Genomic DNA, 60,000 nt, shown 5'->3' with positions numbered 1-60,000 from the left:
TCCTAATATAAAGGCCCCCAACAGTGAGAGCCGGAAGAAAACCAATTACAGGATTATACATCTTTTCAATTTTGATAAGGTGAAGTAATTTCGGGGAAATACAATGAATCAATTTTAAATATTCATATGTCCCAAAATTATTAACAAATTCAGTGTGATTATATAGGTCACCTGACTGATTTCATAAGTCTGTAACCAAAATTAAATCTTTATCAAACCACTCACTCCAAAAAAAAAAAAAAAGTCTTGTTTTTGAATATTATATATCGATTATTCCCAAATAACACAATAATGGGGAGAAAAATTGTGTTTGTAGACCAATTTCCACTCGTCCAAAGCTTGTTTGTGAAAATTGGACGACTTAATTGGGAGTTTAGTACATTTAAAATCACAAGCAAGTAAAAAGACCACCACATTTATTAAAGATTAGCTTGGGAATAAAGAACCATGGAAAATTCTTCCCAAAAAGACAGTGCTTGATCCAATACATTAAAATATATTATTACAGTTTTTCTCGATTGTTTACACATATTTTCTGAAAGCATGCCTCATATTCTCATAACTCTACACACAAATCCAAAAAAACACACACAATGGGCAAAACCCCTCATCTCTCCTGCAAAATGAAACTTTGCATTCAAAACAATGTTATTTCTTCTCAAAATGGTATTTTGTTTTCAAATGACACACACAAACCATCACATGAATAGACATTTATAAGAACCAGTTGAACACTGATGTGCTCAATGTAAAACACTATGATGAATGGAAAACACTTCTTCTCCATTCATCATAATGACTTAGGCCTTTTTTTGTTCAGTGTTACACTTACTACAGACAGTACAAACATACTGTAAGTGTGTTGTAAAATATTTGAGAATATTGTTTTTATACTCAGAACACACAAATACATGGTAACAAGTATATTTTATTTTTCCCACAAAAACAATGTACACAGTGTACATCCCAACCAACACAGAGTTGTACATACAGTGGTGTCTACATGCAAAACAACAGAATAATTTACTGTATACAGTTACAGTAAAAAAAAACAAAAATTCCAATGTTGGCATCCATTGCTCCATTGAAGAGCTCACCTGTTGCCCTTTTATGCTAAAGCTCTGATTACTAATTGTAAAACTGTGTGACGGGTGTTTGCCCATGTGATGAGTCAGTGTGTATATTTGAGTGGCAGTGTGTTCCTTGTGAAAACAAGAGATTTTCTGCATGAAAATTGTGCCAAAAGCAGAGAATTGTGTGTAGTGTTTTGAAAAAAGTGTGTTTTAGAACTGCAATTTGAGTGTAAAGCAGGAATTGTGCTTGTAGTTTAGCAGAATTGGTTCAGGGGGTTGGTGAATGAGTTACATGTTGTGGTCATTGTGTCTCAAGTACCAGAAAATGTGAGTAAACAATCGAGAAAAACTGTAATAGTTTCAAAATCTAAAGCATTTAATCGTCCTTCTGATACACTTTTAATTATGTTTTTTTGTAATCTTTGTGGAAAATGTTCTGTAATTCTCTCTGAGGCGGATTTGCTAATTACGTATCTAACTACCTATTTAACCTGTATTCCAGATATACTCGAAACAACAGATTCGATGTACAGAAATAAACAAGTGTCATTGACTAATAGTTAAAGTGAAATCTCTTATCTCAACACCTTTAATTTGAGAGCAATGAAGAGTGTAAAGATGTAAAGTTTCAGCTACTAATAAAAACGGGGAAATAGGGCATCCCAGTCTAATGCCTCTCTGGATAACAAAACGAGAGGATGTACCGCTTGACAAAGAAACACTACTTGAGATATTATTATAAAGTGTGTGGACCATATTTATAAAGGTTGCGTCAAAACCAAACTGACATAGAGCTCATGAAGTTGTGCTCCACGGTATCGAAAGCCTTATAAAAATCAAAAAACAAAATAAGAGCTTCTTCATTTACCAGATATGAATAACCTAGAAGATCTAACACCAGTCTGATGTTATTAGAAATATTTCTTCCCTTCATAAATCCAGACTGGGTGACAGATATGATTTCCTCAAAACATGGTTTCAACCTATATTTGCATACAGAGACGCTAATAATTTGTAATTTAAGTAGCGTAATTGGGCGCCAGTCAAAAGGCAAACCATCAGGTCCTGGGCCTTTTTTTTTAATGATATTGACTAATTCATTCAATGACATCTCCTCTTCACAAAGGCTTTTGTTATTTATACTTAGACAGTGAGTGAAGGGTAGTGTTTTGCTAAAAAAATAAAGCACTTGAATCAGGTTTAAAAGATGATGTATATCATTTTTGATAAAAGTCTGAAATGCATTTAGAAATTCTTTTGTCATCTAATACAACAGCGTCATCAATATACAAAGAGTTCTCCTCGTTACTGTTTGTACTCACGTGAGGACACGTTAGGTCAAGACTTACACATTAATGTTTAAGATCAACTAACTTACACTTGGCCCCCCACTAGAGTGTTGTTAGCAAGGTGGTTATTCAGTTACAGCACAAATTCTTCTCAAATTTGATCCGATCTATATGTTTTCATAATACTGGAAGCGTGACCTCACCCGCGGACATCCACTTGTGTTTGTTTGCATATCGCATGCCAAACCTTTCTCAAGTGCACTCGTAAAAGGAAGTACAGTAGGGCAGATTTGTCTATGAGGTAAGAGAGCTATAAATAGCACAATCCTTGCTTAAAAGACTTAAGTTTTTAGGTTCATGAGTGTCGACTAGATTCTGATTTTGGCAGTGCTGTTTTAAAAGCTCGACTTCCCAGGATCGGAGCCAGTTGCTAATGTGATGACAAATGATGGTAATAATATTGAAAAAAAAAAAAAAATCTCCTCCTAGAGAGATGGTGGCCGCGAGTCTTATAAAGCTGAGAGCGCTTGGTTTATAGCAGCTTGCTTTCCCGGTCACTGCAAGGGCTCCCTTCCGCTACTCAATATACTTTACTGGCAAAACATATAAAACACCAACCGGTTTTTCCTTTTTTTTCCCCTTTCTTGAATTTGAGCTATTGTCAGACAAACTGCATGACTCATGGAATATATTTATTTAAAAAAAAAAAAAACATCGAAAAGACCAAGATTGTTTCTACAACCCATTAATGAGGAATACATATTTTTGAAATGAGCAGAATTAAGCTAAACATATAAGTAACAGAAATAACAGTGGCAAGTTATACGATACTGATATTTTACATTCCTGTGAAGCTTAAAAAAATATTCCAGAGCAATAATTCACCTAAAAATGAAAAAGCGTAGAAAACGAAAGGAGAAGTTTTGAAGAATGCTCACACTCCTCTTTTCCATTCAACAAAAGTTGTTTTTTTCCATTAACTTTCATTGGATGGAAATGAGCATCGTGAACATTCTTTGAAATGTCTCCTTTTGCGTTCCAAAGTCCTACGTTTTGGTAAGACATGAGGACAGAATGTTCTTTCCTTTAACGTCGTTGAGGATAAATTAGAGTTGAGGTGCAACCACTTGTTTTATTAATGTGATTTATTAATACCTTGCTGATTATTTTCTCTGTTTTAATTTCTGTAACGCGCTTGTTTTAGCTTGTACGAGGCACTGATGTGGAAAAAGAGACTGAGAATGATGACTGAATCAGTTTTTAAATATTGGTCTTCTATCCATACTTCTATAAAAAGTCTTAAAAGGCATAGATAAATAAGCAGATGATCTCTGCAGCCATGGTGGGGTTTTTAAAGAGAGTGAAAACACATTCAGCTATCTTTCAGGCGCAGATGGTGTGTGAATGGGTCTCAGAAGGCTGTCAACTACTTTATCAATCTCAGCTGATTGATTTAATACTCATTAAACCAAAAACAAGACTGTAGCAAACAAAGCTCCCAGTCAAGATGTGCAGAAAGCGATTTCATTTGTAATAGTGACTTAACAGTCAAACCCAAACTAATTAAACAACAATATTGTATTATATAAGTATAATGGTTTGGTTTGTAAATGTATTCATTTGATGTGGGAACGCTGTCTTTCTGTATTTCGCATGTATTCTTATACTTATGTAATAAAATGAGATATTTCCATGCATGATGTCTATATTTGATATGATACATCAATTTAATGATGAAAAAGGGCAGAAATACCTTTTTAATGTCAAGGTGTACAAAAGCGTTCCCTGAGAATGGCTGTTTATTTGAAATTTCCAAGAATTTAATTGAATAAAAGATTAAATTAATCCTTGAAAAAGTATGAGATTTAAAGTGCCCCTATTATATAATGTGTAAGATTGCTGTTTGTGAATGTTAAAAGTCTGCATAGTTTCAAAGATCAAAGTGCAGATAAATGGAGTTATTGTCTCCAAAAAGAAAGATCTGATTCTGAACTGCCTGAAACAAGTCATTAGTAATTCCAGTCTTCCTGCATGAACCTATGTAGGTTTGTAACAAATTGCATAATGCCAGTCTGTGGTTTTCATTGGATGCTGACAAACAACATCTACTTTGGCCCGTCCTTCAATACTGTAGTTGTAGCTGAAGCCGGGAAAAGTTTGCTTTGTGTAGTCAACATGTCGAGAAGAAGCTATTAAAGCAAATCCTGGAATCTTGGGCAGGAATTTAATACAGTAAAACTGACGCCATCGTTACTGTTCGTATCACTGTGTATCAAATGCTGAGGAAGATCCACTGCTGAAATTCACATATGGTAATGGCCGTTTAGTTTTCGACACATGCTGTAATTGGGAGACAGACTGGGCCATCACACCAATCACACTTGGCCATCTGACCAATCAGAGCAGAGTAGACCAATCACAACAGACTGGGCTATCTGACCAATCAGAGCAGAGCAGACCAATCTAAACAGACTGGGCCATCTGACCAATCAGAGCAGAGTAGACCAATCACAACAGACTTGGCCATCTGACCAATCAGAGCAGAGTAGCCCAATCACAACAGACTGGGCCATCTGACCAATCAGAGCAGAGTAGACCAATCTAAACAGACTAGGCCATCTGACAAATCAGAGCAGAGTAGGCCAATCACAACAGACTGAGCCATCTGACCAATCAGAGCAGAGTAGACCAATCACAACAGACTGGGCCATCTGACCAATCAGAGCAGAGTAGACCAATCACAACAGACTGAGCCATCTGACCAATCAGAGCAGAGTACACCAATCACAACAGACTGGGCCATCTGACCAATCAGAGCAGAGTAGACCAATCACAACAGACTGAGCCATCTGACCAATCAGAGCAGAGTAGACCAATCTAAAAAGACTGGGCCATCTGACCAATCAGAGCAGAGTAGACCAATCACAACAGATTGGGCCATCTGACCAATCAGAGCAGAGTAGACCAATCTAAAAAGACTGGGCCATCTGACCAATCAGAGCAGAGTAGACCAATCACAACAGACTGGGCCATCTGACCAATCAGAGCAGAGTAGACCAATCTAAAAAGACTGGGCCATCTGGCCAATCAGAGCAGAGTAGACCAATCTAAAAAGACTGGGCCATCTGACCAATCAGAGCAGAGTAGACCAATCTAAACAGACTGGGCCATCTGACCAATCAGAGCAGAGTAGACCAATCTAAACAGACTGGGCCATCTGCTGAGGGTGAGAAAGGAGATGTGATGGGGGAGCTTCTTGCCAGGCAAGTCCCCGTGAACCTCCCATTCCTCCACCCGCTCGTGTCTTCCAGTTGAGTTTCTGGATGGGTTTGGCTCAGCATCAGAGGTATAGAGGCTGAAGACTCAACTTGACACCCACCCTCGGGTGCAGCGGCCCAGTCTGAGCCGGAGTTGGCGGCCATGCTTTCCTGAGCAGCTTGAGTGGACTCCTTCACCCTTCCCTGAGTGTTCTCGGCTGGACGATTGATTACTGGGGTTGATCCTCAGTGCAATGGCAACAGAGCCTGGATAGATGTGAACATATTGCCTCCTCACGTTCTGTTGCTGTCACAGCGGACAACCGGAACAAGGTAAGCACTTTAGCACACATTACACCACAAACACTGAGGGACACGAAGTCTCCCAGCTTGGTCAGCCTTGTTCCACAATGATACGAGAACCCCAACATGTGGCGCGCCAAACATAGTTCCTTTAGTTCCGTTGGTACGGAGTTTGGACGTTTGGTTAACACTCGCCAACACAGGCTGGCTTCTCAGGACGATTCGGCTCGGCTCGGCTATGCAATTCAATTCGCCAGTCGCCCTCCCAGGTACAACAGAGTTCTTTTTACGTCAGTACGAGGTGAGAATGATGCTGTCCTCTGGGCGGAGATCACAGTCCTCCTAGAGAAGGACACAATAGATCCCGTCCCTCCAGCCAAGATGAAGACAGGCTTTTACAGCCCTTACTTCATCGTACCCAAGAGCATGTCCTGATTTTGCCAAGATAGACATGTTCCTGGTATGTTAACCCAGAAACATATCTAACTTGGCACAATCAGTACATGTTGATCCTGGAACAACATTCCTGTCCGAAAGTTTAAACCTAACCCTACCCATAAGTTATCCCTAAAATCAGAGGGAAATGACAGGTGAATAACACTGATGTAGAAGCATACCAGTACAAGGTTCTTCCCTTCGTGTTGTCCTTGTCACCTCTCGTCTTTACCAAAGTGACAGAGGGCACCCTTGCCCCACTTAGGGAAACGTGCATTCGCATCCTCAACTATCTCGACAACTGGCTAATTTTAGCTCTCGAGAGTTGTTGTGTGCACACAGGGACATGGTCCTTGAGCACATAGCCTGACAGGGACTTCAGGTCAACTGGGAGAAGAGCTCCCATGTGCAGAGCATCTCTTCTCTTAGTGTGAAGTTGGACTCGGTCACAATGACAGCACGTCTTTCAGAAGACCGTGCTCGTTCAGTGCTGAATTGCTTGAATTTCTTCAAGTACAAGACAATGGTCCCTTCTCAAACATTTTCAGAGGCTCCTGGGGAATATGGCATCCTCGGCTGTAGTAACGCTGCTCGGGTTGATGTATATGAGAACTCTTCAGCACTGGCCATATGTCCGAGTCCCAAGATGGGTATGGCGCAGTGGCACACACCATGTGACCATCACTCTGGTGTGTCGTTGCACATTCAGCCCTTGGACAGACCTTGTTGTACCTTTGAACAAGTGTCCAGGCGTGTTGTTGTTACAACAGATGCATCCAAGACAGGCTGGGGCGCCATATGCAACGGGCATGCAGTTTCAGGGTCCTAGACGGGACTTCGAATGCATTGGCACTACCTTGAGTTGTTGACTTTGCTTCTGGCACCTGAGGAGGTTTCGACATTTGATTCAGGGCAAGCACGTTGGACAACACCGCGACAGTGGGTTTACATCAACCACCAGGGCGGTATATGCTTTCTTCAAGTCACAACCCCACCCACCATCTCCTCCTCTGAAATTTTCATTCAGTTAATTCATTTAGTAGTAGTAAATTACTGGTCATCCAATTTTTTATGTCAACTATGCATTCCTGAATTGGTATATTTTATCTTGCCGTGAAGAAACATAGAGCTGAGTACCATCAACGTAACAGTGAAACTATCGCCATGCTTTACATGCTACCTCTACAACTTTGCCATCGATAGCCATGTAAATCACTGGTTTTATTCAAGATTTACTTGCCGATTTACCCGCACCAACATCCGCCATCATAATTAAAGAGCGCCACTCTTAAAGTTATGCTAGCTGTTTAAATTCTGTACAAAAGTTTAAGATATTAAATGCTTTACAACCATTTTTCAATGTTAGTTTTAGTTTATTAACTAATAATGGAACCTTATTGTAAAGTGCTACCAAACTTTTTTTGCACAAGATATGTTTTGCACAGGTAGTTTAATTGGCCTGAGCTACATATAAGAGTAATCCTAACAAACTAAAAATATTTCATTTATTTTATAAGTAATATGTATTTTTAACTGCATGTTGTCATAAGAACAACCAGTAGTCAGTAGTCGAAAGCTGTATACGTTTGATTCATTAAAAAGAACCAACTCAGTGTCATTCATTCAGGAATCAATTACACTACTTGTACTACCTGTTCTGTACATTCAGTAGTGGTGTTGAATAAATATTGCAAGAACCTTGAGTATTCTTTCAGCATTGGTGGAGCAGTGGAACAAGAGAGAACCGTTAACAGAACCGATTTTATTTTTTAAGTGGATCTGAAAAAGAACTGGTTCTCAGTTCCCAACCCCACTAATAACGGGAAAAAAAAAACAATCCAATGAGTTCATGCTTTGGTGTATGATGTCCCAAAATAGATGTTAAATGCATTACAAGACGCAAAGTAATCCAGCTTTGGGGTGAACAAAAGTTTGACATTAAGCGAAATTGGTGAATAGAGGAGTCCTTAGAAACAACCTGCTTTGCAGAGTCCAAGTTTACCGCAAGATTGGACAATGGATTTAACATGATCCATTGGGATCCATGACCCTGCTTTTCTTAAAAAAAAAAAAAAACAGGTCATGTTGAGTTCTGATTCAGTGAACTAAAACTTGGCAACACAACTTCTTCTTCGGGAGACTCGATGGAAACTTGTTCATCACTATTGCCATTGCCACTTTAACTGCTTTTCCATGCAATCGCTCCGGTACCCCTGTGCAGAAAAGGGGCCAAGAGATGCCGGGTTTGAACCACAGCCCAGACCCGCCACCATTTAACTGGTGATCCCAGCATAGTGGTTAACCTCCAGATGTTTCAATCCTTCCTACTGTAAAATTGGGGTTTAGGCAAAAGGCAAACCTCTACACCCATCGTTATGGATGTCATTCCAGTGCTACATTCAACCTGCAATGTCCAGACTCTTGCACAATGTTACGTCCCCTGAAGTTATTAAGGGGTATAGGGAATAATTCGGTGTGATGTCAAAGTAAGCAAGTGAAACCAAGGTGTTTAAGGCAAATACACAGTTTATTTACACATTACAGTGGGGAAAAACCAAGGTGGGAAAAAATCCAGGCATGGGAAAAGAAGAAGGGAACTGGGCGGCAATCAAAGACGACTGGGAAAGAAGCAGAGATGATGTCATCACCTCCAACAATTTACAGCGAGTAGAACCAATGTTGAAAATAATCATAATTATTTCATAATTACACACGAGTTTTAGTAGTTTTTTCAAATTTCACTGGTTTTAATTGTTATTTAGTTTTGTATTTTCACTTTCATTCACAATTGGTTTTAATGGATTTAATGGCTTTTGAAAATAACTCATTTTAGTCTGCATTTCAAAACAAAATTACCAGTCAAGTTTCACTGAAAGCTTTTGAAAATGGTGACTTTTAGCTTACACTTCAAAATAATACAAAATTACCATCAAGTTTTATGTCAAATATGATCCTTAATAAATTATTTTAATAGAATGATTTGGTACTCAAGAAATCTTCTACTTCTCCTTCTCCTTCTCCTTCTCCTTCTTCTTCTTCTTATTATTATTATTTAAAAAATGTGGAAAGTGTGGAAGTGTTCTTTCATCAAGATTCTTTGATGAACAAAGTTTGAAGAACAGTATTTATTTGAAATAGAAATCTCGTGTAACATGATCAAATCTTCACTGTCATTTTTGATCAATTTAAGGCATCATTGTTGAATGAATATATAAAAAATTTTTTTAAACATAGTAACACAAACATTTTTGAATGCCACAAATAAATGAATATTATTTATTAAACATTAATTGAAAATATGAAAAGTTTCTGTAGTTTTATTTACTGTAGTACATACTATAGTGCATTTCAGTGTAGTTTTTTGCAAACTCCTAATTTTTGTTTACGTGATAATTTCACCCAAAAATTCTGTTCATTTGCTCACTGATCATTTACTCACCTTCATGTTGTTCCAAACCCGTAAGGCTTTCGTTTCTCTTTGTTTATTCCCTCATAATGTTGGCCATCCATTCACATTTAAACATTGGTTAACACAAATACATAGAGTACATCAAATATGGTAAACAGAAGGTCAACCGAAATCGTTTGATGTGCGAGAACATACCTCACTGGTTCTTGCAGAAGCGTGACATGAATTAAGATCACACAAGGCAGACTGGCCCAAGTGCAAATATTTATGTTGACTAAACCACGGTGTATGATCTCCATAATTGTGTGTAGGCTCTGCGTGGGACAGTATGCAGATTTCAGACTGCACACAAGGCTTTGTGTATGTAACATGAATTAGAAACAGAAGTTTCAGAAGCCGGACTGAAGCCTCATTTGCTTCTCATTACAAAGTCAACACAACCCATACTTACATAATGTGATGGATATCAATTGGGTCAACTATTAAATGATTGGATTCGAAATTGTTATAAAACCTAGAGAGTGTATTTGAATATGCTATTTGAATATGTAAATTGGTCCCCACCTCCACTCAATCACACCAGCTCAGACTACCTGATCCACTCGGTCAACTGTAGTACACGCTACAAAATGGTGAGTGGAAATGTTGGTTTAATGCAGCCATATATGTTTGAACCAGAAACTGATTCAGAAGGAGAAGAGGAAAAGTGAATTACACAGGGTCGTGTACAAGCCTGTGTATCAGAATGGAAATTTGTTTTATGTATTGTACTATGTACTACAACGTCGGACATATAGCAGTAATTGATATGATTAGCCTTTGACTTGACTAAGTTATCAAACAGCTAATAATTGTGACGGAGGATAGCTAGTTGGAGCTGTGCGAGTACCAGCGGTTACAATGGTGCCGTGACCCGGATGGGTGTGAGGTTTGGGGGGTGAGTGTAACTGAGGCCAGCTAATAAGAGCAATGCGAGTAAACTAGGGGTTACATTGGTGCCTTGACCCGGATTCGAGTGAGGTTTAGGGGGGTGAGTGTAACTGAGGCCAGCTAATGAGAGCAGTGTGAGTAAACTAGGAGTTACATTGGTGCCGTGACCCGGATGGGAGTGAGGTTTAGAGGGGTGAGTGTAACTGAGGCCAGCTAGTTAGAGCTGTGCGAGTACCAGGGGTTACAATGGTGCCGTGACCCGGATGGGAGTGAGGTTTAGGGGGGTGAGTGTAACTGAGGCCAGCTAATAAGAGCAGTGCGAGTACCAGGGGTTACAATGGTGCCGTGACCCGGATGGGAGTGAGGTTTAGGGGGGTGAGTGTAACTGAGGCCAGCTAATGAGAGCAGTGCGAGTAAACTAGGAGTTACATTGGTGCCGTGACCCGGATGGGAGTGAGGTTTAGAGGGGTGAGTGTAACTGAGGCCAGCTAGTTAGAGCTGTGCGAGTACCAGGGGTTACAATGGTGCCGTGACCCGGATGGGAGTGAGGTTTGGGGGGTGAGTGTAACTGAGGCCAGCTAATAAGAGCAGTGCGAGTACCAGGGGTTACAATGGTGCCGTGACCCGGATGGGAGTGAGGTTTAGAGGGGTGAGTGTAACTGAGGCCAGCTAATAAGAGCAGTGCGAGTACCAGGGGTTACAATGGTGCCGTGACCCGGATGGGAGTGAGGTTTAGGGGGGTGAGTGTAACTGAGGCCAGCTAATGAGAGCAGTGCGAGTAAACTAGGAGTTACATTGGTGCCGTGACCCGGATGGGAGTGAGGTTTAGAGGGGTGAGTGTAACTGAGGCCAGCTAGTTAGAGCTGTGCGAGTACCAGGGGTTACATTGGTGCCGGGACCCGGATGGGAGTGGGTTTTAGGGGGATGACTGTAATGGAGGCCAGCTAATAAGTGAGTGTAACTGAGGCCAGCTAATAAGAGCAATGCGAGTAAACTAGGGGTTACATTGGTGCCAGGACCCGGATGGGAGTGAGGTTTAGGGGGGTGAGTGTAACTGAGGCCAGCTAATAAGAGCAGTGCGAGTAAACTATGGGTTACATTGGTGCCGTGACCCGGATGGGAGTGAGTTTTAGGGGGATGACTGTAATGGAGGCCAGCTAATAAGTGAGTGCATCTGAGGCCAGCTAGTAAGAATATGCAACGCTATGCACCAGAGTTTATGCTAATCGTCTAGTTTTCGAAGCTTGCAAACAGAAGCACCCTAAGAGCCATTGGTTAAGTAGATAATTTGATCAGCTGCTTCAACCACTAAAGTAAATGTTTTTCCTTGCACTGACGTTATAGCATGTACATGAGGCCGCAGCACCATGTGGAATTATTTGAATGTGAGTAAGCAAGGCCTTGTCCCTCTAAAAAGGGACTTTTATATCACCATGAAACACATTATTGCATTCCTTCACTTGCAATGACATATGTCCTCGAAAATGTTCCATTTGCATTTAGTTTTACAACAACATGTCTCACCCAAACCTCGAAAATATGGGTTGTTTGATGCCGAACTTGAAATGCGCTTTGATAAAGCGTTGATTTTTTTTTGGTTGTTGTTGTCAATATAGAGATAAATATCATGTTTTTTTTGCCATGTGAAACCAAATGCATAAGGTAAAAATTTGAGTTTTTTTTGTTGTGGTCAGCTTTTAAAGAAAGAAGGGTAAATGATGATGTGGTAAAACTGGCTGTGACTTTTGATTTAAAATTGAAGCCTTGATGGTTCTTCCCTAGTGTTCTCGACACCATTTGCATTAAAACAGCCATGTTAGCTGTAACAGATGCTTTTACAGTTATTGCAAACTGCTAAACACAAACCGCACTAATATTAAAACCAGGCAGCTCTTCTTATGATGCAGCAGGCAAACTAATATTTGCCTTGGAATAGCTGTTGACCTAAGCGTTCCTCAGTTTTTTTTTATCATGTGGTGACATTTTCAAGTTCGGTTGACAAATCAATGAAACACCTCATTAAATTGTGAGCTGAACACAGACAGAAGTAAGTATTTCTTCATAACACAGAGTTTAATGACTTCAACGATATCCAAAGCATATTCTTCACATACTGTGAAATATGAGTGAAAATGTTCAAACATTGTACATTTTCATTTAAAAGCAACATTTGGGTAGACTGAACCATACGGTATCAGCAAATCAAAAATTGACAATGTAAAATGTAAAGGCTTTTGATTAATTGTACAAATCTTGTGAGAAATAAGTGTGCTTGGTTATTGAATGTACACTTATTGTGTACTTCAAATCTTAAAAGTATTTTTCATGACTTAAGTACACCTTTAAAAAGTGCACTTTGTCATAATGTCAAATGTAACTATTTTAAATCCCAAGTAAGCTTATTTTGACTAAAACATACACATGTAAAGAACTTGATTACAGTTTTAACTGTAATGTGTAGTTCAGTATTACTGTTTTTAAACTAAGTTAATTTATTTCAAATGTACTAAATTGCAACTTCATCATAAAAATGTGTAATTGCAAAATATATGACATAATAATTCCAATATAAATCGGGGGAAACAACGATCTCTGATATTTTGAATTTGGACTGCAGTACCTATTTCGACCACTAGCTGTCATTCTTACAGACTGCACCTTTAAGTCCCACTTAAATGGGTCAGAAAACACACTCGTTACTAAATGCTAAGTGAATTTAATGTAAATTTGAACCATAATACTCTACATTTTCATTTAATTGCAAATAACATGCAATTAAGTGTCAGAAAACTATTTTTTCTTACGAAGGGCTATGTATCATTTGAGGTCAAAAGAATATAAATTTCTTCAGTTGATTTTATTGTATTCATAATAAATGAGATTAAGTAAATGTTTAACATAATTGTATTTATTTAACAGTTAAAATGTTACTTAATTTGAAATAAGTTTCATTCTGTTAGTGTGATTTTATCATTTATAAAAGTACCAACAAATATATCAACAAACTTTACTAAAATGGCAGGTTTTTTTTTTTTTTTTTTTGATAATAAATTTTATGAGTCCTCCAGACCTGGTGGGGGCAGCAGAGAGATTAATATGGTCATATTACCTGTTTAGAAACACATAAGAGCAAACAGAGCTCATTTTACAAAGTTTAGATGAACTTTACTAAACCAAAAAACCTTTAACCTTTAGTATTTTACTGCTCGTCCCGCACCGTTTAAGCTACAGACATGAATGACACCTCAAATTGTGACTGAGGAAAGATTCGTTATTACTAAAGAATAGTATTGTGTTAAAGTCGGCATAAAGTTGCGATTGTAATTTCTCCCAAATTTTGACATATATCTGAGTGAAATGGCTTCTGGAACAAGAACAAAGGTAGGGTGGGGCTTGATTTTGTCCATGGGAAATTGTTTGGATGAGTTGTGGTTTGCTATTGGTGGATGATGTGATTGACAGATTGCCCCGCCCTTGTTATCAGAGAAGAAAAGAGATGAGCTGCAAGAGGGGGGGGAATGTTATTCTGATTCAAGATTATGAGAGCACATGAATGTAAAAAAAAAAAGAAAAAAAGAATGAAGTGCACATATTAGGCTATAATAAATACTACAATATTACATTAAAAAAAAACAAAAAAAACAAGCATTGTCCATTTTGATTTCATGGGACTTTAAATGCTACTCAACGCTTTAGCAAAAACTTAGCATTTAGCATTAAAACTGTGATTTCCACAGACAAACTCATCTTATAGTTTCTGCAGATTTTATTTTGATTGCTTGTTTTTTGTGTGTGTTTTTTTTCGTCAGAACCACTGGTAAGGAAATACAAGGAGCAAAAGATGTTTTGAACTAAACAAGCTCATCTCATTTGTGGATCTCCCAGTTGTCAACTATGTTTAGAAATGTTCCAGCTCTGGTACTTCCATCTTGCATATTAGTTCGGGAACAACATCGTTCTGTTCAACGCATGCATGACTTCATCCGTTACCTTTACTTTGCGATAGTGATGTGAATAGCAGTAAAGCAGGGATGCCCATGTGCTTTGTATCACACTGTGAAAATATCCTCATCGCTGGTACAGCGCAACCGCCACTCTGACCCCTTACATCACTGAACGCAGCGGCCGTTGAACAATCCCACATGTGAAAGCCTTCAGAGACACACTTTGCGAAAAGCATTCAAAAAAAAAAAAGGCGTAATAAAACTGTTATTTATAGGACTCAAACAGACATGTAGTTTGTCTTGAACCGGCTCCAAACGGGCAGCGCAGTCACTCGGTCTTTGCTGAAACACTTAGCGTGGATCTCAACGGCACACATCCTCCATGCGTACTGATCTAAACTTCTCTGCTTTTTTTTCCGCCACATGAAAGCTCAAAAAGTATATTAAAAATTAGGCATATAACATTTTGTGGTCGGAGTTAAAAAAGGACGCCGAAAAATGCTCTTGGATATTTTTTTATGATGTCATTGGGAAAAATCTACAACATCATTAAATGTATGAGAATATGAGGAGGATAGGTTTGTTATGCCAAACTTTCAACATGGCAGAGAAAAGTGTCTTGGGCTCATTAAAACCTACAAAAAATCCGAAGACTAGAATATCTAAGAGACTTTTTTTTTTTTTTTTTTGCAAGCATTACAAATATAATGAAATTGTTCACTAATAATGTGCAAAGAAAATTACCGATACATACAATTCACTGCAGTTTCCAGCTGAAATTAACACTAGAGGCAGTAAAACACCAGCAACTTTTATTCCTTTTCATTCAAAATTATGGTTACAGGGGTAGATTATCAATTAATAAAAGAATCATATACTTTTAGGGTACATTTCACATCAGCAAGAAAGTGTAAACAATGTGCTTTCAGTTTATATATTATCAGTGGAACGTATGCAGCTAGATAACAGGAGGAATGTGACAGTAAAGTCCTTAATTATAATTTTAATGTAGGCTAGTGTTATTTGATATTGCATATAAAGTTAATTTAAATGTATAATTATTATTTTATTACGAACGAAATAAAATTTCCCACCATAGTGTCTTTCCAACACATTTGTGATTGAAATGAGATTGATAGAAAATACATGTTTAATATTTTTTGGAGTAAAATTTAAAGTCGCGATCACAATTTGTCAAAATTTTGCAGGCAAAAAGGGTCCAATGCCTGTTGTCTGTATAGTTTCGCGATATATGAAGCAAAGCAGATGATTATCGATATTACTGAATTTTGTCCAGAAAAATTTAGCAAACAACAGCAAATATGTCTGCACTTTAACGGTTAATTTACACGTCAACAATGTACTAAAAACGGGAGGGGGGAAATATTTAGCGTTTTTCGCTTACAGACGACAACATTGTCAAAACAATCCCTGTTCACATGGATCAGTGAAAACGTTTAAAAACACTGTATTATTCATGCCAGGCCAGTAGGTGGCGATGTCACTTTGGAAAAGAAACACTACGCACATAAAGTGCACGTGATACACATGCGCATAACATCACTATTTTCACAGATACATGTTTTTGTACTTTACACGGAGACGATAACGGACGATACTTGCGCTTTAAAAACCCGTAAAAAAAAAAAAAAGAAGTGTTTTCAGGTCCCCAAAACGCTGTTGTTGTGTAAATGAATGACCAAAACGCATAAACAGTTTTCAGTTTTTAGCTTAAATGGTGTCCTGTAAACGTAACCTAAGTCTTGCTAAGGCAAATTTTTGTAGCTAGCTTTTGATATATCCTAAATACAAATAATTACAAAATATTATTTAGTTGTATCAAAACATGTAAAAAAAAAAAAAAAAAATGTATCTTGATTTTTCTTTATCATCTTCATCTCATATTTCAGATATCTCAAAAATGACACTGTTGTCTCCTTGGTAACCAAATACACTAATTAAAATAAATAAATAAATAAACTTTATTAGGGTCAGAATTGTTGGTTGTGGTGCCATAACAGTAATTTTTGCAAAACTGATTATTGCGCACTACACACTAAATTCACATTTTATTTTCACACAATAAATAGTGAAATGGTTTTTGTTTGTTTAACTTTTGTTGTGCCTTTTTTGTAAGACTGAAAATCTGGGTCTGTCAAAAGGGTAAAATAATAAAATCTTTTGACCCCTGCATGTTTGAACCTCCGAGCTTTCAGACACAGACAAGATCATTAAGCACTGCACAACATCACCATAACTGATATACTAAAATAATATATTTCTTTACTTACTCTTTAAATGTTCCCTAATGTAATTTGCAATGTGAATGTCCTAGATACTTCTGACATCAACTTAGCTAGTTGCGACTTGCGACTGCACCATTCATCTTTCTCCATTGATGACCATTCAAAAGAATCTGTGTATTTTATGAAATAAGCTACATATAAATCATAAACATTTCATTATATTATAGTAGATGTGTAGCCAGTGCTTCTGTAACCAGCATGAAATGGATATATGCTTCCCTGTCCGCTGCCGTTGACGTCACCGCTCAGGCTAGTCGCTAGTGAATGGCTTGTGACTGAGCACATTCTTGGTGCCATCAGCCAATCAGCAATGGCATGACATCATCTTCCAGTGCATTAATGGCTAGACAACTGCCAGTGAATGGGAATGCTAATGGATAGCTTTCTCCAGGTATTACAGACCTCCTGGATCTCTCCAAATGCCCATTCAAGAAAATTCTGCAGACGCTCCGATGGGCTCGACCACAATGCTTTGAAAAAGCCACATTACCAAGAGTAATGGCCACAATCTTTCTGAGTGCAACCAGTGTCCTTGAAGACATTTACATCTACTGATGCTTTTATCCAAAAGTGATTCACAAAAGCGATTCGTCTTGAGCGGAAAATTACATTAGAAGTGCTGCGATGCTAAGTTCTAAAGCTGGTTAAAAAAGTATATGCAAGTACTTCAAGTGCACTGAAGGAAAGGGGTTCGCTATATACCTATATAGTTTTACATTTATCAGCAAATGATTTTGCAAATTAATAATTAATTTCAATATAATAATCATTTAAAATATAAATGTGTGTGTGTGTGTGTGTGTGTGTGTGTGTGTGTGTGTGTGTGTGTGTTTGTGTGTGTGTCAGGATTACTATAGTTAGCTAAACTGAAACTATATAAAAATATTTTTGTTACTTGTAATAAAATAAATGTTAACTGAAATATATATACATAATTATAACTTAAACTTATTTTATTTCAGCTAGTTGCCAAATAAACATTTCTCATTTTCATTTAGTTTATTAACTTGATGTACTAAAATAACTAAAATAAAAACGTATAAAAACTATGTAGACATATTAAAAAGACAAAAGGAGGAGGAGGAGGATCTGGCGATAGACAGGGACAACATGACATCATGACTTTGCGTAAACATACACGCCACTTTCCAGTGAAGTGGCGTGTTATCTATATGCATTTTGAGCTATCCGCGTGTATGTCCACGCCGTCATCTTCCGCGTGTATGTCTACGCCGTTAAATGTCCGAGTGATTCCGCGTGTATGTCTACGCCGTTAAATGTCCGAGCGAAACGAAGCAAAATGTATATCTACATCTGGGGAGCGATATTTTTTTACTAGGATGGTAGGGGAAGACTCATAAATGGTATTAACCCCAGTGACGGGTAGGTTTAGGGACGGGGTTGGGGTAAGTCATCTATATTTATATAGAGAGTAATGTAACATTAAGTCAACAGCGTTGATAAACACGCTGAAAAGCGATTATGCGTGTTGATAGCACGCCAAAAATGGAAATACGAATTGGCGTGTCATACATACGCCATTTCATGAGATCAGTCTGACAGGGAAATGAAAGCGCTAGTGTAAAGTTCTGCCAGGATGGTCCCTGTCCATACCTCCCCGGGGGTCGGCTGCGCCCCTGCCTTTGTCTTCGGGCTGGATATGCAGAGTCCGCTACCCTCTGAATGTGAACTACGGGCGGGGCCTGCGGCAAAGAACTTTACCATCCAATATTTTTGTTTTCATTTTCTGGTCTATTAAAGGGGAACAAGGCAACTCTAGCCATTTCTTCGCTGATTTTCACTTTTGTTGTCGCGTGTTTTCTCAACGAGCTCCCCCTACAGCTGTGGGCCGTATATTTCACAACACTGTAGTAAAAAAATCTCACTTGCGGCACCCTCCTCCCCCTTTCTACCCCTGCTCATGTGCATTTGTTATTATGGGAGCCGGCCAACTTTATCGTGTGGAGCTATGTCTACCGAGGTGAGTAATACATCATGCACAGTATCATATGGCGTGTGTGTTTATGTTGAATTGCCGTAAAGCAGTTTGTGTTTCTCGCTCGTTCTCGCTTCTCACGAGACTTCCTATTTCCAACTTACCGGGACGTTAGTCCCCATGTTGCAAGGTTGGTTTTCCACCGGGGAACGCTGGGGGGGTGCGGGGAAAGTCACCATTCTCACCAGAACAGGTTATTTAACCATCCAAATGATTTCTAAATGGATTTATTAAGTTGAAATAGTTGCCAAGTTCCCCTTTAATTAAAAAATGTCATTGAGAGATCATCTCGCCTTCCGAGTCTTTCTGGTAGAACTTGATGAGCCGGTAGAGGGAAACACCACGGTGGATCCGACGGAGGGAAGAGCAAAGGTGGAGCACCAATGGGCTTCCTGGGTGGAACCTGGGGACCAACCAATGGCAGCGGAGCAGGACGAGGTGGAGACCCAAGTCAAACCATGAGGATGACAGCCCAGGGTGACATCGTAGATCTGGAGGACCGAGGAGACGTCGTCGGCTCAAGTGAACGTGGTGGAGGTGGGGGCCTGGCAGAACAGGGCAACACTGGAGGGGGTCAAGGACCAGAGGAAAGGAGGAACCCGGTGAAGCCGAAGGGGTGGAGGGCTGAGGCGAAACCAGGATGACGAGAGATCAAGGTGAAGCCGGAGGGTCGAGGGAGCCCGGTGAAGTCTTAAGTAACCACGACGGAGTTGAGGGAGTGCAGAGCCAAGGACAGGTCGAGGTGGAGAAATGGGCCTGGAGGAGCCATGCTGGTGGTGGAGTCAGTGGCAAGGGCGGAGATGAGAAGCTATAAGGCACCAGAAAGGCAGGTGAGTCCAGGGGACTGGATGGAGCCAGCAGTGAGTACAGGAACAACGGGTGGGAAGGATATTAGACTGGATCAGGTCATCCAGAACACTTGGGTTCGAATGAGGATGGGATGGGAGCGAGCTCCGCAGTAAAATCAATGAGCCAGTGATCCTCATCTGGCTCTGAGTAGGACTGTCCTGATGGCACTGACTCCGTGATGGACCTGGCGATCAGCTCCGGCCTCGGGATGGAAGTGTTGACCGGCTCTGGCTCCGGGACGAACTCTTTGGCTGGCTCCGGCTCCATGGTTGAAGGGGGTTCTCACTTGTGGTCTGTGGCAGATGCTGACTCGAGGTCTGATTTTGTGGTGGGCTCGGGCATCGTCATCAGGTCCACAGTGGAGGATGTTTCTTGCTGTCTGGGACACTCCGGGCTTGGACGATAAGCCAGATCTGAAGTGGGCAGAGAGATGGCTGCTTCAGAGTTGATGGCGTCTTCCTCAACGACTTCAATGGTGAGGGATGATCCGAAAACCCACAAGGCGTATTTTAATCAGCAACATCTGTCCTAGAATGTCGTCCACTCCTTCGGAAAAGCAGTTTAAGGGTCTCATCATCCCAGCGTGCCTCATTTTACAGCTCCATGATGTCCTCTTTAAACTCTTCCAGCAAGCGTCTCTTCTGTCAGTAACTCGGTTATTCGGTCACGCTCAATCCAACACAATGGATTCAGGAATACACTCAAATAGTCTTTAATCCATGAACAGAAGTACTCAGGAGAATCTCGGGAGAATTGACGTTAATCACACTGAAGCAAAGACAATAACCGACAGAGAACTGAACAAAACAGGGAGTATATACACAGGTTTAACAAGGTAACTAAATGGGAGACAGATGAACATAACCATTAACTCATGAGTAACCAAGGTTACTAACAAGGGTAAGGAGAACATTACACTGAAAGGTTATCCCTTAAATGCATGCCTCGGGTGTTTAGTGACCCGGGACGTCATTCACTACCCTCCTCCTCATTGGTTTTTTTAAGGTTAGACATAAACATTCTTAGTATTCCTCAATCAATTCATTATAAACAATATAACAAGAAAAAAATATATAAAAGAATTGCTGTTTTCCCATTCAGTTTTTGTTTAAATTGTATAGGGTCGCTAACGACCCAAGGTGTTTAACAGTGTAAGTATATTTTTTCTGGTCAACAATAATAGAATTTTTGATTACTTTGATTACTGAATAAGTGCAATTCACCTTTATTCCTCAAGGTGTCAATGTCTGATACACAATAATGAAGTGACGTTTCACTCATAATCACTGCAGGCAGAAAACAAAAGAATAGGAAATATCATCAGCAAAACTTGAAATGGCTCAGCGATTTATTGCAGAACAATACTGAACGCAATTAAATATTAGTGTCACTGTCACTTGATGGTGGATCTGGTAAAGAAGCTGTCAGCGATCAAAATATTGGTTTTGAAGATGCTGAAAATAATCGTTTTGAGAATATGGTTGAGATGGTGAATGTACTGGTAATGAGCTCTGATGAGGACAGTGATGATGGTATGAAACATCTGCTCAAACTGAACCCTTCCAAGCTCCAAAAGATACTGAAATATGCTTTATTTTATTCTACTGTAATTGTTACTCTAATAGCAGGAGAGTTTTATATTATCGCGACAGGTAGAGATCCATCTGTGTTAGATATAGATCCGGGTCGCCAAAGACCTGAATGTGTAATAATGATTGGCCAAACATTCATTCATTTAAGGATTATTCAAGAAACCAAAGCACAGTAAAAGAAATACAATGAAACTTAAACTTTTTATTTATTTAATTTTATATAGCCTACCCTACATACATTGTTTACGTCAAAAAACGTCAATAATTCATGAGGCTGTATTTAATAATAATGTATATTATTTTTTAATTAAATGAATCGCATGTTTAATCATTTTTAATTTACACTTTTGTATTCTAAATTGAATATTGTTCAGGTATAATTATCATCATTTGGAATACGAGAGCAGTCAGGCTTGATATGATTTTTACAGAACTGAGGAAGTGAGCCGATATTTTCCACATCGTGACGATTTAACATAAAACCTGTGACCCATATGATTTCCTTTTGTTCAATACAACCACCAAATTTCTTGTGTTTCCAATTTGAGACAGTAGAAAAGCTTACACTGCCTTTTACATCTGGGAAATTGTCTTACGGATAAGGCAGCGGCTTTTTCGAAAGGTCACAAATTTTAGTGGACTTAGTCGTAACTATTTTATGATTGGAAACGATCATGTCCTTAAAAGCCATATTTTGTTCCTTTTCTATTTTTATATCAATAACACATAATACAATAGTATGAGACAATTTGGTGTAGAATATTATGATATGTTGTTTAGCAACAGACAACCAATCATAAACGCCTCTGTGCTTGCATCATTAAATCTTCATGCAATATTCATGACTTGTGACCTGTGATCTGCAGAGCTGTCTATCACTATTATTCCCTTCAGTTAGACTGTATCCCAGCCATCTGTCTTACACTGTAAAATTAGTTAACTTTACTTAATGTCTTAACTTAATTGTAAAAATCTAGTAATCTGTACTATTCACATACTATGGCTTGTTTACTCAGAAAACAAAAGTTAAGATTAATTGATTTAGTTTGAGAGTGGTTTTTGAGGCGGGGAAAATCTTATCACTAATTTTCTCCACTTCTGCAGTTACTTTTGCATTCACTCATTTCCCAAAGTCATCTTGAATGTTGAATTGTCAATACAACTGAAAAATTTGAGAGAACATCACATAAGCTGACTTCATAACTTGATGTTGATTTTCCTAATATGTTTTAGTCACCATTATGGTGATTAGTGTTCCCTTTGGTTGGGCACTTGGAACTTAATTTATACTATTGTAATTCTATTCCCAATTGATGCAGCGATTGCAACAAGAAATCAGTTATTCGGTTTCAAAGGAAGAGAAGTAATATATATATTATTAATGTTTATGTATTTTATGTATGTATGAATGAATGATGTATAACATAACTATATGTCAATTAATGATCTTTGTTGCTAACACTTATGTCCTAAACACCTTGTGGAACTTTTAATTGGGCTTATATAATCCCATTTACGACAATCTTGCAATTGATCATACTTGAGTCACACAGACTTCAACATTCAGCCTGCAAAACACAACATATATTTTATTTAAAGTAAATTATCAAGTACTCTCTACAGATATTTTTTAGTTACTAGAACTCTTGTTTAAGTGAACTATACTAACTAAGCTTTTGTCAGTACCACAAACTATTCCCATTTCACTTGTTTTTTTAAGGCAATCTGTTTGCATGCTTTTTTTAAAGTAAGTCCAACTAATTCGATTTTCAAGTGTAACGTCACTTTGGATAAAAAGGGTCTACTTAATGATAAGTAACTTATGCCCACATTTTAGGCTGTCGGGACTCATAATAGGGCTGATGTAGTGTATGTGGACCCCGTAGATTCCCCAAAATTACTGATTTAAGACAGAATGCTACCATCTCTTTTTGCGTGGTTGGTATCTTGTGTTTTCCCGACCTGTTTCACATATTCCCGCAGAAAACACGCTCCATCACTGACTCCACTGGTATACCAACTCTCCAAAAAGTAAACTTGGCAACATGGGTACAAAAATACGTTTCATTTTTTGCTAAACTTGCAAAAAAGTGATCACAAATTAGATGCATTGCCAGTAAAAATAAAAAACCTATCAGTCTAATTAGATAATTAATTTTTTGCTTCTAAAATACACAAGATCTGAAGGTGAAAGTGTTTCTGTATAAATCGCAGTAGTGCGTAATGCATCGTATAATAAACAGGGTAAATGATAATCAATGCATGAATTAAATACTTTGTATTAAATACAAAAAAAATTACCTCCCTTATTTCCCAGGATTTCCTTGTCCAAGCATATTTGTGTATTTACATTATATGTGCATTATCTGATGGCTTTTTAGCTGAATTTAATGGCCATGTTATGCCGAACTTCATCCTTCGTCTGAATGTATGTCAGTGTAATTTTAATATGTTAAAGCTGAGCATTCATTCACAGCACAACAGATATAGCATGAGTTGGAGAGCATTCACTGTGAAATACCTGTGTGTAAATGATGGTCCGATGCGAACTGAAGTCTGCTGGAGCGATGCAGTGTCTGAGAAACAGTCTCAGCTCAGCATATACTGCCACACAGTGTCTCAAACCAGAACCAGCCGCAGTCTCACTTCTGCTGCTACTCAACCTCATGTGCCTTCATCCTGGGAGAACACATATACAGTCATATTAATACTTAATTATGTTATTTTAACTCCAGCTGACATCCAGGGTAAGTTACAAATAACAAACATTTTATGTATTGCACTTCAAAAGTGCATTATAATTCATTAGAATTGGTTTTAAAGTTTATTTTAATTAAATATTTTAATGCACACCTGCATTTTTTAGCTTAGTTATTTAGATTTTCTTCCTGTCTATGAGAATTTTAAGTTGTAGACAGACAGACAGACATATAGATAGATAGATAGACAGACAGACAGACAGACAGACAGACAGACAGATAGATAGATAGATAGATAGATAGATAGATAGATAGATAGATAGATAGATATGTGTTCATAATTAAAAGTTACATTATTAAATGATTGTAACACTACTGCATATGGCATTCAAACACAAAGACGTGAATCTTTTACTTATGTTATAAAAAAGTTATAAAAAAATGATAAAAGTCGTGACCGGTGATTATCATGAATGAATTCCCATACAGAAATGTAATATATGTCAATATATGTAAATTACATATATAATGTTAGTGCCCATGTATGTCTGCTGCATATATGAGAATATATGCAAAATTCATATATGTAAAACACATATACATATATGAAACATATATTTCAAAATATATCAAAAATGGCCGTTTTCATGTAAGTGCCATATATTTTCCCGTATATGCACATAAATGTGAAATATATGTAAGACGCATATATGTATACATGCATATATGACGCATATATGTATACATGCATATATGACGCATATATGTATACATGCATATATGACGCATATATGTATACATGCATATATGACGCATATATGTATACATGCATATATGACGCATATATTTATACATGCATATATGTACTTATTTCTATAGTACATACTTTAACATATATTAGGGATACAAATCTTATATCTGAATGCCTTGAAATTAAATGCCTATAGTTGGAGATTTTGTCTATTGTGTGAATACCAAATATAGTATTTTAATACAATAATGCAGTGTTTTCTTTGTCATTTTTGACAAATACATCCACAAAGTACCATAACCATATGCCACAGCTTTAAAAATGCATCAGTATCACATGCATGTACACTGTAAAACTTTTCACTGTAAATTTAGAGTTAAATACTGGCAGCTGGGTTGCCATCCACATACTGTATTTTTACAACACTACTACAGTAAACAGCATTTACAGTACTCCACTGTAATTACCAAATACAGTATATACCACATTTCACAACTTGTCGACAGCAATAAATTGTATTTTTACAGGGAATACTGCTTTTATTATTACATAATTAAAATATTATACTTTAAGGTTTCATAAGAGTAGTCACACTAGGAAGAAAACAACATTTTCTGGGTTTTAAAACATTTATTTAGTTAAATTGCCTTCTGTGAACATGTTGGCTGAATTACTTTTTAAACATAAAATGCAATTTTAACACTTAACAAACAGGTAACAGTTAGCACTTAATTAAAGGAATAGTTCACCCAAAAATTTTAATTAGCACATGATTTACTCACCCTCAAGTCATCCTAGGTGTATCTGACATTCTTCTTTCAGACGAATACAATCAGAGTTCTATTAAAAAATGTCCTGGCTCTTCCAAGCTTTATAACGACAGTGAAATGCTGATTCTTTTTTGAAGTCCATAAAAGTGCAAACGAAATCCCATTCAAAGTCTGCAAGGTTTCGCAGAAGTGAGGACACCTGTAGGCTTACAGTGGTGTTGGGCAATTCCACGCAAAGGTCATCCTTACCATGAAAAATTAAAGTTTTTACCTAAAGATCAAAACCCCTTTTAAGTTGTCCATTTAGGTCTGTAATATACTGTATTAATGTGCTGTATCAGAAATTTTAAGAAAATTGCCTTGTTTTTCCACCACATATGAGGTGAGCAACAATGCTAAAATTTTAATTTCAACCAGCCATATTTCATGCTTTCAAAAGAGGTATCAATGACCCCCCTTTTAAAAACTTAATTTGAACATAAAGCATTTTGCTGAAAGTTGGAGGCATGCCTGAGAAATAAATTTACTAATTTGGTCATAACAGCACTGCCTGTTGAATTTATAAGGGCTTTAATAAAGAGGTCTCGACGCTTCAGTGCTCTGTCACGTCCGTAACGTTTTAAAGATTAAGTTTATATAATATAACAATTATAAATGCAAATAACTTGAAACTTTATATGCAAAGCTAAACTATGTTCATGCTTACTAGGATCGACATTTCATTCCACTACTTTGCTCTGAACAACCATAATAATGCGTTACGGACGTGACCGTTACGGACGCTTCACATCAAATCATATGCACTTGTGATCGGTTTCAGGCTTACCATATATTCAGTGCATATCCAATAATCGCAATAATATTTGTGCTTTGTTAGTTTTAATATGAAAAAATGTCTCAACTTTCAAATTCAGTCTATTTTATAACAAAATGTAAACAATAGAGACCGCTCTTTAATACGGCGTGGCAGAGTTTCCGCTAGAAAAAAATGGTGCCGGTCAAAGTGACCGGCAGAGGTTTCGTTTTCCGGACATTTTGATGATATGCCGGTCAAATATCGCCTCTTAATTAAGGGGGCGGGATTATTACACGATTTATTATTTATAATAATAATAATATTACCATCTTACGTGACAGTTCTCCATTACAGACGCGTCGCGACCGTTCAAAGCGGCACTAAAAGACTGCTTTAAAACTTTCACAGAGACCTCAAACAGAAAGCACAAAGCCTTTCTTTAAAACGAATTTCGTTTTGTATTAATTGTATGTTAATTTTAATCAGTGTTTCATTATCCAATTTTCTCGATAAAGTATAAAATAAAAGTAATTTAAAAGTAAATATAGCAGACAATAAATAATCACGACATGGAGGCGCCAGCGCCTGAACTGGAGCTAATGTTAAGCTATCATCCATGAACCGAAATTTAACGTATAAGATAGCCTACTCGCCTCACACACCTAAAAAAAAAAAAAGAAATATATCTATTATCTACAGAAATCTTTACTTTTAAACAGAACCATTCAAAACTAAATAAAACGATGTAATCCGTATGAAATGTGTATTTCTCTCCGGCGCGTTCACTACTGCGAAGATCGCGAGTCAGACTTCATCTTTGCAGCCGACACAGAAAACACTTGTTTATTAATAGACAATTAAAATGTCTCACTGCAATATTTTACATATTCATAACAACGGAAACCCTGCGGCGTGGTATATTTCTGTATATTGCGCCTCAGTGCGCGGCGGATAAAGTGCACATGAACGGATCTTCTCTTCCTCTGCCAGTTACAGGACGAAATATGAATATCAGAAGGTAGTATATGATACAGTACAACTTAAAGAAGAGCATGTGTCTTATAGCCATAGGACACTTCTTCGGGATGTCGCGTTTTTCCCTCTTGGTTAAAACATGAATATTCATCATAATCCCGCGATCAAGCTGACAAAATAATAGTGATATTGCAATCATTTTGAGTCACGACTTAAAAGTAGTTTAAAAGTAGACATTTCAGACGTCCTATATAGATATATTTCTCAGGTATGTGAGGCAAGTAGCCTACATTATACGCGGAGTTTCGGTTCATTTATGAGGCGCGCTCCACTTCACGCGACGGCGCCTCCGTGTCCTGATTATATTGTCTGCTATAGCCTATTTGCTTCTTATTTAATAAATCCAAGCAATTTGTTGATGAAACATTGATTAAAATTAAGATACAATTTATACAAAACGAAATTCACATTAAAGAAAAGCTTTCTCAAAAAAAAAAAAAAAAAAAAACTAAAGAATTGGTCAAAATCATGTCTGCCCACTGATATACTGTATCCGATATATTGCGCATCTTATGATCTTACTCATGCTGTTATCCTTTCATATAATCAACATATGAAATAAAAAATACAATTATTTTATTTAAACATTAATATGAGACTAAATGCCTACTCAAATGTAATGTTGGAGCGGGATTTGAGTGAACGCTGTCTTACCGGTGATGTTGGGGGAGAGCGCTACGATTTTCGAACAAACATCGAATATTATTTTTGCTTATAATGCCAATCCTTAATATTTGGTGTTTTAAATGCCTGTTTGAGGTCTCTGTGAACGTTTTAAAGCAGTATTTTAGTGCCGCTTTCAGAGCGGTCACGTCCGTAACGGAGAACTGTCACGTCCATAACATTGTTTTTTCCTCATAAATGCGAAAACGAAAAATAACATAAAATGAATATTTTATGTTCTGTGGAGAGCCAACCCTTCTTCATTCGGTGGGTACTATTACTTTTGGTTTGCGCAGTGTAATTCACAGAATTACTAAAAAATATTTTGGCAACAAAAAGTTAGAGATTTTTTTTGTCACGTCCGTAACGCATGTGTATTTCCCTCAAATTAAATATAAAACGCATGCGTAGACTGATATTTTTCTAATGTCTGGACTCCTTTATTAAGGGAGTATGGATATATAAACAGACGTTTACATATATTGGTATTAAATGCATTTTCTGAGAATTTATATTTCAAGTTTTGACTGCAAATGTCACGTCCATAACGCTGGAATTGCCCTGTTCTTGTTTTGCACAACTTGGCCAGTTTTCTTTTAAGTTACTTGTCCTTTCTTTGTTTTTGATCCACGTTCAGGATTGATGTCAAGAAAGCGTCTAAAAGGCAGAAAAAAACAACAATTAAATATTATTAACTGAGTGTATATATTTTGACAAAGAGATACAGCACAAAAGCTGTCTAAAACTGAACAACATAAAAAAAATGCAATGTAGGATATGTTGTGAAAAAAAAATAATGCAATGTTGGATGTTGTGATCAATAACTGATATTTTTTCTGCCCTGGTAAAATACATCAACTCAATGTGTCTGTTTACATGCGCACTGTCAACTAACTACATTTTTGGAAGTGGGGTTGCCAGATTTAAAGTTTTATTCTACAACTTTTGTCTACTCATCACCCAGCTCATTAACAATATCATCCCCTCATCCGGTGCCATCAGAGTATAAGTGGAAAGGCAGTCTTTAGACTCTCCGTTTATATAGAGCACACACTGCCAGAATCCAGCCCAAACCTTTGTGACAGAAATAATTTAACTTAATTGCAAGCCTTGCAATGTTTATTGCATATATGACAACATGATTTACCAGACTAAAATGCATGTTTGCACCCAAAAATTTAAATTCTGTCATTATTACTCACCCTCAAGACTTTTGTTCATCTTCGGGACACAAATGAAGATATTTTTGATGAAATCTGATAGTTTTGTCCTTCCATTGATATCAATATCATTGCAACTGTCAAAGCCCAGAAAAGTGGTAAAAACATTGGTAAATATATAGTGGTTCAATCTAAATATTATGATGCAGGGTTTCTGCACATTTTTTAAAGTCAAATTTAAGGCTTTTTAAGACCCGAAGAAATCAAAATTAATACCATGCATTAGGGGTGTGCAATATTGACAAAATATGTCTCGATCGATATTTTCAAAGTTTTCTTGATAATAATTAGATAACATTTTACTGATTGTGTTTCTGTGCTTGGTGCCATGGCTTGTTTAGGCCTGTTGACAGCTGACTGACAAAGATATTCATATTTTTCATATTCTATGCAGTGGTCAGTTTACAGCAGTGACAGAAATTAACATTTTTTATTAAGGGGTAATATTTGCCACCTTAAATTGTAGATTTAATTAACATTTGTAGATGTTTCAACAAGATATCTTTCACATCTACTGCAGTCAGATTCACCCGTGTTCACTCTGAAGGAATCACTCACATGGCTGGGCACTTGTATGACACATCAAGGATGTTAAGAGGCTAAAAGCAGGTTTAAAACTTGAAGTCAACAGGGTGCAAATTTTAAAAAGAGGATAACACAGTGTAGGCAACAGCGATTTTTGTCGTTGTTCTCTGTACTGACAGCACTCCAAATTTACAAAAAAATTAGCTCAATGTTAAAATTGACCGGAGTTCTCCTTTAAGGTTGCACTAGTTACATGGACTATTTAAACAATGTTTTTACTAGCTTTCTGGGCCTTAAAAGTTGCAAAGACGTTGCTGTCTATGGGTGGTTCAGAAACCTCTCAGATTTCATCAAAAATATCTTAATTTGTGTTCTGAAGATGAACGAAGGTCTTACAGGTTTGGAACGACATGAGGGTGAGTAATTAATGACAGAATTTTCACTAATCCTTCAACTGAAAACAACTTGCACTGACATATCTTAAAATATATGACTGCCACTGTTTTATCTCAAGATGCACACCAGTAATGTTTTTTTTTTTTTTTTTAATGATACATTATTATAAAATCTGCTTAAATACCCTAATTTTATTAAGGCCTAGACCTGGCTTAAGCTAAGCCCTGTATGGAAACCAGGGCCATATTGTTCATACCAGTAGTCAACATAATAAATACTGTCAAGTCAAGGTTAGTGACACAATTCAGTCTAATATATGTACATATATATATATATGAATGGCAAATATGCCAATGACTAACCTCTGAACAAACTCAAGGTGCTGCCTCTTCCTGGTACTGCAAGCTGAAGTTATAGGAGGAGGCAAACAGCGCTGCCAGGCCAGTGATGAAGAGGCTGTGATCCTTCACACACACCTTGACCTTCCAAACTTAATATCCAGCACTGGTTGCTTAGAGATTGACCTGTAATGGAATAAAAAAAAAAAAAAAGAATAAATAAATAATATTAATAATTAAAATAACTACTGTGGGTTCCACAGTGGTTCGATGTAGTTGTCTATTCATAGTTCTATGAATTACATTTTTCAACTAAAAATTAAAATTGGTTAGAATGCTAAAATGCACTGGCATATAATTTTGTTTGTTTTAAGCATAAACTCACTTAATTTTGACTTATTCTTTAAGAAAACAAGACAATTTTTACGTGTCTATTAAATGCATCTTCATGTAAGAATTGTAGATATCTGGACTGGAAACAAAATAAAAACACTAATTAAGAAAAACATATTTTGCAGTGGGGTGAGTAATTGATGGCTTTTCATTTTAGGTTTCATCTACCCCTTTAATGTTTACATACCAGGAAATAAGTCGTGGACTTTCTGGCAAATGTAGATTGCTGGACATCAGCGATGCAAATTCCTGAAACAATTTTTAAAAAGGACAGCACAACCTTGATCAACAGAACCAAAACATAAAACATATTACAAATTAATGAGATTTGCTGAATAATCTCTACTTATCTGCTTGAAGGATAACACCGTCTAACTTCTTTGAATTAGGGAGTAGTTGTATGGGATGGCAATCAGGAATAGGCCTACTACATTTGAAAACAGCATTAGGAACATGGATTTTCATGTGCTAGCAAAATTCTGACAACGATTCAAAAGCACGATCACAGAACTGACAGAATTTGACAGCATTTTTTTTTTTTACCACATAGACTATAACTGTAACACTACTTAAAAGCACTTACATTAACAATGGCCATCAGATTACAAAGCCTAAAACGAAAAAAATATATATCAAATGCACGTCATGCAAATAGCATGGTAAAGGTTGCCAATTATATGAAATGTCGAAGTTAACGTTACTTGGTAAACAGGTGGAACAGAGTCAGTGAATTGCTTGCGCGGCCACGTTAAACCGCGTTCGCAAAATCAAACCAAATACGTGAAAACAATGTAGAAACGCAAAAAAAAAAAAAAAAAAAAAAAAAACTTATATATTGGCTTACCGTATCACTCAGTTGAACAATTCTCCATCCTCTCAAACTCTAAATCCCACTTATCGTCACGCGCAGGTTAGATTATTCAATGACAAATTCTTCCATCCGTCTTCAGGTAGCTGCTACCCTTAACGTCGTCAATTTTCTGCTGCGTCACAGGCAACTAATGTTTGAAACACGAACCGAACCTCAAAAAAGCTTTAAAATTGCTCACAGATTCGCAGACATTGTTTATCTTGATAACAGGAATGATTATTTGTTCAGTTGAATCCCGCTGACAAAACGAGTTTGCCTGTTGTAGCTGCCTAACGTTACTGTCTGCTGCTGCTCGCATGACGCGTCACATTTGAACTGAATTGAGCGCGAAAGAAATCAATCCCACAATGCAATGACTTTTCAGTCAGTATGATGGTAACGAATTTATCAGGACGAAAACAGAAATGTGCTGTATATTTACAGCTGTTCTGTAAAAGATACAGCTTAATACTGTATTATGGAAATACAGTACAATTCTGTAAGAAATTCGTTGTAAATTTACAGTAAAGGGTTAGGCTACAGTGTATGTTTACATACATTTATTAAATATGTTGAAAACAAATATGTATGTCACATATTTAATTAATGTTGTCCATATATGCGAGAAACCAATACTATACTATAATATATGCAGATATATGGTATCATATATGGATGAACTCAAATATTTTCTTCACATGTTTGGACACATAAATGTTCATATATGTTGCAGGCATATATTGTGTTCTCAGATAAGTCAAATATATGTAGAGATATGTTGCAGGCATATATTGTGTTCTCAGATAAGTCAAATATATGTAGAGATATCTGAGAACACAATATATGCCTGCAACATATATCTATACATATATTTGACTTATCTGAGAACACAATATATGCCTGCAACATATAAGTCAAATATATGTATAGATATATGTTGCAGGCATATATTGTGTTCTCAGATAAGTCAAATATATGTAGATATATGTTGCAGGCATATATTGTGTTCTCAGATAAGTCAAATATATGTATAGATATATGTTGCAGGCATATATTGTGTTCTCAGATAAGTCAAATATATGTATAGATATATGTTGCAGGCATATATTGTGTTCTCAGATAAGTCAAATATATGTATAGATATATGTTGCAGTCATATATTGTGTTCTCAGATAAGTCAAATATATGTAGATATATGTTGCAGTCATATATTGTGTTCTCAGATAAGTCAAATATATGTATAGATATATGTTGCAGTCATATATTGTGTTCTCAGATAAGTCAAATATATGTATAGATATATGTTGCAGTCATATATTGTGTTCTCAGATAAGTCAAATATATGTATAGATATATGTTGCAGGCATATATTGTGTTCTCATATAAGTCAAATATATGTATAGATATATGTCATGCTATTTAAAATATAAGTACATATATGGCCATATATTACATTTTTGTATGGGTTCAAATGTGATTGTTCTTTTCCCACCTGTGTTCACTTTAAGTGTTCACTGCAAACGATAACTAAACTAAACACCCAGTCCGGCTATCCTCCGGTCACTGAGGCGATGCGCGGTAACCTGTGACGCACACACACACACACACACACACACACGCACGCACGCACGCACAGCGGACAATCTGGCAAAGGTAAACCACGGAAGGGGTGGGGTGGGATGGGGGGGCCGTGACGTCACAGGAGTGATGTCATATCGCCTATAAAACCATGAGCCGAAATGACATCGAGTAAGAGTTGAGCTCGACACCTCTGGGAGTAAATGAAAGCTTGTGATTGAGACACACTTAAACAACTGATCTTCTCCTCTGACATCCACTGCCCGAAGCATCATCACGATGATCATCTCGCATTTGGTGGCTTGTGGACTTATTCTGACTCTTCTATCAGTCCGTGCGGAGGCAAAACCATTAACGCAGGAAGAGCAGAGGGTGAGTCTCATATTCAGACCTGCTTAACAAATGATACAGCTTGTTTAATATTCAGACAGACATTAAAAAAAGTTTATTATAGTCTTTATAACTAGTAAAAAAGACGCGCTAAAGCTTAGACATGCAGTTACGCGCAAATGTACGCATTTAAATCCAGTGCGTAAAACGCTTAAAATGCGATTGTTTGATTTGATTTTTTAAATAACCATCTAAATTTGATTTTTTCCTCTTTTTTTCCTTTTTTTTTTTTCATCAGTACGTTCTCATTGCTATTAACATGCAAAAGCGACTCGATCGTTATTAGACCGCAGAAGCTGGAGTTTGGACACTTGTCCGGACGCAATGTTTGCCGCAAGACTTCTTTAGACAAACTTTTTATCCATTAATTTCCGTGACTTACATCATGGCATATCAACAGGTTCTCGTTCTCAAACATTAAAAAATAAAGAAAAGTAAAGAAAACGCGCTTTTAAGACGCATTGCGCACCGACTCCTAATACACCCATCGCTTTGATGTCACTCCTATAGACTTGAGTTAGATTCAATTCAGAGCGAATTTCAACATTTAAGACTCGCACTTTTCAGAATGTTCTCGTTTCTGAAGAAGGTTTCGAATTAATGTGCCAAGATACCAAAACTTATTGAGATTTTAACTCAAACATTTAATCAAAATCAAATGATCTGAGAGTTTTCATTCATTATCAAATAAAGTTTTTCTCTCTCTCACAGTGATGCCTTGGAAGAACTACTTTGGGTTCCATAAAGAGCCTTTCAGAGAAAAGTTCTTAAAAGAACCCTTTTTTTTTCTTCTTTTCTTAGTGTGAAGAACCTTTAAATAATAAGAACCTTTTGTGGAATGAAACATTCCATGGATGTAAAAGATTCTTTATGGAACCAAAAGATGCAAATAACCTTTATTTTTAAAGAGTGTTTTAAACATTAAACATAAGAATTCCATGAAATCTCCTAAACTCTGAAATAACAACATAGAAGCCATAATAAATACATTGTAATATGAAATATGAAATAAACAAATAATCTAGTATATTGGACTGCAAGACCTTCTCCAAGTAACCTGTTACTTCACGTGCTTGTGTTACTCTGCTACTGAAGACGTGTTACACGTTACACTTTAAAACTTAAGAAAAGGGTTCTGTAATGATATTAGAAAGTAAAAATGGATCTTTGTGTAAGAGTTTAAAGGAACTTAAATGCATCTTAGGAAGGTAACCCTATAAAATCTTGTGAATCAACCTACTATTCTAGAGTAAAAGAACATTTTAAGGGTCTCAGTGGGATAGTCTGTAATAACTGAAGACAGAAGTGAGCATTGGTGTGAGTGTTTGCTCCCTGTGTCCCTCAGTCCCTGCGGATGCTGCTGGGAGAGGAGCTGTCCGAGTTCCTGGCGGCGGACGAGAGCCAGAGGAGGCTGGAGAGCCGGGCTCGGCTCCTGAGGGACCTGCGCATGGACACGCGGGCCCGGGGCCCCTGGGCTCGGATGCCGAACGAGCAGCCCGGATCCCGCAGACTCAGAGCCGGGTCTAAGAAGGGCGGGACCGCGGCCAGGAGCGGATGCTTCGGACACAAGATGGACAGGATAGGGACCATGAGCGGGATGGGCTGCCAGCCGTCTCACTATCCCTCCGTCAACAACCTCTCCTGGTGAGTGTCTGCTCAGATCAGGCTCAGATCATGTGCTCTCTGGGGGATTACAGTTCAGTTATATGATCACAGCTATGCTTTTAATCAATATTAATACAAATGTACATATTTATGATATAACATAAAAGTGTAGATATACTCTTTGAAAATATCATTTCAATTATATGATTACAGCTATATTTTTTAATCAATATTTAAAGCAAATACTGATACAAATTATATATGATATCAAATTATATATATATATCAATATTTATACTTTAAAATCATATATACATATATATATATATATATATATATATATATATATATGATTTTAAAGTATAAATATTGATACAAATTATATATATATATATATATATATTGTGTGATTTAAAACTAATAATTTAATTACAAAAATAAAATATAATTTAAAAATGATTTAATTAATAAATACATCTGTAAATATCGAAATATTAGTTATTTGTATGTTTTTTAATTTATTATATGTTTAATGAATGAAAGTAAATTCATATTTATTTATTTATTGTTTATAATTGTATACATAAATTAATTATAATATTTTAAATTAATATTAATACTATATAAGTAATCTATTTATTTACTTTTTAATCTTTTTAGTATCTTTTAAGTCTAAAACTTATATTAGCAGATACAAATGTAAATTTGAACAGTTAAATAAATGAATATACTTTTAATGAATGTTAAATATATGTATGTATGTATATATATATATATATATAATATTTGATATAAAATATATATTTGCACATATACTCTTTGGCAATTTCATGGAATTAAACAAATTGATGAAACGAATCAAATTTCTCTCTCTAATTTTGGCATTTGTTGCATATCCTCTTTTTTATGCCAATGATATTTATCATCTGTCATATTAAGCACTGAATGCCTGACAATTACTGAGTTTCTTGATGCCGAAGGCTTTACATGATGTTATAACAGGTGCTATTATTACAGGGAGCTTTATAAGTGTGTCAAACTGTGTGTGTGTGTGTGTGTGTACTAGATAACTCACATGGGGCAGAAAGGTTTAGTTTGAATGAGTCATGTGTCAGACTGATGCGAAGGATATCTGACTCTGTGATGCAGGACTGTTGTCAAAGACTCACAAACGCGTGTGTGTGTGTGTGTGTGTGACGCTGCAGTGACGTGACTGATGTCGGACTGAATCCATCTAACCATATGCCGTCTTTTTCCCTAGAGCGCATCACGAACGTCATGGATTTTGGACAGAATGGACTTAGTTGCTCTTCTTCTAAGGGGAACCTTAAAGAATCGGACTAATGGTACGAAGCCACTACGAGAACCATTTGTGGGGACAATGACGCGTACAACTGAAATAAAGTAATTAGATAAAACATATGTACAAACAAAACAAAACCAATAACAACAACAACAACAACATGATGTGGATAAAAGCTGTATATTGTTGCTGCTGCTGCTGTACATTCATGTATTTCATTCTCGCATAAATGTATTTATGTTTAAAAAACCTATTTATATGTTTATAAAAGAGATATTTATAAATATGAGTTTTATTTATGTAACATTTTGAAATGAATGCAAACTGCAGGTCAATTCTGTTTGTAACTATTTTGTCTCTAATAGTTGTAAATGTTTTAAAAATCATTAAAAAATGCACAAATGCAACAAAAAAGCTGGTCGCAAAAGTTTTTAAGTGTTACTTTTGAATAACAGATTATGTTACTTAAATGAGACTGAATGTCAAATCGATTAATTGTGATACATACACACACACACACACACACACACAAACACATACACAAATATATATATATATATACACATATATTCACACAAAAATCCTTGTCCAATTGCAAAAAAAATGTCTAAATCAGTATTTTTGTCTTCTTCATGTAAAAAATTATTTAAACATCCTTGAAACAAGATCAATTTATCTGAGAATCAAAACTGTGTAATTGTAATGTAAAAGTATTTTCTCTAGTTTTAAGCATCAACCACATTAAATTTTGTTGTTTTGTTTTTAAATGCCAATTTAGCCTACTTACGCTAATTAAACATTATATTCTCTGAAAATATTGCCGCAAATGCTCTCGTTCTAAGAATTAAATGCAGTAAATGTATCTCGTTTTGAGGATGTTTGGATATTTCTACTAGAAACAGATGCACATCGACCGCACAGGGGGCGCTCGCGAACACCTTTCTGACACCTAACATGACCAAATGGGACACCCTACGCCTACGGTCTCATATGGGCTGTGTCGAAATCGCCCCCTACACCCTCATTCACTATTCTCTACATTACTCCACTAATATAGTCCACTTGAAGGAGTGAGTGAATTCGGACACTTAGTGAGCCAGAAGGGCTGCAGCTTTTCCACTGATGTTTAATTAAGCATTATAAAACGGATAGTCCCAGTCCTTGATTCTGATTGGTTGAGCCGCGTTCGAAGCCGTTGTAAATTACTCAACAAACATACACCTGTCCGTTTTATAATAGTAATAGTAACTCCAATAGTAAGTTGAAAATATTTACCCTGAACTCTGTCATGAAAACGATCTATAAACCTTAATCAAATAGTTTAATAATCATTTAAAAAGGAATTTATACCTTTAAAAAAAAAAAAATTATTATTCAACAAACTCATGTACAAACAATATGGCTTACATTCTTTTCAACATTCCACAGGAGCAGGTGCAACAACAACAACAACAACAACAACAACAACAAAAAATTAATAAGTATATATTAAAATAAAATTATAGCTAGGGCTTTGATCGCATATTATATTTTTCAAGTAAATTAAGAAGTTTCATTGCTTGTTTACTTTTCATTATGTTAAGGGCTTTGGTGAAAGAAAGAAACTCGTTATGAAATACATAGAACCTTGGTTTCACTTTCATATATTTAAATTTGTGAATGTAAAATTTTGCACGAATAAGGAATTTATACCTATAAATGGATGGATGATTCAGCTGCGGCGCCATCTTATGGTCAGACGCGGGAATTCATTCAGTGCGCGAGCGCGACTCTCACAGTGCATTGTGGGTATTCTCTAGCCGTTGAGCGCAAAATTCCTTACGCAAGTGAGCATCCCTATGCCCTACACCCTTCCTAGGGCAGAGCCCTTGAAGTGGGGACTTTGGAGTGAGCAGGGCACTTGTGTGTGTGTGTGTGTGTGTGTGTGTGTGTGTGTGTGTGTGTGTGCCATTATGCAGCCGTTTGTAACGCACTTGATGAAGGGAGCAACGAAAGACAACGTCATTTCCTCATTATCTTCACCATCACAACAACATCAACACAACACGGTGTCCATCAGCTGTTCTTACGACAGAAATGTCTTATTTTTGCTGTTAATATAACTGTTGCAAATAAATATACATTTTATATATATATAAAGTGTTTAAAATATGTGTTATGTGTGTGTGTGTGAGTGTATTTCTCTGCTCTCAACTTTAAAACTTGCCGTCTCATCTTTGGACCCTGCTCCCTTTGGACAAAAATGTGTGAAATATCAGGAACAAAACAAAACAACTTGAATTGCTCTGTTTGTAAATTAGCTCGAACTCTCCCGCCATCTATCTAGCTTTAATGAATCAAGAGTAGGCTATATTCGCTGGGTCACGTGACCATAAATGATCAAATTGCTTCCTTGAAGTGACCATCGCATGTACCCTTCAGGGCCTTCACTAATGGCCTTGTGGAAGGGCCCTTCGTGAAGGGATCCAGGTGTTCACTTTCGTTTGGAAAACCCCTACAAATGGCGTCCCCTTCCCGAAGGGCTGTTCAAGGGCGCAGAATTTCCCCCGAACACTCGTTATTGTGGTGCATTATGGGATTTAATGAGTGCACTTGATAATGTCCACTATGGTTTCAGACACTAGTAATGGCTGTTCCCTCAAATAGTGCCATATATGTAAGGGTATAGGGTGGGATTTCGGACACAGCCGTGGACTTCACGATCATTGTAAGTCCAGTGTAAGTCCATGAAGTGCATAGCCTATGATGTGTGGCATTTGGGACAGGGCCATAAAAGACTACGCCCTCTAAATTGAAGATTTGATTAATAAAACTGCTAGAATGAATAAAGAGGAGCAACAGAGGGCAGGACTGAGCCATTCAGATAAATCTCTGAAACATAAGGGAAGCATTTTGCAGAATTTTATCTAAATCCAAAATGTCAAAAGGGAGTTTAAGAGCATTGCTTGCTACAATTAAGTTTGACCCACTAAGTGGGTAAAATACCATATTTATTACACTGAATTAATGCAGTATATATATATGTAGAGTGCTTTTAAAGGAGAATTACACAAGAAAAAAACAAAAAAAACTGTGTTTTGTCCTTGAAAGCCGGTTTCCTATGACTCACGCTGGGTCATTTGGGCTTATTTATTGCAAAGGAAAGCAAGGGACGCTGTGACAGATAATCCAGTTTAAAAAAAATTAAGAGAAAAGCAACGTCTGATCAATGAACTTACCAAAGAACCTGGGAGAGCAAGATTCAAGCAAAGAGAACTATATATAAAAAATATATATTTGTAATTATAATGTTTAAACCCAAGCCATTTTAAATAAGAAACCCTATTAGCAAAAAATAAATAAAAATAAATAAAATATATATATTTTTTTTTTTTTCGGCCTTGATGAGCAGAAGAGACTTTCATTTACTCCATCAAAAATACAGTAAAAACAGTAATATTGTGAAATATTGTGTCTGAAATGTCCCCTCTGTCATGTGGAGTTCCTCAGGGCTCGGTTTTAGGTCCTATTTTGTTTTCATTGTATATTAGCCCTCTTGGTGAAATAATTTGTCATTTTATAAGTGCTTCTTATTATGCTGACGTCATTCAGTTGTACTGTTCATTCAAAGAGTCACAGTTAATTAAGTTAAAGGAATTATTGGAATGCCTGTCTTGCATTAAGAACTGGTTAAACAATAACTAACTGAATACAAAAAAAGACTGAAACCTTTATCATCGCTCCAGATCAAAAACTACCTCAAATCAAACAGTTGGTCAGAAACTGTTTTTATCATTTGAGAAATATTTCTAAAATGAGAACACTGTTGTCCAAAGCTGACATGGAGATGATTATTCATGCCTTTATTTCTTCTCGTTTAGATTGTAATTCGCTTTTTACTTGTTTTAACAGATCTTCTCTGAGTCGTATGCAAAAACGGTGCAAAATAAAAGCCAGGCTTTTAACAGGAACCAGCAGAAGGACACGGTATTACACCGGTTTTATCCACACTCCATTGGCTTCTAGTCAGAATTGATTGTAAAATTTTAGTTTCGACTTTTAGAGCTCTACGTGGACATCCTTACTCTTCCCCCTCTCTCTCACAATTTAAAATGGCTGTTTTCTCAATATAGCCAACTATAAAATGTAATTTATTCAAAGCTGAATTTTCAGCATCATTACTCCAGTCTTCAGTGTCACATGACCCTTCAGAAATCGTTCTAATATGATGATGCTCAAGAAACATTTATGATTGTTATCATATTTTTGTGGAAACCATTGGATTTCATAACCCAACAGAGTGACCCAATATGTTTAACCCAGATATTGGGTACCATAAACAACCCAAGTGTACAAACATACAGAATGAGTATATGAAGAATGGCATGTTTCATCCAGGCTGATCAGATCTGCACCTTTACTGAAGTCCTGGGAAACATGATTCAACTGCGGTTTAAAACGCAATGATGCCATCTTGTGGTCATTGATTGATAATCTCCTCATTGCCACAAAACCTTTCTTTTTTTTTCTTTTTTTTTTTGCGTGTTTCTATGTGGTTACTAGGGTGGTTACTGGGATTTTTGTCCACTAGTAAAGTCTAAGTGATTAAAAACTGAATAGCAGCATGATCTGAACTCATGTCCAAACCTGCTCCTGGAGGAACACTGGCCAGCCTTGAGCTTCTGTATGCCTAGAAAGACCAGGGGTCTCATTTATAACCGTTGCGTCCGGTTTTACGCTGCGTACGCCACTTCCCACGCAAAAGTTGGATAAAATATGCGCACCTGCACGCAAACTCTGACCCATGCGTACGAACATTTTGGAGACGGAGCGGTTTGGCGAGCTGGAGTTAAATGCCTTTTTGGTCACTTTTAGACAGAACATTTTTTAAGAAAGTTATACATGTACAGAAAGATAATACTAATATAATTTCACTCACCAAGCTTATCACATGAAGCAAACATCCATCCCTTCTTAAATGTCCGCGCAAGCGAGCGCGTTGGGTCGTTCAGTGAAACTGACGCATATTTATCTAACGGCAGATGAAGGAAAACCGTAAATCTTCATTATGAGTCCTAATCATAAATACAGTGCATGTTCACAATAACAGTTTAATTATTTTTTAGCAATGTAATGTGACAGCACATCCATATCTCATATTTTCCTAATGTCATAGCCTACCGTTAAACATGGTATCACCTGGATGATTATGCATATGCACATGATATGCAGATGAGGATATGCATAGTTAAACTAGGCGTTGTAAGCTCCATATATGGTTATTTGGGTGGAGACGCATGTGCGCACAATATTTCACTGACTGGGATTTATAAAGGGAATTTTGCGCAGGTTCTGGCGTTCGCACGGTTTTATAAGTCTGAATGTTTTTTTTACGTTACGCCATTTTTTACTTTCGGACGTATGTACGCTTTTAGTAAGGATACTCACAGTTTTATAAATGAGACCCCTGAGCTGTGTTCGAAAATCAAAATCGACCCCTACACCCTCATTCACTATTCTCTACATTAGTCCACTAATATAATCCACTTGAAGGAGTGAATGAAAACGAGTGAGACACTTAGTGAGCCAGAAGGGCTGCAGCTTTTGCATGGTTTGTGCTGTTTAATAATCATTTCATACGTAGCAAACTGACAGCGTCAGTAAAGATTTATCTTGAACTCTGTCATGGAAACTATCATACATAAACCGTAATTAAACAATCTAATAATCAATTAAAAAGGAATTTATACCTGTATGGTATTACGCTGTAGCCACATTGGACCAGCGGTTTGTAATGGATGGATGGATGATTCAGCTGCGGCGCCATCTTCTGGTCACACGCGGGAATTCATTCAACGCACGACTCTCGCAGTGCATTATGGGAATTCTCTAGCCGTTGAGCATAGCCAGAGCCCGTCTACGGAGAGCCTGCCCACTCCCTATTAAGTCCTATTGTACCGAATTTTGGTTGTAGTACCACCAGAGTTCCACTGGGGGCGATCGCCATGAGTGCAAAATGAATGGGAGTCAATGGGGCTAGACGGCTAAATGTGTCTCTTTCACCCGATTGCAGTTGAGAAATCTCAGATCTGATTGTAGATTTTGCAAGTTCAACATGGGTTATAGGTCGAAAGTTGAATGAACGAGTACTTATGTCCTTTCGATTTCTTACAGGTTGAGTTGTTGTTGCCCATAACACGCTAGCATTCTGCTAATGAACGCTGATTGGTCAGTGAAGGACTGATTACGACCAGAGATACCGCTTGATGGCATCGTGGCATCCGAAGCGGGACCAGAAACAAACAAAACAAAAACTCTTCTAGCACGTGTATTTACCTGTGTCAGCTGTGTGTGTTTACCTGTGTCAGCTGTGTTGTCGATGCCTCGAGAGAAAAGAAAGTGCAGAGCGAGAAAGCACCAGAGTGACTGAAGGATTGCCGTAAAGCAGTATCTCTGGTCGTACATGTGTATGACGTCATTGACACTTTAAAAATACTTTTTAAAGCAAATAAGTGACTCAAAAAAATCTAACACCCAGCAGTGTGTAATTTATTTGCATCTCCTTTCGAATACAACATTCAAATTACTAGACAAAAAATGATATCCTGAGAAAAGTGGATTTTTATTGGTATAGCGCCATAGACCTCCATTCATTCTGCACTCGTCCTGTGAGCGCCCTCATGTGGAATCAGAGAGGAACTGCAACCAGTTCAGAAGCCGGAAGTGTACTGAGAGTGAAACTTCTCACCTTATTAGACATTCTCTGGCATAGCATACATCAGTTGTACACTCGTTGTTGCGGTGCATTATGGGATTGAATGGGTACACTCGATAACGTCCACTGTGGATTCAGACACCAGTACAAATCACTGTGCCCTGATTTTTAAGAGTATAGGGGGCGATTTGGGACACAGCCCTTGATTAGCTGGTTCACGGTTCAGGTGTGTTTTATAAAGTTATTCTCCGTGTGTATTCATGCACCGAACCGTGACGCCCGTACCCTTTCGGTTCAATACGAATACATGTACCGTTCCACCTCTAAGTTATGCCTATACTTACCAAGACACCTGACCAACTCTCCACTGGTTCTCTTCACACCAGATATTTATGTTTCTTCGATAGGAATTATTTAAATTTCTGCTTGGCTCCTCATCTGTCTCACGCCTGGGAGGCTCACAATTGTATGGCTGTGGGCCATCGTAGGTTTGAGGGGGATTTTGGATCTCCTCAGACTCAAAACTCTCCATACTTGAATAGAACTTTTTTTTGGCACGTCTCCCTCTTCTGACGTCACAGCTCAGCTGTGTTTTAAAAATATGATCTTGACAGAAATGGCTATAAAGCTTACTGTAGGGCAATTACAGTAATAATTTTAATGATAATTACATTTTCACTCAGACATCTAAACCTTATTTAATATATCAAAAAAAAAAAAAAAAAAAGTAACCTGACATACACACTTTAACTCTGGACAGACAGTAAACTCCGGGAGCAGGATTGAACACCCCTGCTCATACATAGATACTATCTTAGAATACACACTTTAATGTAGTATTTATTGTGTATGAATATTGATTTAGAATGTTACGAGTTGTGGAAAAATTCAGGAGAGGAATACAAAGCCACATCGATTCTCAGATCATTTAGAGTAACCATGATGAGTGCATGGGGAACTGCGTTACTTTACAAAAACAGGCTATTTTTTTAATATAATTTTTTCTTTTTATATTTTATTGGTTGCTCTTTTGCAATCGTTTCCCTTTCTGGAATGTAAATATTTTTCTTTCTTTTTTTTTTTTTACAGGCTATTCTATCTACTTTGTCTACCTTCAAGATTCAGCAAAAAACATGTATTTTTGATAATGTGGCTATTATGTTTGCAATGTGTATGTGGGTGTGCAAATGTATTGTAATGAACAATGTAAAGTGACCTTGATCTAGGAAAAGGCGCTATAAAACTTCATCATCTAGTGGAGGCGTTTGGTACTGCGCACACACAAAGTGTTACTGAAAGCTCTTTTTTTTTTAAATATCAACCTCAAATTTGGAACACAACTTGTTTAGATTTATGGCTTTGGTTTTCTCACAGTTTTAGAGTAAAACATGTTTTGGAAAGTATATTTCATATACAATTTAAAAATAGTATTTTTATGCATTTTTCATAATAATAAAGTCCAAAGCATTCACGATTTACAACAGTTTAATTTGGAAATTTCATTTTCAGGTCTATGCTCAAAAAGTGATCAATAATAGGTAATAAATGGACCCATAAATGCAATTTAGTACCATGCAATCACATACAAATACAAAATATGAAAACATTATCGAACTAAAATATAGTAGCCTACATTCATTTCATTGAAAGCAAATGTTCACAATCTAACGCATTTGCTGAACTGACACACTGTGCTGATGCGGATCGATGTGGAATTGTCCGGACCGGAACTATGTTGACGTATCATATTAAAACAAGATGCATTTCCATGTTTCGCCACAGATTTACATTGGAAATATGGGGCGCTGTTGAGCTCCTAATGCCCCTCCTAATGCCCCCTAAGGCCAACCGGTCGGCCCAAGCCATGCACGACATTTAAAATAGTCTAGACACTCCGAAAAATATTTGTTGAATAATTTTGAACACACAATTATTTTGTTAATTAATACAAAGATAATTCTGGCCAACGATGCTTTTGGGAAACGCACCCAAACGTTTGTTCAAATGCGTGTTATCACCACTATACGGAAGCTTGTTTCAGGTGCGACTTTATAACTTGTGAATGTGATAGTGAGTTTATATCTGTTACGCACTGCTCCGAGACACAAAGGCTGTATAAAACTGAATTTTGCTGTTAATTAACTTGGTTAAATCAACATCATCAATTAATCAACTGAAAATAAAAATTATTATGTAAAAACATCTCCAAAAGAATACGGAAAAGCTGAATGATATTCTTGTATGGTATTTACACTGCAGACTCGCTCTATATCACGGCTTTTCAATCCTTTAGATGCCACGGATCATCCTAGTTTGAGGGACCCGGACCCCCATCCGAAAATGCCTATAGACACAAATATATGCTCTTCTTCTCAATTTAAGATTATAGGCCTACTATAAGTCTAATATAAAAAATGTTGTTTCAAGAGAAATTGTAACAGTGATTATTTTCTCTATCATAGGCCTCGTTTACACTGCAGGTCTTGATGCCCAATTCTGATTGGTTTTTAGGCCTTTATCCGATTTTTACGTTCTTTCAATTGTTTGTGACCCATATCCGATTCATGTGTTTACACTTGCCATACTATCTGAAACATCACGCATGTTTAAAGGGTTAAATTATCTTGCACAGATGAACAAATGCAAAATATTATTGATGGTAGCTCTGCAATATATTATCGGCTATCGGCTGATATCAGCATTCTTGCCTTTTTGGCCTGCCTTTCTGCCTTTCTGCCTTTCCTGCAAACTGTTTAGACAATCATAAGACATTCATTGGCTCTAGAAATATGAAATGGCTTTGACACTGTTAGTCAGGACGTCAGCGATTCTCATAATAATGCTCCCCGAGTCCATAACGATTCAACACGTCCAACAGAAAATCCCATTCGACCCTGATGTGTCTAATGACATCATTTATTTATTTTAATCATTTTTTATTTATTTAGTTACTTGGTTCATTTTTATTTATTTATTTTTTACATTTTACACCACTTTTCTTTGTATTTAAATTACGTTTTATTTAGTTAGTTTTATTAAATTGTATTTAAGTAAAATATTAATTATTTAAATTAAATTTCATTTATTAAAAAAAAGTTTTAAGAAATGTATTTAGTTAGTTATTTCATTTTTGTTTTATTTTTACACAGCCTTTCTTATTTAAAACAAGCTTTATTTAGTTTTATCAAATTTATTTGATTGGCTGGATGGTGAAATGTCTGTTTTGTCCACGTTTAATTCGCTACACAAGTCCATGTAAAATGTCAACCTTACTGATCTATTCAGTCACTCTTATGCCTTGCGCTCCAGGATGTCGTGGCCCACCTGCTGACAATAAGAATCACTGAATCGAGACGAACTGTTCAAACGAACCGACTCGCGGAATCGAGTACTACGGCTGACGTCAGTGGGCGGGGTTTCGCGGGACGTACTAAAAGCGCCTCCGCTCGCGCTCCTCTGTCCTGTAGAGAGAAGAACCACGTGTGACTGAACTCTTCCAACCTGCGCCACTCTCACAGCTAAACCAGCTTTACTGTACAGCACAAACAGCTTTAGTCATGGTCAAGCTCGCTAAGGTAAGATATCTGCAAACATGCTGTAACAATGCAATACGCCACGCTCAAAATGCGTTTTTTATATAAATATGTATTTTTTATTGTATTGCTTCTTGTAACGGGAAGGCCCACATGTGCGACACACGTATTTCCATTGTAGGTATTCATAGCGTTGCTATATGTAAACTCAAAAGTGAAAATTGTGTTTTAATGATAAACCGTGACGCCTAAAACGAGGTAATTTATATGTAATCTGTCTTTGTTTGTTTTCCCCGTTGTCCCGGGCTGACCACGCTTCTCCGTTTGGTAGGCCTCAGCTGAGACTCATTAACAATACGTGTTCGGTTTTAATTTTACACGTTTTTTTTTGTGTTGAGAGAGTAAATAAATCACTCTAGGCCGGTCAACGAGGTTATTAGCGCTGTTACCGTGTCGTGGTTTTGCTCGACTCGTGTGTTAGCCATGTGCAGCGATGCAGCTTGATGCTAAACGCCTCCATTTTGGCTCTTTGAAGTGATCGAGCAGACATTTAACACGCTGCCTTTAACCGCATCGCGTTGGTAATGCACATTTACGCGACGGACACGAGTATAATATGCGAGCACGACGCGAGTATTGCTTAATCTTGCGTGTTATACGGAAAAAATATATATTTACTCTTCTGGTGGCGCGCATGTGGGTTTTCCACGTGTAACGCGAACCCACGTGGGTTTGTTCACGCGCAGGTCTTTGCTTGTTGAATTGTCCTTTCAAACCCAACTTTAACTTTTTTTTTCTTTTTAACATTACTTTTCAGTTTAGGTATCGTATTTAAGTTTAATTTAATTACGCACACAAACGTTTGAAATACAAAAATCCGCTTCGCGAGAGAAACACGTGGTATTTAAATGATCCACAGAATATGCAAACATGTTTTGGCCATTTTGTTCGTTTTTTTGTATGCATTACATACAGAATTTACATACATAAATGTGCATGTACATGCAAGCATATGTATAAAGGAGCTTTTGACTTGTCTTCCTCTATTTGGTGCATAAATATTACAATTTTAAATCTTATTTTCATCAGTAAAAACAATCGTTTCACCTCCAAATATTTGGTATTTCACGCGCCATTTAAAGATTTACATATTTAATAAAGATTTATGTTTTTATGATATAGTAGTATTTGTCTCTTTAGGATTAGGAATGAGAATGCAGTATAAAATGAATGAAATATATGGCTTTCATTATATTAATTTTTTTTTTTTTGAAAGCTGAGCCTAAATTAAACTGAAACTGAAACTACCTGTGTGTGAGATGCGCTTTACAAATAAACACTCATGTTCTTACAATAACCTCATTCAGCAGGAAACACAATGTGTGTGGTTCGCACATGTGTTGTGTGCTTGACTTTAATCGCATTTTGGGCCCTTCAAAATCCCTTTTTCCCAGCTTTAAATTTCTGTACTTTGATTTAATCAAAAAGCATCTCTAATTATTTGAAGTAATGAAAGCGGTCCTATGGAGTGCTTTTCCCACAGTATCTGTGGGATTTTGGTTTAATTGCTGTTCCATTTTTAATGATTTTAATAAAACGTTATAGTCAAAAAGCATGTCTAATTAGTTGGATTTGTAATGTAACCGCTTAAAAATAATAAAACAATTGGCAATGTTTAACACTTATGATTAAAACGTACATCTACACTAGGATTAAATGTCATAATTTCTTAAAGTTATGCTGAACTCTTATTTTGTTGTGTTTTTGTGAATACTTTTTGAGGTCTTTCATCCCAAATTTGCCGAATGGTTCCAGTAAATCCTATGATTCGTCCATGTTTGCAGGCAGCGAAGAAAGAAGCGCCGCTGAAGAAAAAAGCACCTCCACCTCCCAAAGATGTGGAAGAGGAATCCAGCGAGGAGGACAGCGACGATGAGGAAGAGGTGAGGACTTGACTAACTCTGCAACAACTACTTTATTTGCAGCATGTAGGGCCCTATAAAATCCGTTTTATTTTTTCCCAAATTCCGTTTACATTTTCCCCGAATTCCGTTTAAATTTTTCCCAAATTCCGTTTTTTGTTTTATTTTTTGGGAATTCGGATTCTTTTGACCCTTTTACTGTTATCTTAGTCGTAAAAAGAGTGCTTTTAATGTTAATGATTAAAATGTACACAAATTAAATGGGAATGACCTTAAATTTGAGGTAACAAACATCACATTTACTCAGTACTTTTCAGTAACATCAAAATATGAATGGTAATGTGCTTTATACTGTCCAGTAAAATAAATTATGAGTTTAAATAAAAGTGCTCCATTAGCGCTTTCAAGTAAAAAGAGAACTAATTTTCAGAGTTATACATAAAGTACTTATAAGAATCATCTTTTCCATACAGTACACTAAAGCGCATCAAAAACAAGGCAACATACAGCAAGTAGGGCCTACTCCCTGAGTTATGAAATTAAAGTTGACTTAGTTAATTTGCCGATTCCGTCCGTGATCGCGGAGATTATACGGCCCTAAGCATGATTCATAACCACGTTTAATTTCAACAGGCTCCACCAGTCAAAGCTGCAGCAAAGAAGACCGCAGCTCCGGTGAAGGCAGTGAAGAACGGGAAAGCCGCTGCCAAACAGGAGAGCGAGGATGATGATGACGAAGACGACGACGATGAATCTGGTAGGCATATTCTTCCATGATGCTTTTCTCAACGCAGTGCTCTTTTAATCCGAAGCCTGAAGTCTCATTGGTGTTTGTCTGCTCTTCCCATTAGAAGAGGAAGCTCCTCCCCCCCCGAAGAAGGCCACGCCTGCTAAAGCGACCCCGGCTAAGAAAGCAGCGCCTGCTGAGGAGTCTAGTGACGAGGACGAGGATGATGATGGTATGAAAACACTGGCGAAGAACAGTATGTTTAATCTATTCTCACTTTGGAGAGCAGATATCGATTCTTAAATCCCAAGAATCGTTATTTGTTCAGTGTTTGGTGTGTGTGTGAGTGCACTAGCCGTTATTTGTGGCGCACCTTCCATCCGATAGATCGCAGTAAGCTTCATGTTATGAAAGTCTCTGGTTTCAAATTGTAAGTTTTATTCAGAAATTCATAATTTGCCTTTGTAGCGCCACAGTTCATGTGGCTCTTTACTGCTGGTTATAGCACCAAATAAACATGAACGGACATCTGAGGGAATGTTCAAATATACAGAACAACTTACTAAAGACGTCAATAAAACAGCTCGTAAACTATACGTCACGTAACGGTATATTTGCCTCAGAGCCGTTCAGTGAACAAATTTGTTAGTTGGCTATAAAAATGTAATTCTATTTTTACTGAAACGCTTGCTTTCATTGATTTTATTTAAACATTTATTACAGCCACTGTTTAAATGTGTATTGAAAAAGCAAATTGGGAGTAAAAGCCAATTCTATCATTACTGTCTATATACTAAAACATTGATGGTTTGAAAAATTGACTTGTAATGTACATCTTCAACTTTTATATATACACTTGTATAGCACATTTGAAAGTTACTTTGTTGGTGCTTGACAATTTAATATAAAAAGTGTATAAATGTGTGTATAAATAGATTAGAGCATTAGTAAGGCCCCCCCCCCCCTTTAAATTTTACATTCTGCATCTGAATATCAAACGTATCGTAAAATGTGCCGATTCACAGCCCTAGTGTTGTGTAATTTCAAGACAATGACATTCTAACAACTCAATTCGCACCATTTCCTGTCTTGTGCAGAAGAGTCGGAAGAAGAGGCCCCCCCACCACCCAAGAAAGCTACACCCGCCAAAGCCACGCCGGCCAAGAAAGCGGCTCCTGCGGCCAAAGCCGCTCCCGCTGAGGAGTCTGACGATGAAGACGACGATGGTGCGACACGCTCTGCTTATACATTTAAATATGATGGCAGGCAGTGTGAAGTCATTTCCACTCTGAACACGCCTTTGTTGTAAATTCCTGTCTAAACTTGTGTTCCCGTTTAGATGAATCTGAAGAGGAAGAAACCCCGCCTCCTAAAAAGGCCGCTAAACCTGCAGCCAAAGCTAAAGCTCCCGCAGCCAAGGAGGAATCTGATGACGATGAAGATGATGGTGTGTGACTGGCTCTTTTTCCATTTTTTTTTTTTTTTAAAGAGTTGCACATATGAGCCAGAAGTGACTTAATACTGAATGATTTGGATGATAATGTGGAAATTTGTATTTTTATGCTTTTCTCAAAATGATTTTGATTTGTTTTCTTAGATTCAGAAGAAGAGGAAATGGACACGACTCCTGCGCCCAAAGCCAAAAAGGCAGGAATGGTGAAAGCAAAGGAGGAATCTGAAGATGACGACGACGAAGATGATGATGAAGACGACGACGATGATGATGAGGAGGAAGAAGGTATGACCGTGAAGTTTTTATTACTTTCATGGTGCTTTGGAGTCTTTAATTTCTAAAACTCCCCATGTTTTATTCTCCAGAAACCCCGGTCACTCCAGGGAAGAGGAAAGCGGAGGCTAAAAAAGAGAAGGGAACACCGCCTGCCAAGAAAGTGAAAACTGATGGCGAGGGTGAGACTTGCACTCTATATTCTTTAGTTCTTGCACATTTAACTTCATATGATGATCACAAGGGACTTAATACTGATGTATGTGATGTCACCTTTTATCAATTCTGATGCTGGTTTAAGGAAAAAGAGCATGCGTTTCCTTGTGGCTGTATGGTGAACTAACTTTGGTGTAAACTTTCAGGTTTCAGTCTCTATTTGGGCAACTTGAACTGCAATAAGGACTTTGACGAAATTAAATCTGCGATCTCCAAGTTCTTCTCAAAGGAAGGCCTTGAAATTCAGGATGTGCGACTTGGTGGGACCAAGTAAGGAGATTTGATTTTGAATCTCATCTTTCAGTCAAATTCATGCGAAGGCATTGTGAATGTTGATTTGACTCTTGAATTAACTTCTTTTGCAGGAAATTTGGCTACGTTGACTTTGCGTCTGAAGAGGATTTGCAGAAGGCTTTGGCCCTCAATGGCAAGAAGCTGATGGGCCAGCCGCTGAAACTCGACAGGGCCCGAAGCAAGGAGGACTCCCAGGAAAGCAAAAAAGGTAATGTCCTACAGCTGACGCTTTGAACGTCAATCCAACCGAGTCTAGAAATGATGTCAGCTTATCAAACACCTGAACTCTCATGTAGATTCCATGATGGTCAAGTACTGATCTGGATCCATCGCCATGCTATACGACAACTTTGAGTTTCCAGAATCCCAACGTTTTGTCGTTTTTCTTCCCTCAGAGAGAGATGCACGCACTTTGTTCGTGAAGAACCTCCCGTACTCCGTAACGCAAGATGATCTCAAGGAACTCTTTGACCAGGCTGTTGATATTAGAGTACCGATGGGCAGCAACGGTTCAAGCAGAGGGTAAGATTAAGCTGTGACTGGTCGTGTTGTAACAAATAAAACTTTGTTTCGAGCAAATGGTTGACTGACGACCTCCACTTTGGTGACAGAATCGCCTACGTTGAGTTCAAGACCGAGGAGATCGCCGAGAAGATGCTGGAAGAGGCACAGGGTGCCGATGTTCAGGGCCGATCGATCACGGTAGACTTCACTGGAGAAAAGAGCCGGCAGAGCGGGAGATGTGAGTGACGATTGCCATCTAAGTGTCCTTGTTCCGGTGTTAGTTTTGCTTTTATCAATGCTAATGTGTCTCTTGTTTTCTAGCTCAATCAACCGGTGGTGCTTCAAACAAAGTCCTTGTCGTAAACAATCTGGCGTTCAGCGCAACTGAAGATTCCCTCCAGAGTGTGTTCGAGAAGGCCGTGTCCATCAGAATACCTCAGAACAACGGCAGGCCGAAGGGGTACGTCCAGCGCTTCAGTAGTGTCTTTAAGGATGTGTAGGAGTATATTGATACAGTATCAAGAGGAATAGATGTTCACACCAAACGCTAATGTTCGGCAAGAAAACTCGGTCTGATTTTCGCATGATTTGTCTTGAGTAATGCGTAATAAAACGTCAGACTGGCTGAATAATGCAGTATCTCACTGACAATAGATCAGCAGAAATGCCTCTGTTACTCTGGTACAAAAAACACTGTGCAATTTTTCCATTTCTGAGACATGGATTCTTCCTCTATTTGCAATTTATTTGGTCAATTAGTTACTTTGAGTGCCACCAATTTGCAGTTTTATTTTAACAGCAGCAGCTCTGCACATGTGACCTAAAGGCCAAAGTGTACTCTGTACACAGACCCTTGTGTGTGCGTAAAACCCAGTGAGCATGATGCTAATTTCATCACCGGACTAGTACACGTATACGCGATGCCTGGTTTTTGTACGCGCACATTCGCATTAATCAGTAGCTCCACAAGGTGGCAACACTGGCCCGAAACTAAAGGGACTACAAACAACAAAATACTGGAGACTGCATCAACAGCTCACATTGACAAGGTTGAGATAAAGGCAACATGAGGTGAAAAGAATACAAAGACATTTTTATCACTCATAACTTCTGGAGAAAAATAGCGCAGACAAAGGTGAAACTTTCTAGCGCGCATGTCTTCGCGCACGCTATCAAATGGAGTATGCTTTGGAAGGCGACACCTTTAACATAATTTTCCTGTGCGTGCGACTACATTTCATAATCAGAATGACTGTGCGTTCAATTCTAAAGCTATTTGCGCTACAAAAAGTTAATATTATAACAAGTTTGCAAATCAAGCCGCACAATTTTTGTACAGGTAAAATAACACCCAAAACCAGACGCGTTCAATTTACAAACGGCTGCTCCTACACTAAATATGGTGGATTGATTGGCCAGTTTTCTTCACCGTGGTAAATGTCTATCTGTAAAGGAGTGGTGATGGCGTGCAAGTTTTCGCGTCACTAATGAATGGCTGCTAATGTGTCTATTGAGAAAGTGAAATGTTTGAATTTTTGGCTCTGAACATTTGTCTTGGTGTGAACAGAAGCATCTTGTCGTTTTGTTTTTTCTCCAGCTTATTGGACTGGTCTAATGTCTTGTTTTTGTCTTTCTAGATATGCATTTTTGGAGTTTGAAAATGTGGAGGATGCCAAGGATGCGCTGGAGAATTGCAACAACACAGATATTGAGGGCAGAAGCATCAGATTAGAGTACAGTCAGAGCGAGAGAGAGCGAGGCGGTGGAGGAAGAGGAAACTCTGGTTTGTAGATTTGCAGCTTAAAGTTTCATCAGCTTAATATTGTTTGCAAATGCTTGAGGATCAAAGTGCTAACTGCTTTTTCCACACTTTGTAGGACCTACAAAAACCCTGTTTGTCAAAGGTTTGTCAGAAGACACCACGGATCAGACTCTGCGAGACTCTTTTGAAGGAGCCGTTGGCGCCAGAGTCGCCATGGACAGAGAAACCGGATCATCAAAAGGGTACGGATGTGTTTGATTCTCTCTCTCTCAAACTGTGGTTTTTGCTTCTCATGAGCTCCTCTCTGTCAGTTCAGTGGCGTTGTATGGATTCGCACGAGAAGTAGATTCAAAGTCACACTCAAACAGGTGTTTCCAGGTGTTTCGTTGGAAAGTACCCATGTCTGATGTGAGACATCTTAAGCCGTTTCGATCCAGAAACCGCTGCTGGTTTCCCCCGTGAATGTTTACTGAATACGGTTTCTTCCCCCAGATTCGGTTTCGTAGACTTCGACAGTGAAGAAGACTGCAAGTCGGCCAAAGAAGCCATGGATGACGGAGAGATCGACGGCAGCAGAGTGACCCTGGACTACGCCAGGCCCAAGGGCGAGGGCGGCCGAGGCGGGGGCTTCGGCGGCAGAGGAGGGTTTGGAGGACGAGGAGGCGGACGGGGGGGTTTCGGAGGCCGAGGGGGTGGCGGTAGAGGAGGCGGATTCAGGGGCGGACGAGGAGGACGGGGCGGCGGCGGAGGCTTCAGAGGAGGGAGAGGAGGTAGGTGTCAACCATTCAAAACACTTGATTGTGCCACATCTACAAAAGTCTCTAACCATTTCCAGGCGTCATACTTGAACTGAGTTTTAGTCCGATCAACATCACATTTGGTGCGTCTCATCTAAAGGCATTTGCGGAGATCTTGAGGTTTCATGGCAGCCTGACAAAGTTTGTTTTGCCATGAAACGGGAAGCTGTTGTAACTCAAGCATACCAGGTCCAATCTGCCCCAAACTTCACTTGTTTGATGGGAGTCCTGGCCTGGAGACATCTGGGCCCTGTTTAAAGCTGGTATTAAGATGCGTTTTGGTTGATCCGATCACAAGTAGACGAGGGAGACACATTCCCGTTTACACCTGGTGTTTTAATCCGTCTCTTTTAGTCCACTTTCAACCACTTCTGTCCTGATTTCAATGGGTGGGTAAATGTATGGGATTTTTCAGATCTTTTGATCTAATGGATGAAGTAAGCTCACGCAATTAACATGTGAACAGCCGCAAAACCAGCCGAACGCTGTGAGTGCGTTAGAAATCAGGAATGGAGAGAGTACATTGTGCTTGGTACGCTTTTCATCTTCAAACCAAACTTGGGTCTCCAGCCAAAGTTTAAATCCTGTCTGGCTAGCCGCTTCCCATAATGTCTACTCATTAGGTCACTCTTTTGTGGCTGTTTAAATGCATTCGACCACATGAGCGTTAGCACTACAAAAGCAATCTGGTTGACTTCTGTTCAGCTACCTCTGGAACTGGTTGAAAGTGGACGAGCTCCACTCCAAACGGGGCCATGCGTGCCAACATTCAGATAGTCATGGCGCCGCCTACTGGTTGCAGAAACTGTGGCACACTCTCATAATCCTCCTATATTTACTGGTTTAAAAGCATAGAGGTTTTCCCGAGGCCACAGAGTGGCAGTGACCTTGAATGTTTGAGTTAATACAGCTTCCCGTTTCATGGCAAAACAAACTTTGTAAGGCTTCAATGAAAACTCAAGATCTTCGCAAAGGCCTTTAGACGAGATGCACCAAATGTGATGTTGATCGGATTAAAATTCTAGGATAGTTTAAGTACGACCCCTAGAAATGGCAAATTGCACAGAAAAAAATAACAATGCATTGCTGAACCGACTTTATTTATAGCTTTATTCCATTTAATTCATGCAAATCACTACACATTTGGCAGTGTGCTGTTCTGAACATTTAGCCTTGTTTAGCAACACAGCTATTGAATTTATAAGTTTAAGATGAAAATTAACTTTTGTTGTTTTTCTTCTCCCCCTCAGGTGGACGAGGTGGATTTGGGGACAGGCCACAAGGAAAGAAGATTAAGTTTGATGATTAAATCTGTAATTGAATGAACTGTTTTCATTGCTTAAATCCACTTTTGTCAGAGCATTTCTAGGACATTCCAGAAAGCGTCAGTAACTGTACAGTGAACCCCGACCCCCTCGCTCCCCATGAACTGTGAGAGTTCTGAGACGTCTCAACCATCCGCGTAAAAATGAAATGTGAATGTTGTAATTATGCTCTGCTGGTTTAGGTACATGTTGTACATGCTACGGTTTGTTTTCGTTTCTTTTTGTTAGTGTGTTTTTCCACTCTTTCCCCCTCAATTTTTATTTAATTTCTTCATCTTTTTTTTAGTTGCATTTTTAGGTGCAAGTTTAATGTGCAGTACCTTTTTAATGTGCAAAGCATATTGTAACGTATACATGGAATTGACACCTATTTAGTAGTATTTAGAGATATAAATCTATATGAAAGTTTTTGAATGTTGAAGCCGGACAACAGCTCTGTGAGGATGTCAAATTTATATATCCATTAAATTTGGCTTTTGTGACTAATGGTTTTTTTTCTTTTTCCAGTTCAGATTTTTCATAATGTAAAGAACCATTTTGATTAAACATGGTTTTTAAACTGTTTGGTTGTGATTTTTGGAAGTTGTGTACGTGTTGCAAATAAGATCTACAACTCTGTTCAGACCATTCTTAGACGTTCATAAATTTAATAATGCAATCAAAGTAGTTAATACATTTTCCTAGTCTGTCAATCAGAACACAGCAGGTTTGTGCTAATCACTCATTCAGTAAAGCCAACTAACGTTGATACGACGTCGTTGAAGAACGTTTGGTCTCCTATGAGAACTACCACAATAGAGAAGTACTGACAAAAAAACAAAAACCTGTATGAAACGTTGAGTCCTTTGTAAAAAAAGACTACAAACACTTTCCAGAGAGCACCATTTTGCCATAGATAAAGCATATTAAAATCAAAATCGTTTGCTACTTGGACAATAAGGGTTTTTAATGGGTGCTAGATGGCTAATTTAACATCTTATCCATATATTACAATTTAATATCGGTTGTGTGAATGACAAGCGCGAACTAATATGCGTGTCCTTTGACGGAGCTGCCATGTAACGTTTTAGTCAGTAGAGCGACACAAGATGGCGCCGCTGCTTCTGTTGATCGAAGAGCGAAAATGTTTAATCAATGGTTAAATCGGTCGGGCGCTCCTTCACTACATCGCTAGTTAGTTTTTTTTTTTTGCTTTTAGTTACGAGGATTACGAATTAAATGATACACAAAGTCTTCTACTGCCAAATTAAGTTATGAAGTCATAAAGTGTTTTAAGAGCATTGTCTTGCCCATAATCTCCTGCTGTAATGCTAGATGTCCAGATGAGGGCAGACTCCTCAAGAAAGCAGATCACGACAGCTTTCCACTTCTACAGCAGGAATAGATCATGTCAAAAACATTGAATGTGTAAAGGAAAGAGGGCTTGTTACGGTCCCGTAGCTTGTCTGAAGGGTAAATGAAGCTTATTTCCCCACAAGTTCTGTTTATTAACCTAAACAAGCTGTTTTGAGGTTGGTTGATTTATTTATCAAGCCAGGCAGCATCTGCTGATAAGTGATGGTCTGGGTTTCAAGCACTGGAGGAGCTAGGGGGTGGCCAGGAGTGGCCGTGGTCTGAGCTTGGCCACCCCTCTCACAACTGCTGTTTCTGTCTCTCTTTTTTTATTGACAAAAATTGCGTTTTTTAAAACGCTGAACCGTCTCTTTAAGACCATATAAAACGTGAGACTTTTCAGACGCACACTCCAACTTCACCTCAGCGCCAGGCGCAAGTCAAACGAGTGCGGAAATGTGCAAGTGCCGAATGAGCTTCAGCAGAACATCAGACAGTGAAATCATGCACATAGTAAATATAGAGTCAATCTTTCTCAACTGGTGGGTTGCAAGACCGTTTTGAGGAAGTCGAATAGTGTGAAGGCAACAACAAACGTAATTCTGTGGATCACTGAATTCAGAAGATGTGTGTGAAAGCTTGTGACACTTCTGTCAGATGCTGAGGAAAGGGCGTTGTCCTTGTTCAGTTGGCTATCTTCGTTAAGATGAGATGTTGTCAGGCAAAATGTCAGGAAAACTAACTAACTTTTCTGTCATACGGCTGACAGCCGTTGTACTGTGCTTGAGGTAGGCCTACGCACATCACACGCAAATGTGGCGTGCTGTAGCCGTAGTAGTAGTCGTCAATTAACTCATGTAAGAATCAAAAAGGCGATTAAAGCTGTCAAAACTGCATGCATGTATTTGTTATATATGCGTCACATGTCTCTGGATTAAAATATTCTGCTATGTGAGATCACAATATAAGGTACAAACTGATATGTAATGTTTTAATGTCCAAATAAATGTGAGCACTGTGCATTTGTAGGCCTACTAGACGATATGCATTCATTTTGCGTTCATTTGTAAAGGACAAACAAAAATGGATCATTTTTAAATCCATAAAATAACTAATTTTACATTCTGCCAACATATAAGGGTAGAGTGGGGGAAAACGCCCCCCACCTGTTTTTCCCAAAATAACCACTAAAAGTAGTCAATATAGGTTTTTACTGTTGCTATGCACTACGTTGATAACGGGGATATACAAATCTCTATGGAGAAGCTGACACCAGCGACATATTTGAAGAGTAGAGGATTACACGGTAAATGCTATAATTTTCAGATATTAGTAAATAAGTGTTTAAGAGAATATTGTTCTGCAGGATATCACAGTGATGTATGATAGATGAATAGTGAAGTCTGTAGTTTGAGATCATATATTATTTATAAGGAATATAATTATATTTTAAAAATTAAACATTATTTGAAAAAACTCATAGCTTGTGGGGTAAAACGCCCCCTACACTGAGGGGTAAACCCCCCCCCCCCCCCCCCCCCCGGGGCATAGTTTCTCTATCATAATTACTATAATAAAATATTTCTGTCTATCAAATCCTTTGTTTTACACTTAATGCAGTATAACTAGGTGGTAAAATCTAAATATTTGAACAAAACATGAAAAAAATACCTCAAGTGAGCATTAACTAGCTAGCTTGCTAGCACAGTTAGCTCACTGATGGAAGGTAGTTAATTTTGCCTATTTTGAACATTTCTGAAATAAATATTAATATATATACATGTTGATACATTACTTGCCTTTTACCTTTAGAGATTAAAAACTATTGTCTGTTAATTTTGCTGTTTATCTATGAAGCAAACTGGTTGGTAAGAAAGGGGGCATTTTACCCCACCTTGGGGGGCGTTTTACCCCACCGCTGGGGCAAAACGCCCCCTTTGTACAAAAATATTTTCAGTGGAAATACTAATTAATTATGAAGGCTGAGCAATTTTAATATTTGGTGAATAACTCCTGCCATAGTCACTCAAAACCGGGATGGCAATTCTAGTCACATTTATGTTTTGTTTCACTGTAATGTCACATTTTCCTTAAGGGGGGCGTTTTCCCCCACTCTACCCTACATTACGAAACACATCACATTTTACATTATGTGCAGTTCACATCCTTGCACTTGGGGATTCAAAAGAGAACTTTTGTTTTCCTTTTTAATTTCGGTATGATAGAACTGTTGCAATTATTTATTTTGACAACTAATATAGAAAGTTAAACTTTTATTTGACAAACTCAGAATTGGTTGAATAGTTCATTGATTATATCAAACGCATGGAAGGTTGAATAATCTTTGGACTACAGTATTTTTCTGCATGTTATCTCATCCATGAAGATGCAACAATGTAGAACAAGCTATTGGAGATTCTGAGAACCAGAACCAAGCTAACTGAGCAAGTTGAACTTTAGCTATAGTGTGTTC

General features: G+C 37.8%; 2 protein-coding genes and 1 long non-coding RNA gene across 9 annotated transcripts; 2 read left to right on the top strand and 1 right to left on the bottom strand.

Moving 5' to 3' along the window:
- Positions 1-24,569: 24,569 nt before the first annotated feature.
- On the bottom strand, positions 24,570-32,242 carry LOC311294881. Of its 5 annotated transcripts, XR_014628121.1 has the most exons (6): positions 31,814-32,242; positions 31,553-31,580; positions 31,157-31,396; positions 30,601-30,762; positions 29,300-29,394; positions 28,644-28,754 (listed from the first exon to the last, which is right to left on the bottom strand). It is a non-coding gene; the product is annotated as an uncharacterized lncRNA (long non-coding RNA). The 5 variants fall into 5 exon arrangements; XR_014628124.1 differs by lacking the exon at positions 29,300-29,394 and having other exon boundaries at positions 24,570-28,754; positions 31,814-32,238; XR_014628122.1 differs by lacking the exon at positions 31,553-31,580 and having other exon boundaries at positions 31,814-32,241.
- A 1,344-nt stretch (positions 32,243-33,586) lies between these two features.
- nppc (natriuretic peptide C) lies at positions 33,587-37,075 on the top strand (the record flags this gene model as incomplete). Of its 2 annotated transcripts, XM_084416802.1 has the most annotated exons (3): positions 33,587-33,769; positions 35,133-35,431; positions 36,654-37,075. In XM_084416802.1, coding segments are annotated over exons 1-3 (393 nt in total). In that variant the 5' UTR covers positions 33,587-33,676. The 2 variants fall into 2 exon arrangements, with proteins under 2 accessions (XP_084272928.1, XP_084272927.1); XM_084416801.1 differs by lacking the exon at positions 36,654-37,075 and having other exon boundaries at positions 35,133-35,435.
- A 9,743-nt stretch (positions 37,076-46,818) lies between these two features.
- ncl (nucleolin) lies at positions 46,819-56,757 on the top strand. Of its 2 annotated transcripts, none has more exons than XM_084416894.1 (17): positions 46,819-46,964; positions 48,767-48,865; positions 49,478-49,601; positions 49,696-49,803; positions 50,669-50,797; positions 50,911-51,018; positions 51,169-51,309; positions 51,390-51,479; positions 51,660-51,783; positions 51,879-52,015; positions 52,203-52,329; positions 52,419-52,549; positions 52,633-52,771; positions 53,949-54,094; positions 54,189-54,315; positions 54,566-54,843; positions 56,121-56,757. In XM_084416894.1, the coding sequence occupies exons 1-17, from the start codon at positions 46,947-46,949 to the stop codon at positions 56,177-56,179; spliced, it is 2,085 nt and encodes a 694-aa protein (XP_084273020.1). In that variant the 5' UTR covers positions 46,819-46,946; the 3' UTR covers positions 56,180-56,757. The 2 variants fall into 2 exon arrangements, with proteins under 2 accessions (XP_084273020.1, XP_084273019.1); XM_084416893.1 differs by having other exon boundaries at positions 49,696-49,827.
- The last annotated feature ends 3,243 nt before the right edge of the window (positions 56,758-60,000 follow it).

This window comes from Rutilus rutilus (genome assembly GCF_951802725.1).
Source record: "Rutilus rutilus genome assembly, chromosome: 8".
NCBI classification, from domain to species: Eukaryota; Metazoa; Chordata; class Actinopteri; order Cypriniformes; family Leuciscidae; genus Rutilus; species Rutilus rutilus.
Note: the sequence above shows the minus strand (reverse complement) of the source record. Positions and strands in the feature narration are given on the sequence as shown.

Excerpts from the sequence above, each read along its gene's own strand:
- ncl (XM_084416893.1), top strand. Across the intron at positions 51,310-51,389 it reads TGATGATGAGGAGGAAGAAG|AAACCCCGGTCACTCCAGGG; the intron begins GTATGACCGTGA and ends TTTATTCTCCAG. Across the intron at positions 54,316-54,565 it reads GAAACCGGATCATCAAAAGG|ATTCGGTTTCGTAGACTTCG; the intron begins GTACGGATGTGT and ends TTCTTCCCCCAG.